Below are 63,919 nucleotides of genomic sequence, written 5' to 3'. Positions count from 1 at the left end.
CAGTTCAACTAAGGACTTATTCAGGTGCTTAAGTTTAAGCCTCTGAGCAGGCTGCCCAACTACAGAGACCAGAGTCAGTCCTGTGACATGTTCCTGGCAGGGCAGGGACAGCAGCACACAGTCCTTGCAGGAGCAAATCCTGTCTAAGAATAAAGGGTTACAAATGCTGAGGAAGCAAACTGACAGATTTGCTTTGCAAGGGTGGTTGCCACTTTTTTTGTCACTTTGTCCAGCTGAGCAAACAATTTTATGGATTCTCCTGAAAATCGTAATGAAAAGACCCCTCTGGGTAGCTCTATTTTCTAACAAAAAGGCACTTGTCCTCCTGGCACAGCTGTCAAGTCCATCCTTCTGTTGACAAAAAATGTCTTGGTAAAAATCTGGATATTCACAACATGACTGCATAAAAGTCAGTGAGATTGTTTTTAATAGAGAAAATGAAAATCTATTGATCTCTTCACTCTTGCGAACAGGGACAGGAGCATGTCTGAGTTCAAGGAGTCTTTGGACAACACTCACATGGTGGCATTCTTGGGATGTCCTGTGCCAGGCCAGGAGTTGGACTCAGTGCTCCTGGTGGAGCGGGGCTCCCTCCCAACTCAGCATATTCTATGATTCACTCTAATTTCTGCCTTTCCCCACTGGTTACAATCACACAACCTCACTCCTCTTTAACCAAAAGCAATACTGAACATCCTGCCTAAGCCAGACATGTAATGCCCCTTCCCCTGGGAGCCAGGACTGCCCTACCCCAGGTGCATCCCTGCAGCTCCAGCCCCGCCGGCAAATCCGTGCTCACGGCCAGGGAGGGTCTCTGTCAGCAGAACCTGCATCACTGGGCTTGGTAGTAATTTCAGCTGCATGCAACAAGTGCCTCTGCTAGTTTGGGTTCCTTTTTGATCATTGTGTCATACTACCAGCAACTGCACTCAGAGGATACAAGTCAAACTTGTTGCAAGTGTATTTATCGAACATAATAAACAGCTTCGACATGGAAAACCTCCTTGCTGTTTCTGTTGTGGTTTTCCTACAGTTGCCAGGACATCTTTAAAAATACTCACAACATGATTTACACGAAGGGCATACATTCCTGACAGCCCTCCTCGGAGAGGGAGAGCAGAGAACAACTCCCTGTGTAGTTGCACCACCACAGATTTTTGGAGCTCAGGGCAGAGCTGAGGGAGCCCCGGGTGTTCCTGTGGCTCTGCAAAAGGTCAGCCTTTCCAAAGGGGCTATTTCAGGTTACTCCCTTGGCCAGGAAGAGCACTCAGCTGAGCTTCAGCTCAGTGGGGGACTGCAGCATCTGTATTTCAGCAATTCATTATCAGTAACAAATTGCATACCAAAAGGAACAGGGCCACTGAGACCGGAATCCCTCCTGCTGGCGACTGAAAACGAGGAGCATGGAGCATCTGTGGGGGTCTCTTTGAAGAAGCTCCAGAGTATGGGATATGCAGGGTAAAAAAGCACCTAGGGAACTCCTCCTCTTCAAAAAAGATACAGAGATGAATTGCTAATTCTTTCATCTTGAGAGAGGGCTCTGTTGCCTGAAAGCTGGGTGCTTTATAGATCTGCTTGTCCCTGCAGCAAGTCCTCTGGCAGAAGGATCTTTGTGCCTGGAACCCAGTTTGCCACAAAGACTAAACCCCACTGATAAATCATTGCTTCTCTCCTAGTCAGAAGCAGAGGCTGGAGTCTTTACACTCTTTTTAGTACAACTACTCTCTGGCTAAGGTAAGGGCAGACCTGAACTGAGGCTGCAGCAGCTGAATTTGAGCAGACACCCTGGAAATGTTTCTTTCTGAAAGAACCAGGGGCTGGTGGCAAGCCAGAGACCCACATGAGTGATGCTGCTGCAGCCTGTTCTGGCCAAAGGTGTCCCCAGCTTGCTGGGTCATTACAGTCTCAGCAGGCAGCTTCAGCCCAGATTGCCTCAGCTCAGAAGCCAACACAGGACTCGGGTGGGGAAATGAAGTCTGTGCTCAGACTTCAGCCATCTCCTTTACATTTTTAATTCTTTTAAAATCCATTTTCATTAGAAGTGGTCATTACCTTGCTAACCAGGAGGAAAACTCTGCTCACACACACACGTCTTTAAAGCAATAAACAATTTGAAAATTTTGGTTGCATTTACTCTCAGGTCATCATATATAATTCAAATCATAACAGTGTTAAGAATCATTGAATGACAGAATTCTTAGTTACAAAGCTCCATGTTTCATACTGGAACCTTGCCAGGCAGCCCACACAGGGAAATCAGAAATCAAAAATGTATTAAAATTGCATTAAGTGTGCTGAAGCTGTAAGAAGTGCAAAGTTTTTCAGAACTTATTTTATATTTGAGATTGATTGGATTTCTCCAGCAGCTGCCATCTTGCCTCTGCAGATCAAAGTCCCTGGTAGGGGTGAGCAGGCAGCAGAGCTGGGCACACTTCAGCCCTGCAGCAGATCCCAGAGCCCCCCAGACAAGGTCCCAGGACAGCTCCAGGACATCCCGTGCTCTGCAGGGCACTGGAGGTTCCAGCTGCAATGCTGAGCCCTGAGCACACCTGCCCTGGATGCAGCGTACAGGGAGGAGCAAGACATAAAACCCTCCCTGAGCTTGCAGCTCCCAGCCAGTCCCTCAATATTCATGGACCAAGGGGTTGATCCTCCAGGCTGACCCCAGGGATGCCCAGCTGCCACCAGGGACTTCTGCTCCTGCAGCGTTTCCCTTGGACATTCATTAACTGTGTTAACACTGGCACTGTCATGTGCTTATGGAGCAAACAACATCAAGCAAACAGAGTAAAATCAGAAAGCACAGGTCTGTAGTTAAAACTCAGTGGAAAACCAAGCACCTCTGCATCACAGAAAGAGCTGAGGTGAAGAAGTTCTTGGGAATGAGGGAAGATAAGAAGGAGGGACAGCTCACAGCAGATTTGTATGGACAGCATGGTGCCAGTACCTCAGCATGTCCCTCACGTACTTCCAAAGCCTTCAATCAATTTTAAAATCCCAGAAATGATCTCCTTCTTTCTCACTAAGCAGAACTGTGTGGGCATTCTGAACAGAAGCAGCAATCAAGCTGAGAAATGGTCTCCTGCCTCACTGCTTAACACCAAAAGCCACGTGAACATCACCTACCAGCTCTGTCCCTCTTCACAAAGTCCCTACCTTGACCCTGAACACTACTGAGAGAGTGTTTCACTTTCAGTTATTACTGCTTGGGTAATGAAAAAAATTATGAGTATTGCTGACCCAAAAGCTTACATCAAAACTAATTTTTTTTCCCAAGATATCGTATCCATTTCTAATTAGAATCTCTGCACAAAACTCCTTCAGGTGAAGAGTGCCTGCATTTCACAGCAAAAAGCCATTGGTTCTGTTAAATTCTGAAATACATTTTAAGGGTTTATTCCATGGTTTGGGGTTTTTTTGACACTTAATTACACCAACAGCATCATTATAAATTGCACCCAGCTCTTTCATTATGCACCAACTAGACGACGCTTTGATCTGTTGGAAAATGGATCTCAAAGCACTAAACAGTGGCTGCCTTTAGTTTTGCTACCAGTAAAATAACAAAAATCAAGTGGAATAGTGTCAGGCAGGATGATTTATTTCCTCTATGCCCACCCTGTGATAAAGCAGCACAGCCCAGAAGCAGCTCCTGTGCCCCTCCAAGAGCTCCCAGCCAATGCCCCAGCACTGCTCACCCCTGGGATCACTGTGCTCCAGCAGGGATTGCTGCTGGCAGCTGCTGGCCTCTGCTGAGTGGGAAGCACCAGGCAGGAGAAGGATGCTCCAGGCCAGCACAGGAGCTGTGGTTTCCCCTTAGATACACATTTCCATTTCCTCTGGTCATGGGTGCAGCATCTGTCTCCCCACACAACGTTGCATGACCCTGAATGAGGTTTCTCAGGTGGCTGGCACAGCAGAGGGGTTTTATTTTACTTCCAGGCTTCTAAAGATCCAAGAAAGATTTTCTTGTTCTACACATGGATTACAACCCCACAAACCTGGTGCTGTGACAGGGCAGTGAAAAAGGAGCTCTGAATTTGTTGGTGAGGTTTTGTCCACTTTTGTTCAAAGCCAGATTATAAGCAAGCTAAGAAAAACTAAATAGAAATGAACTAAAAATAAATGAAAATTTGTAACCTCCAGAAGCAGAGACAGCTATGCTCAACCCTAACTGAAACAAAATCTTCCGGAAGTGCATGGGGAAGCTCTTTGTAGAAGCAATCAACCCGAGTGAAACTGGCACTTCAAAAATAAACTTTCTCCAAGCACCCAGTCAACCTGTTGAACTGAGAACACCCAAGCTGAAGCACACTTTTGTTCCAAGAGCCTGGTCTTTTCACCTGTGTTCAGCTTCCCCCAAAACCAGAAGAAAGCTCCGGGGCCTTCATTTTAAAGGACAAGGGTACAAACTGGTCCTAACTGCCCCAGGGAAGGTGGGACAAGTAGGAGGTGCCCATAACACCTATGTGTTTCCCAAAATTAGGATCAGAGGCTGCTTTCCCCCCAGGCAGTGGGTGCTGCTGGTCCCAGGCCAAAGCTATTTTGTGGGCAGCCCTGCACATTGCAGCACAGCTGTGCCCTTCACTCTCCCCTTGACACAGGGCAGCCTGGCAGGGGTGACAATCAGCAGTGCTGGTGGCTCCAGGCTCACTGAATTGGGTGAGGGCAGCGTGGGCATGGACCTCCCGTCTCCACAGTGCCCACCCAAAAAGAGCCCACTGCCTTCTTCAAGGGGGGAAAAAAGTGGCCTTGGGCACACAGAAAAGTTTGTCTCCTTTTTTATCATCTCCTGGCATTTTGGCCCTCATCCATGTAGCAGGCAGCAGATGACTCTGAGCTCTGTCCTGAGAGAGGTTTTGGACTTTGTCCAGCTCACCTCTGAAACCTGCTGTGCCTGAGGTCCTTTCCAGAAATTACCCACCTTCTGGGAATCTGGAACTTCTCCAGATGTCCCCAGGCCAGAGAAGCTCAGCTCAGTCACCTTGGGGCCACAGGGGGCCCTTCCCTCCTCCCACCATCCCCAGTGTGGGGCAGGGGTGTCTGGCCTGGGGGTGTACAGAGCAGCCCTGCAGAGCCACCCTGCTCCCTCGGGGCTGGGACTGGGGGTGGCAGGTTGGCTCTGGGACACGAGCCAGCTTGGAAGGATCTGTGCCTGGGTGCCTCCATCCTGGCTGGGTTTGGGTTCTCAGCACCACTGATCCTCTGCCTGAGCAGACAGCAAGCCCAATTCCCACTTGCTGGCAGGAATTGCAGCATGCACTTGGCTCTCTGGGAAAGGGATTAATTTGATGTGTGCAGGACTGGCCTTCACCTTGCTCCAAGTTCAGGAAGAGCACTATGGATTTGCAGTTCTCCTAAGTATTCCTGCACCCAGAAATCCTTGACACCACAGCCCTTCTTGGCTGTGCAGGGTCTTGCATCAAGGTCACAGCTGATGACTGATGACATATTGCCCCAATATCAGCTCTCTCTCTCTCTCTCCTCAGATGTTGCATTTCCAGAATATCAGATATGCCAAGGTCCACTGTGGATGTTGCTTCTGCTGAGAAATTTCTCTCCTGGATAAATGCCTTGTGTGTCCTCCTGCTGCTGCCAGGAGCAAAGCCAAGCCATGCTCAGAGGAACAGAATGGGTTATTTCTAAATCCAAGAGCGAAGGTGTCAACTCACAATTGTCCTTTGAGGTCAAAAGACAGCACAAAGCATCTATAAATTGATGATCTAGTCAGAGTACATTAAATAAATATCTGCCTATTAGTTCAGCTCCAAGAGCCTGAAGGCAAAATAGCTTTTCCTTGATAAACAGCAATGAGCCAATGTTTTCCTGGCCAGGTCATCCTTGATTTGGGGATGAACCTCCAAGTATCATTCTTTAAAGAACTAGAATTGTTGTGCACTAGAAGAGAGCCCATTACAGTTCACATGCCCCATTAGCAGTGATTTATATGCAGTGCCACATTTTTTCTTTCATTTTCATTTCAAATCCATTTTCCTCTTCTGCATGGCCATAAGGTTCACATTCCTGCTCAGCCTCAGGTGCTCCCCAGGATGGCATCAGATGCCCTCATGGCCCACATCAGCAAAACTACCAAAGGTAGAGCTATGGAGCAGCAATGGGACAGCCTGGAGAAGCTGCAGCATGGGCTCATCCTGCTGTCACCACATGGAGCCAGCAGCCTCATCAGGTTCTTCACTTTGAGGACCAAGCAAATATTTAACAAGTTCCCCTTGCACTACACCACAGTTCATTATCCGGTCTCCCGAGCTCCTTCAGTCAGTAATATCCTCTAATTGATGTGATTTGGCACTTGGCCATGGAGTTAAATTGATTTGTAGGCCAGCAGGAGACAGCAGATGCCCTTTACACTTGAGGGAAGTGGCATGTGGCTTTGTTTACTGGCTGCTGCAAGGAGATGCTGTGGCACGAGGTGCCTTTTAGGGGTGCAGGAAGGGGGTTGGCCAGCTTGGTGTCCTCTGTCCACAGCCCTGTTGGGTGGCAGGGTGTGACTGCCACCAGTGAGTGCCTGGGGATCACCCCACGGATGAAATTCCCCCTCCCTCCTTGACCCCAGGGGTGCTGGTGCCCAGGGTGAGAGAGAAACAGGGAATTCCCTTCTCTAAACCAGGAGGCACAAGGGTGGTTTTTTGACCCTGACCTTTTGAGGGGTGCCCCAACCCAGTCTCCCATCTTTGGGCTGGAATCAAACCCTTTCTGGGGCAGGGGAGTTGCCTCTGGTTGTGTAAGTGCAGGAGGAGCAGAGACATGCTGCCTGTTCCCTGCAGTTGTGTTGATTATCATGTTTCCAAATTGCTTTCTTGCAGATTATTTTAGGGCACAGTCATGAAAGTCTTGCTCAGGAAGGTCTACAAGTTTTAACATCCATATGCAACTCGCCTTCAGGATTTCACCTCCAGCATATTAACACTGTGAAAAAAAGAAGTCAGCATGGAATCTCAGCTCTTATCATCAGCCTAGTACTCTGAATATTTAAGCTTACTTGAAAGCCTCTTCTTATAATTATGAGAAAAAAAGTATGAATATAGTAGAAGAGTTAAGAATCTCACTTTCCATTTCAATCATCTTATTCATATTCTGAGAATTTTAAGCTAGCATTGAAATCCTTTTCTTATCACACCAGAGAGCCATATCCACCTTTAAGATATTTATTGATAATTAAAAACAGTCAGATTACAATCACTCATATAAAAATAATAAATCTGAACAAAGCAGAATGGCTGGCAGAGGTGGGAGGAGGGCTCCTCCTTGGATGTCACATTGCTCCAGTCCTCATGGATAGGACAGGGCTGGAAGGATTTTTCCTGAGCACTGGCCAAATCCCACACGGAAGCCGTTGCCCTGGCAGTAACCTAGGGACAGGACACAACACACAGCCTGTTGGATTTTGCCAGGAATAAAAGTGAATAAAAGCATGAAGAATTTTGGACAGCAGGATTTTGGCAGGAATAAAGCAAAAAAAAGGCATAAAGAGACTGAAACCAAGTGAAAACATTTCAGCTATGCAATGAGCGGGGAAAAAACAACCACAAACCACCTGGAAGAGTTCAAGTAGCCCAGGAATATGAGAAAAAAAAGAAGCACAAACTGTTAAACACAGCAATATGCAAGTTCAGTGAATTGATCAAAGAACAAACAAGATGTGCCAGCAATATTTCTGTTTTCAAACCCAACCTGCAGCACCATCAATCTACCTGGCAAACTGATTCACTGCCTGGCCCAGCCCTGCAATTAATCAAATAAATCTGGATTCTCTTTCTGCAGCATCAGGGCTGCTCTTGGGATATCAGGATGCTGACAGCCAGAAAGGCAGTCATTAAACCCCCTCAAACAGCAGGACCTACCCTTACAGAGGCTGTTCTACTTGCTAAAGTCAAATGGTTTTGTTCCATGAGAAATTCAGCTTCTGGCTCCAAGTTCTCATTAATCCTCTGTTACATAAGAGGGTGTGGAGCTCTGCTGGCTGCTGCTGCAGAACTCACGGGGCTGTGACAGCATCTCTGACTATGGGATGACTCCAGTATCCCCCTGCTCCTGTGAGATGGAGGAGGTGACACTGGGACAGGGGTGCTGCAGCTCCTCTTGCTGCCACGGGCCAGACAAGCTGCTCCACAAAGAGCAGCCACCAGCAAAGCTGCAGGCAAAGCAGGGGAGGGGACACAGCCAGGACCTCCTGGCCCACCTGAGAAGTCTATTCTGGCAAGAACAGCTGAGGAGACCTACTGTAACTTCCTTCTGCTACAGCAGCTGATCAAAGGAAGGACCCGTGGCATAAGCTGCATTTTAAGGGCTGATTTCATAGTTAGAGATGGATTTCCTGATGGAATACATCACCTGCATGTGATAAAAAACAGCTGCCTTCAAGAAGCCAAGAAGGAGCTCGACAGAATAGACCCTAATTCCCACCCTCAGCACAGATCAGTGGAAAACTCCCCTGAGGAAGAGAAAAGGTGGGCTCAGGCTGCAGGACAGCCAGAGTTACTGCAGCACAGATAGAGACCCTGCCAGCTCGAGCCCACAGTGCAGCTCTCCCAGCCAGGCTGAAGTTAAGTTTTCCAAGGACATTGGTGTCTCTAAGTGCTTGGGTAAAGCCACAGACACCATCCTGGAATCTGCCAGGTGATCCCCATCCTTCAGCAGCAGTGGAGTAAGGCACTGTAAGGCTCAGCTCAGCTTCCATTTGACTCATTAGGCTGCATTGCCAGCTTTCCTTTGAGCAGCAGCTGATTATTTCAGTCCAGTTTGGTTATCCCTGCTGGCAGGCACAATTTAGAGCAGCACCAAGGAGCAGCACACTGAACAAAGTGAGCCCTGTGCTGCCAGCAGCCCTGGCCTGAGCTCAGTGTGTGCCAAGGGTTTTTGCAGGCAGCAGCCAACACTACCAGGAGCCCTTCCCCTGCCATGCTCCCTCCCTGAGACACTTCTTGGGAGAAATAGATTTCTCTCATTTTATGCGTTAGGGGCTCTGAAATAGGTCCCACATGGGAAATAAGAATACAACGTCGAAACAGGAAACCAGAAATGATGTGTTGAGCACTTGGCAAGAGCTAATGGTAGCGCCTTGGGAGAGGATGGAATGCACCAGCCCTGCCCCGAGGGTGCCTTAAGGCCCTGGACCTGCCATACATCACTAAATAAACAGGAGCAGCTCCCAAACTGTCCCAGCAGACAGCCCCAGCAGCCCCTGGCTCTTTGCAATGCCCCGCTGTCCACAGCCACAAACTGTGCTAGAGTGAAATAGCCCAGCAGAGGGATTAACATGGGAGTGTCCCAGTGCTGTCCCCCAGCGCAGCAGCAATGCCATCATGCCATCTTTGAAGATTAAAGACATTCAGGACTCAGAGTATTTAATGAATTAACAAAGCTTGTCCTGGGCATGAAGAGCTCATGGGCTGGTCCCCTTTGTCCCCAAGCTGGCTGCCCCTGCCAGCAGCTCCCAAACTGCCAGGTGCTCCTTGCCAAAAGGGAAATGAGTGTGTAACCCCACAGGGATGTTCATCATCCCTCACTGTACCCTAATTTAGGTCTCCTGGCATAGCTACTGGAGGGAGACTGGGGACTCTGGAGGGCACTGTGGCACTTTGGATTGCTGGAGAAGTGTCCCTGGATGTATGGGGAGCCTGCAGAGAGCAGTGCCAGATGCCTCCATGTTGGAGCATGAGCAGCCACTGGGCTGTTGGGAGGCTGAAGGATGTCAGAGGCACTGGGGACTCCTCAATTCATCACCTGTGGCTCTCTAGTACATCTCAATCTCCAGTTGTCTCAGCATTTTCTTCTGTGAAACTGGCAGCAGCTCACAGAAACAGGATTTCCAAGGCTATTGGGTGGGCTGCCAGGCAGGAGGCACTGGGGCTCTGGCTGCAGCACCACCAAGACCACTATGGAATCATTGCCAGGGGACTGGAATACATACATTACTTTTTTCTTTTTTATCACAGAAAATTCTTGGCTTCTCTTAATTTTTTTTTTTTCAGAAAAAAAAAAATAGGTTACAATTTTAAACTGTTTTGTCAATTATCCTAGGAGTCCTGGTTGGATTGAGCAGGCCCAGGTATGTGGCACATATCAGCATCACACCATGAGGCAGCTGCCCAGGTGTTTGTCACTGACATTTTCTCTGCCCTCAGTCACATCTGTGGAGTCTTTTCCCATTGCTTGAGCCCTTTGGTCCTGTGCAGATATCTCTGATCACATCAGCAGGATGGAGCTGCTCAGGGTCAGGTGTGGCACTGGTGACACACAGCATCCCACAGGACATTCCCTAAAATCCCAGTAGGTCACATAGCAAAGACATGGGAGGCTTGAAACAAAAGTTTCTCTTGGCTGTTCTTGCCAAATACTTGCCACCCCAAAGCCACAAAGATGTGAGGAAAGGAAAAAATAGATTTGTTTTGCACTAGGCTTTGGGTTAAAAAGAAGTAGGAGTGGGATTTAGATCACAAAACACCATGGTAGATTTTAATTCATCAAATCCTTAGATTATCAAGATGAAAATTAAACCATGTCTCAGCATGAAAAAGTCTCAGGCAGAGCCCTTTTCAGAGGGGAGCTGGTCAGCTGCTCTGGAAGGCTCCATGCTGTTTCCCACATACTTGATTTGCAATGCACTTCATTGAATATGCCCAGGTTACAAATGAAATATTACTTAAAAAATAACTTTTTTTAGCATTTGCCAAGCTCTGCTCCACATGCAGACTTGGACTGGGGTGGAAACAATTCATCAACTGCTCCTAGTCCTGGCGTATTTTTACCCATAAAGGCAAACCTACCTCCATCATCTCCTTGGTGCTCATACAGTGGCATAGAAAGAGCAGTGAGGATTTAGCAAAGCAAATAAGCTAATCTAGAAAGCATTTATGGCAGGGAGATTTCCATCCAGCTGCTTTAGCCTCCTCACAGGTAGGATGGAAGCAACTGTGCTTGCATGGCAGGCATGTATAGAATACCCCAGCTCCAGACCTGGTGCTTGTCCTGCTGGGATCAGCCTATGGAAATGTGTCCTTGCTGCAGTGTAAGAGCACTTATCCAGCCATTACCTGTCAAAATTACTTCATCTCCATCCTGCAGGAATTTACGAGACTGTCCACTGCCAAGAGGGATTTCTTTTGTTCCATTCCAGGACAGCTCCAGCATGGAGCCAAAGCTCTCAGGCTCCTGCAGGAAGAGTTCATTAAAAATTAAACAAATTTTTAGTACCTTTCCTGCTGTTTCCAGCTTCTTGCTGCTGGGAGCAGACACACAAGTACATTACCTTTACAGAACAGAGTTTTGCTGTTGATTTAATTCATTGATACATTGGGTCCATTTCCTGACTTTGCATTATAATTTCTTGCTGGCTGTTAAGCAGTGATGCTTACAGCTGTTGTCTGGTGTATTTAACATAGTGTTCAACCTGCTAAAGCAGTTTGGGTCTGCCACAGCAAGAATGAAAACAAGTGGAGGAGACTTCTACAAATCCAGTGCTTTTATGTAGTCATGTTTCAGATTTTTAATTACATTTTGTTCTTTAGAAGAGCTAAGCAGGTGTTTTTGAGTCTTTAATGTAATTCTGCAGTACAATAATCTGAAGATTCAAAAAGCACCTCAGAAATGCTCAAAAGTGAAGTACTGGCACCTCAGCTTGCAAACAACTTACCTGAGGCTGTCTTTGTGCCAGCATGGACAGGATTTGTATTTGGTGACTCAGAAACTGAGAGTTGCCCAAGTACTGCAGCCACTGTCCAAATGGCAGCTCAAGAGTAACAGCTTGTGAAGCTGGCACCAACTTCATTGGAGGAACTAAAAGTTATACCCAGGCACCTCTTACATTCTTTTCAGAAATAAAAAGCTGCATTCACAGAGGGTAAATGGGTTGCGAAGATGCTTCCACACAGATGTTAATTTGCATCTGTTGTAAAATAGTTCTTAGCAAAGAAGTACAGGAGAGATCAAAACCCCAAAACTCAACAACATAAAAAAACCAGCCAAACAAAAACTCTACCCAAACCACTTCTCACAATGAATTTGGGGCTACCAAAACAGCACCCCAGAGCACCTGGGAGAGAACTGCAGATGGTTTCGTGATGCTTAGACCAGGAGGGGTTTAGCCCCAAGCCCTGCTTTGTTTGGTGTGAGTTGCTGACCAGTGGCTGTCATTCTTTCAACACTTACAGGTCCACTGATGGTGCCAGAGGCCAGGAGGTCTCCAGGTCTGAGGTTGCAGCCATTGATGGAATGATGAGCCAGCTGCTGTTTCATGGTCCAGTACATGTGCTGGGGGAAGGAGGAAGAGGGGCTAAAGCAAGAAAGCAACCAAGGACAAACTCCCTGGTGGGCCATTAGCAATGCAGAATGGAGTCATGTGCCCTGGCCTATGGCATTCATAAAATCCACACTCTAACATGAAATTTAGTCCCTTAGTATTTTGTTTCCTTTTATTTCAGCTGTATGTAATTTTTTCTCTTCTTCCTCTCTAAGACCAGTACTGCTGACCCAGGCTCTATGATCACACCCAGTATTTTAACAGCCTTGTAGAAAAATCTACTTATTACTGATTTGCTGACTACTGATTTACTGATTAAGGTAATTGCTATGCAAAGAGCCAAATGTGAATATGAAATTGATTGAGAATTGCTGCAGCTGGCACATAAATCTCCTGGCTTCAATCAGTGGGTGGAGGCAGAGCCATCATGCTGCCCACAGAGGGGATGGGGCAGACCCAGGCTGGCAGCTGTGAGTGGCATCTAAATCAGAGCTGTGACTGCAGAGCTGTGTTGCAAGAGGCAATTCCCTCTTCCTGTGGTCCTCTGTTGTCATGGCTCCCTGCCAAATGGGCACAGAGCTAAGGATGCTCTGAGCACCCCAAACTGAGCAGCAGAAAGAGCTGTCCTCTTCATCAAGCATTCAGGTGTTTCCACCTCACAGGAGGGAACTATCACCATCTTCCAGTGGTGGAAACATCTGAATGTTTTTCATTTTTTTGAAAATTTCCCTCTGTCTCCTATGCAGACACTCAGATCTGATCTTCAGCTGCACTGGAATGGACTGCTAAGGGAAGTGGTGGATTCACCATCCCTGGAAGTGTTCAAAAGGTGTGTGGATGTGAAGGACATGGTTTAATCATGGGCTGGGTTAACATTTGGGCTCCATGATCCTGGAGGTCTTTTCCAACCTTAGTGATTCTATGATTCTATTCTATGAGTCTAATGGAAAAAGCAGTGTTTGAAATTGCCTGGGCTGGAGCTGATGGCATCAGCAAGATTGCAAATAAACAAAAGATACTGGAGTCTTACCTTGAAATTGGATCTGCATATAGTAGTTGGCACACTCATTCCTTCTCCTGCAGAAAATAAAGGGTAAGAAAGAGAGAAGCAATTTGTTTGTGTTGGATGAATGATGTTGGAGTCTTTTCATTTTACAGATGGATGGAGACTTCTTTTATCACTGTAATCCCTAGGGAGAAACCAGTAATAACATTTTCTATTGCTACAGACACTGGGATTTCACAGAAAACAAATGTGTGGATTGCACTGGAGCAGCATCAAGCTGCCCATGTCCTACTCTCTGCTCTCCTAGGGGAGAAACACTTGGACCCGGTGGTCAGCAGGGCCATAAGGTGGGGGCTGAGCTGGGTTAGCACCTGGATCCCACACAAATCTGCTCATTCCATGCCCCCATTACCCCTACCTGTGCAAGGAGACCCTCAGGGACCCTCCTCAAGGGAAGCTGACCACCTGAGGGGCATTCACTGCTTGGCACATTGCTGCGCAGCCAGGGGGAGCAGGTGCGGTTCTGCCTCTTTCTCTGAAAGAGACAATCTGGGCAAAGCAGGAAAAGAAGGAGCACAGAGCCCAGAGCAAAATTCCTGAAAGTTGTGGTGGTGCCAGAATATTTAATTGGCAAATTCAGCTTTTCAACCCTCTCAGCTTTGCCATACCTTTAATAGCAACAAAGAGCTTGATGTCAAAAGTGTACGGCTCTTTATCCTGAAGGTAGGGCAGTGGTTTAGGATCCTAAAGGCACATAAAACATAGTCTAAACAAAAAGAAATTAAAAAAATTCACAAGACATTTCAGTGAGTATTGGTGTACCCAGCCTGTGCTGCACAACCCATTTTCTTCACCATTCTCACTGCTCAGATTATTGCTTTGCTTGGTCTCATGCACATGCTTTTAGAGATCTTTCTGAACAGACATGATATCCATATAATTCCTTTTTCTGCACAAGGTTTGCAAAAGCCATGCCCATCATTTCAGCGTGGATGTTAATCCAGCACAAAGAGAGTGCCAGCACACCTTTGCTCTGCAAAGAGGAGGTGGTGAGGTCTCTGCAAGACTCTGTTCTCATTTTAACCACCTACATAATGTAGACACCAGGAAATGCTTGAAACAAAGTGTTCTGGCTTGACTCCACCCTCTCTCCACCACTTACTGGATACTAAGTGCTACCAAAGACCCAGAAGAAGCTCTGATTAGTTTATTTTCCAAGTGTTTTAAAGATGACTTTTCTGCCCTGCTCAAGCAGGATGACAGCACAACATGTGCCAGGGCCAGTGACATCAATGAGCTCTTGAACTCAGAGGGCCCTGGTTGCCCTCATCTGCTCAGAAGCAGAATCACAACTGTGAATTCCATGGAGACAACCCTTGGGATGGATGCAGCTCAGTGACTTCCACTTATGGGACCTTCCAGCTCTGCTGCCATTTTTGTAGCACTGCTTTTCCTTTATTTCAGCCTTTTCTCTTGCTGACCTGGACAGGGTTTGGCAACACAAATGGCATGAGAGCATCCATGGTGACAACCCAGGGAGAGATGGTTGTGCCAAGGCTTTTGCTCAGGAAAGGACCCAGAGGAACATATTCCCACTTCTGGATGTCACGGGCTGGGAAGAGAACATTCAAAGCAATGCAGTTAAACATATCCTAGAAATTGCACATCCATCAGACCTGTGAAAGAGTAACATGAATTGAAATTGCTTTCCCCATCCTTTTCTACCTGTTGTGCCCAAATCTTAATTTAAATCCATTCATTTTCAAACCAGTTTTCATAGATCAGCTAGACCACGATGATAAATCAGCAATAAGTAAAACAAACCAGATCATCCCCATATAACCAGTATTTCTACCCCCACTTTAATTATTCATTTTGTATGCAGCTAATGGTCTTTGCCAGTCATAGGGAGAATTTCAACAAGCTAAATCTTTGCAGAGACTGAGGGATTTGTGATTGCCAAATTCTTTTCCTTTTCCTGACACTGAAATGAATCACCATCCTTGATATCACCATTCTTAGGATTCCTCCTAAGAAACTAGACTGATATTAACTCTTTCATAAGTAAATAAATCTTCATTAGGCAGCAATTTCTGGTTCTACTAATTGATCAAAGATGGATTGATACAGACACTGAAAAACACAGGCAACACTTCATTTTCACCCAGTGGTTTCAGTGATCAGCATTCTAGCATTAAAACATGCAAGTGATGCCTGTCTGGGGTTTCCCCTGGTGCTGTAACCCCCTCTCCAGGCAGATCCCACAGCTCCAGTTACCACTCCAGTCGTTCATCAGGACCATCCCAAAGATGTGCTCCTGGGCCCTGCTGATGGGAATGGGCTCCCCATACTTGTTTCCAGGACCTACAAAGAACGCCTGAAATCGAAAAGCAGCCATCTGGTTATGCTTTTGAAAATCTAAAAAATCTTTGCTGCACACAGAGTTACAAACAGCAGCAACAGAGGCTGGACAGGATGAGTTTTGCACCATTTCCCACACATATTTTGGACAAAACCCATGGCCTACTCCCCTTTTCTTCCCCTCCATGAAGCTGGCAGGCTTGAATTACTTAAGAGCTCTGTGTTGCTACGAGACAGGCACTAAACAAGGGCACAGTGTTGTCAAAATGCAGCAGGAAAAACGGTCCCTCCTAATTACAGTCCGGATGCAGAACAGGTTTGCCCACTGAAGGGACTGTTTGCTGCAGACAGTGAACAGGAAGGAGTTTGAAGTCATCCAAGGGGATACTGAACGTGACTGGAGCCTGATGACACAGTGGGGAAGAACAGGCAGGTGGAGAAATGTGCCCACTAAGTAAAGTAGGCCATGAACTGGGTGCCAGGACTCATTCCCTTAGGAATCCACAACCTGCACGTGAGAGGGTTTTACAGGGAATCTTAGTTGTCTCTTTCTGTCTACAGTATGGATGTTTTTCCTTCTTTTCTTGCAGCAGGCAGCAGTAGAACTCAGGCTGGAAAGCAGAGCTACGGCAGCACCACGGGGAACCCCACTTTATGGGAACCCCACTTTATGGTTCTGCATCTCCCCTTATAGCAGTGATCAGTGAAGCACATGGTAATAAAAACTTTCACTACATTTTTATAACCATTTCCATCAATATTACACTTCTTCCACAACTTTTTTTTTTTTTTTTCTTCTTCTTTTTTTTTTTTTTTTTTTTTAAGGGAAAAGACTGGGAATAAAACACACAAAAATTATATAAGCCATTAAAATGATATAAATCTTAATACAATCCCATGAAGCACTCCCTTCTGGACAACACTAAGCCACAGCATGATGTGCCTTCCCACCATGTTTTTTTTACAACACCCACAGCACAGGTTTTAACTTTCCAGACAGGAGAATCAGGAGTTTGAATCCCACTGCCAAGAACTCAGGGCTTCCTCTGCTCTAGCACAAGGTGCAGACAGCCTGGACTTCCCAAAGCCCAGTGTCCATTGATAGATCCTGGCTGTAGTGCAGAGATAACTGCTGATCAGGAAACAGGCTGATGAAAAGAGTTCTGCTGCCTGACTGCACCCCCGCTTTGGCCAGGGGAGTTTTTTCCAGCCTGAGAGCTGTATGAGCAAACCTCCCAATGAGCTGAGGCAGGCTGCTCCTCATCCAAAGCAAAGGTTTGTTCCACAGAAATCTTTACTGCCTGCAGCACAGACAGCTCAGAGAGGAGCACAGGAATGGACCTTATGGGACACTCAGTTTAGAAGAAGCTAAACCCACCCTTTCTGCCCTGTTTGTATTTTAATATTTTTTAAGTCATAAGGAGAAAAATCTCTCACCATTTCTAACTCAATATCCAGACGTTTACAAGCACCAAACACTGGAGGTTTATCTGTGGGTAGAAGAAAGAATATTTTTCATCAGGAAGGCAGCTAGGAAAATAGAAGTAATGGCCAGAAGAAACAGCAGCCAGTGCTGCTTGGTGCAGAACTGTCCACTGAAGGTGGACTTAAACCACGGCCTTCTCTTGCCCTGACTCCAGGATGGGCTTTAGGCAAGGCATCCACTCCACTGCTCTACAGTGTGGAGCAAAATTAAAGAATAAAAGAAACAAGAATCCACGTTAAAATGCTCCCAGAGACTCACCATTGTCAGGTTTGGTTTGTCCCACTGGTCTCCGGATGGGTGTCCCAGACACCACGACAGAGGATGCCCGGCCGTGGTAACCCACAGGTAAGTGCAGCCTGGGGAAAGAGCACCACAGTGCCTGGGTTAGCTTCTGTGTGTGTGCCACAGCAGCTTTTTGGGGTGGAAGCACCACGGGAGCGTGAGGTACGAGGAGAAGAAGCTCTGCTTACATGGGCACAGACCTCAGCACCTTACTCTGATATAAGGATGGAAGTGAAGTGTAATCCAAAGCCCTGTTGCAGTCTTAATGCACTTCTGTGCCACTGCTCCAGTTAATTCTTAAACCCTGCTTTCTTGGCACTCAGCAAAACCCAATTTATTAGGTACATTTGTCTTGGAGCTGGGGGGCTGCACAGTAACTGGTGTGGCCACTGCAATGGAGGGCAGTGCAGATTGAGCTGAGGCTGGGGACGTGTGGAGGTTGGTTCTGGTATTGAACTCTGGACAGCACTGATTCTCTGCTGCTGTGAACTGAAACCAGTGTGATCCTGAAAAACTACTCAGACCTTTAAAGCATCATGTATATGTACAGACAAGCCTGCAAAGCAATGCTGCACTAGAGAATAATCCAAGCCACCCACCAGTTTGGCATCAGAGCGTTCTCCTTCCCCCTGAACATGATCCCAACGTTTGTGGCATGTTGGCGTGAGGAATAGAAGTCAGTGTAATCTCCTGCATGAGGAAAAAAACCCATAAAATAGGGATCAGTGGCAGCAAAGTCCCTCATCTGCGGGGGCTGAAGCACATCACAGGCTGCTGGCAATGAAAGGAGCGAAAAAGGAGACAGGGAGAGTGCTCGGGGATGTCATTAATAGCATAAAGGGGTGATTAACAGTTCACCTATAAATTATGCAGACAAAAATGGCTTCTTCTTTTTTTTTTTTTCCCCCTTTTTTTCCTATAAGTCTCCAGTAGAGAAGAGGAGGGAAAACGCAGGCCATAAAGCAGCAGCCCTTTCCAGCAGCACAGCGATTCCCGTTGCCTTTCCTCCAGCCAGCGGTACCCGGCGCAGGCACCCGGCGATACTCAGGACATCTGCTGCCCTCTGCTGCCATCCCTGCTAACAGCTCCATCCCTCCGGATCCACGGGAAAACACAAACTGCCGGGGCGTTTTTGCGTGATGTTGGTTAGTGAGCTCGCTGAGTTATCCAACAGCTCCAGGAGGTTCCAGCAGTAGGGGATCCCCTGCAGTTCCAGCCTCCCAGAGGACCCAGCCACTGGCAGCAGGGCAGTGCTCCCTTCCCAGCACTCAGGGGAGCCAGGAGCCAGCAGTTTTCTGACAGGACATGCCCAACCTGGAACCATCCTCAGGAAAGTATCACACCTATGGGAACACCTCATGGTTCCTGTGGGACAGGCTAGACTTTGTCCCAAACCAGGGCTGTGCCTCGTGGAAGGCAAAAGCCAACTCTGAACAGAGCCTGGATGTTAAATGGGCAAGTTCACATCCCTGCCCCTATGAAGGTCATGCCCTCAAGTGACTTTGATCAAGCTGAATTGGGTCCAAATACAAACTCCTGCTAAAAACAGGAAATGCTTCTATAGCTATATGAATATAGTGATCCCAAAGGAGTCCATGGCCTCATGGGAGTGGGGGAAAGATCTGAGATGCAGAATAATGGTCTGGGAGGGGAAACTCCTGCTTGTTTATGAGGCTGTGCTGAAGTATCTGCCTCAGAAATCTGAATTATTTTCTGATGGCAAAAGCAGAAATCGTTGGAAACTGAACAAGTGTTTCTTTCCTGGCTCTAGTCTCAAAGGCCTTTGGTGATGCCAATCTGATGACAGAAGTTATGTACCACCAGACACCCCTGATTTAGTGGAAATTGCATCCAGGAGTGCTCTGACTGCTATTGAGCTTCCCCAGGCTTTTATTCTTGTGCCACAGACAGCTCCTACCTTTCATTATGTACAATAATCTACTTCTGGCTGCTGCAAACCCCATTCCCTGTCACAGCTATGATCTGTCTGTCTGGGCAAGCTGGAAATAAAGCAGCTGCTGGGTGTGGGAGCACAGGGCAGCACCGAGGAGCCCTTGGCTGTGGGCACTCACCAATGTCAGCAGGCAGGTGCATTGTCGCACAGGCTTGAGGTACAAATGCTCTGAAATGAAAAATGATACCTTCAGATCTGGGAAAACTTGCAGCTCCCGCCCATAAAGAAGTGTGGAAGAGGCTGACTTGCTCTCCCAGCTCCTTCCTTAATTTAGTTTGCAAAGCCTTGCAGAAAAAAACCCCAAAAACCTGGGAGAAAAGGTGGTGACTGCACAGGCTGCTGTTAGTGGGATGGCTGCACCAAAAGGAGCAGTGTGTGAGTGGGGAGGGAGCATCCCTGGGGCTGGCTGGGTTCCCAGGGGGCACAGAGAGACCCCCAGTGCCCATGCCCGGGACACCACTGCCTCTGCTATGTGCGAAGGAGGACTTCACGGCATGTGGCTCCTGGGCTGATTGGAGCTGCTGGCCCTGTTCAGGGAAGCAGCAGTTTAACCCCTCTCCTGCTCAAGACAGCCTAAATCCTCCCAATCCCCCTGGCAGGACAGGAGGAACAACTCCTGCTCGCTGTCAGGACAGGCACTCGTGGTGCTTACAGCATCACTGGGGACAAAGGAGAGGTGTGGGATTAATGGGCACACACGTTTTCCGTCAGCACAGCACAGAACAGGGCACACTCCTCCCCTCTGCCCCCACAGCACTGCAGGGACCCCCAATCTGAAGGCCATTTGTGACCACAGTTTCAGCAAAGTCGAGTGGCTGCCGAGGACACGCTGGGGCCTGCTGCAGGTGTGACAGGCACAGAGGGGCAGAGCCTTGGAGCCGTGTGTCCATGGAAGGACACGGCGGAGGGGCCGTGGTCAGAGGGCAGCCCCACACCTCCCCGCACAGCCCCACAGAGAGGAGGCGGGTCTGGACACACCCCAGGGCAGAGCTCGTTTCCACGTGGAAGGTGACACCCTGGATCTGCGGGCAGTCACAGGATTAATCAGAGATTAATCTTTATGTAATTAAGAGAAGGAAGCGCTCGATGTGCACAAAGCCCAGCTAATTCCCACGTAGGAGGCAGGTGGCCACGTCACACTGTTGGTTTTGGCGCTCAGGTGACACAGGGTGACACCTCCCTGTGCCTGCAGCCGCCCTCTGTTCCCTCACCTTCTCCTCAGCTCCGGGTTGTCCCTCAGGGTGGGTTCTCCAGCCGACAGCAGCTTTTGGAGGAAAACCCTGGCCTCGGTCCACGCCGGCCGGCCCAGCCCCATGAAGGCATTCAGGGTGGGCTGACAGCGGCACAGAGGTGGGGGAAAGAAAAAAACACATTTTGCTTATCCTTCACATGCAGGAAGATGTCCCACAACTCTCATCCCAGTGTTGGATACATGTGGCTGGGGTTATGGGGCTGTGGCTGCCCAGATCACCCACCCCCCTGCCCACAGCCCCATCGACACCCCACAAATCCTCTGCAGCAGGACCTGCTGCATGTTTGCATCGCCCCATCCTAACACACCACTGCAGGCCCTGGTGGCTTTGGATATCTCAACCAACTGTAGCCAAAGGTGGTTTGTATTCACCTTTATCTTTAATAGAACCTCCCCATCATTAATATCCCATCCATGGAGTGTTGAAGGCACCAGCAGGCGTCAATCAACGTTCAGGCTTCGTGTCAGACGCCTGCATTGGCAAAGGCTGATGACGCTTTAAAATGACCTTTGGACCCCTGATGTCCCTGCTCTCCTTGCTATCACACCTGTGATGGTTTTTGCTCTACCAGAACCCGCCTGACAACCTACTTCCAGTTCATGTTCATTATCTCACCACAAGTTGCTAAAGCACCTTATGGAATATTTTTAATATGTGTGTGGACATTAGAACAGACTCTGACAAATACCTGGTCAAAGACGTGCTGGTGTTTGGCAAGAGCTGGTCCATTGAAAAGATGTTTGATGACGCTGAGATCCAAAATCTGATCTCCAATTGCTACCCCAAGCCTGTGCCGAGGCTGCAAAGGAGCAAGAGGAGGGGGGAAAAGAAGAAGAGTTTATGCTTGTACCCAAAAATGCCCCAAAGAGGGCATAGGGAAAGACAGTGACCACAGAGAGCTGAACCCATCCAGGACAAAGGTCTGGTAGCACAGCAATGGACCATCAAGAGCCAGTCTGAGTCTGCTGAAAAATGTTAAGCCCTGTGGGCAGAGCATCACTGCAGACTCCCTGCAGATCCTGAGGGGTGAAAAGAGCCTCATCACCATCTTCTGGGGAAAGGATAGGACAACAAGCAGGTTTCTCTCCCTGCCCTCTTTCCCCCAGGAATAGGCTGACTTGCTCATTAACACCCCTCATTAATGACAAGCATTGCAGAATAAGCCCATACATCTGCAATATGCTGAGAAGTAGGAAAACACTACTGCTCCTTCTACAAGTGGGGGACAGAAGCATAGAGGGGCTATTGGCAGGATAAATTCCATCCCTGTGGGCATGCCACTGGAGAACCAGGCATTTCTGCCCTTCTCCCCAGAGGGCTGAGGGTGCTCTGGACTCCCCTGGTGATACCAGGGAGCACACCACGCTCAGGGGCATGATTTCTGTGTGGCTGAGAGGCTGCCCTACATCACCATCCCCATCCTCACAGTACACGAGGAGCCCAGGACCCGCAGGCTGAGCTCAGCCTGGATCCCTGCTGGATCCTCGCTGCAGGAACAGCATCCCACACATGGGGAAATGTGACAGATGCAGCCCAGGAGACAAAGCTCCTGTTCATGCCCTGGAGCTGGCGGCAACAGCGGGGCAGCAGCACCGACAGACCCACGGCAGCTGCACGGGGCAAAACCACACCACAGCCTCCATTATGTGTGTCTTCAGGCAAATAGAGACAAACTATGACAGCCACTCCGAAAAGTAGCTCACCAAAACAACCATCTTCAAGGATCCATGCTATTAAACCTATTTTTCAACCTTTAATTTCCAAACCAAGATTCCAAATGTGGTAGTAAGTATTTATCCAGCAAACATTCCTGCAGAAAAAAAACACCCTAAAGGTCATGTCAGGTTAATTTGTAACTGGGATAGTCAGGAATGACACCAATTGTTTTAGCCTGAAATCATTAAATCATTCAGGTACTACCAGAAGATTGTTCTCCTAAATAATTCCTGTAAGTTTTGCCTGTCATTTCACAGGGTTTGAGTGAAGATTTTTTTTTCAGAGAACAGTTACTGAGGAAGGCAGAAGAATAATCCAAACTTGCTAGATAACAGCATGCATGTTTAGGAAAAAGTTAAATGCACCATTTTATCTTCGGAAAATACCACATCAAAACCACCATCTTCTGTGTTTTGCTTTTTTTTATTTTAGTCTACATGGATAACTAGCAGAAATCAGGTGATAATCATGAAGTTTCCATAAGCAATGACAAGTAAATTCTCCACTTTTTCCTTCTGAGGAGCAGCTCTTGGCTTGTTTCCCTTTCTCCAGGAGGACACATTTCTGGAGCTCCATCCCATCAGGCATTCAGAGGTGTTAGGTTCAGCCTAGCTGGGCTCAGTTCTCATGAAAATTTGGATCTGGGAGCAACCTCCTTAGCAGAAAGGCTGAGCCACATTTTCTTATGTGATCATAAAATACAAGGCCTGGAGCTGGCTCAACCTGCAGGCTTTGGGTCCAGCTTTAAATGACACATTTAATGCGGCATTGCATAAACATACACCAAATAGAACACATCAGGTCAGCTGCGCAAACAGGTAAAACAAAACACACATTTGGTGGCCCGGTTTAATGCTTTGACAGCCACCAACACAACGCCCAAAGAGCAGTAGTTAATGGAGTTTCTTAAGGGTGATGGTGTGATTGCAGTGACAAAGAAAATGAAAGACTGAGTTAAAAACAAACTTGAGTGTGAAATGTTCTGTGCCTCTACATAGGGAATGGAAGGGTCATAGATTTAATGACGTCACAAAAATGATCAAAACCACACAAGAACTGCTGTACATATTAGCCAAAGTACATCTCATCAGTATTAACACTTCTGATTTCTTTTGTGCAGTTTCAAAGAAGCTGTAATCAAAATAAACCACACTAAGGAAAAAGACAGTGTGGCAGCTACAGCTTTGCCATCAGGTCAGGAAGTCCATGAGTGTCTCAGGCTGGGAAGTCTTCCTTTAGCCCACACTGCTGGGAAATTCTGCTCTCATAGCCCTGGAACAATTACAACAGCCCAAGAACAAAGTTTACGGCTACTCACCTCCTCCTTCGTGGAGAAAACGCCATAGGGGAGGTTTTGTAGAGGAAAATCTGAGTCCTTGTCTACCTGAATGAAAGACATGCTGGGCCCTGAGCAGTCCCTGCTTACACACAGCTTCCACCTCCCAGGTGCTACGTGCCTTCCGTGGAGGAAAATCCTCTCCAGGTGGTGGAACCCGGAGCAGAGGAGCATCAAATCCCACCCTCTGTCCCCAGACACAAACCAATCGCTGCTCCCTCACCAGCCCACCCCTCTGCCTGGTCCCTGGCAGCGGTTAATCAGTGCCAGAGGTTTGCCTGAGTCAGCAGTTGTTAATTGTTGCCAGCCAGGCAGTGACCCTGGAATATATCCTGGAGATATTTAGGAGATGTGTAGATGTGGCACTTAATTTAGGGGTGGACTTGGCAGTGCTGGGTTAGCAGTTGGGCTTGATGTTCTTGGAGGTGTTTCCAACCTTAACACTTCCATGATTTTACAAACCCTCACACAAAACTGAGGTGCTCCAGTAACAGGTAACTCTGGGGGCAAAGGATCCAACAGCTCTAAGACCAGAGGTAACTGCCCTGGTTTAACTTTGGAGGGGTCACTTATGTGCCAGGGCCCTGGTGAAATGATGATGTCCACACTGATTTTCCCACCACAAGCTCAGCAGCCCTTGGGAAGTAGCACAATTGACACCTGAAACTGCACTTCTGTGGTTTTTAGTTTTGCAATGCTACTGCACCTCATGAAGTTTTTCCATTTTCTCCACATAGTTCCAACATCTTAAAATCAGAGACATATGTGCAACCATAAAGAACTTGTCAGAAGTAGAACCCAGTGAGGGAACATCCTTGGAATTAGAAATAAACCACAAAGGTCACATCTTTGCAATAAAACCAGGAAGACACTTGTGATTGCCAAGACAAAGAACTGGTTTGCTGCTCAACTCCTTTTTTTTTTTTTGGCGGGGGGGGGGGGGGGGGGGGGGGGGGGGGGTGGGGCAAAGGAGTCATTAGAACAAATGCAGCAAATGGTACAGCCAGAGACTCAGTACTGGCAAGATACAACAGCATCATCTGTGACAGCTGCTCACTTGTTGAGACACAAGCTCACAAGGTGCTGTTTGAAAAGAGGTCTAATTTAAACTTCACAGTATCTAGCTTTTGGAAGATTTCCTGTAAAATTTCCCCTGACTGTTGGAAATGTTGGACTGTTTTAGACACAGTGAGATGTTTTGTGGACAGATTATAGGATCTAGGCTATAGAACCTGCTTATTCCAAAACTGAAACAAAATTATGTTGAAAACCTGTTCCAGTAGTGTCCAATCTGAGGAGACACATTCACTCAAGCATCTGTAGCACTGTGAATGTGCTGGCATTAATTAAAATGTTTATCTGCTAGCCTCAAGCTGACACAAAATACAGATTGAAGTGCAGATCAACCACCAGGATAATGCAGGGCCACTGCCAAAGCAAACAAATGACACACAATTCTCAGGTGTTATGGAAAGGTGGACACCCAATCTAAATGTAAGCTTATACAACCGGACCATAACTCCTTCAGTATTAACTCTGAGTACCCTGCAGAAGCCAGGCCAAAGGAGGTTTATTAGATGGTTTGGAGGAGGACCATGTGGAAGCAGAACTCTCCACTGTGGTTCTGCCTCACCCATGGGCACTGCCAGGTGAGGATCCTACTGTGTAATCAAGAGCCAGAGGAGCAGTTGCTTCTTGACTGGTGGTGGTCAAGGAAGTATGTGAATACTTTTCTTGGACCTTATTTTTCTTTCAAGCACCAGAAAACACAAAAGTAACAGGTTCTCCCCTGCCCTGTGAAATCTAGGGCATCTTCTCTCTGTGGCCCAGCAGCATCGCTGTCAGGTGAAAGGCACCTGGGTGAAGAGGGCACACAGGAGAGAGAAAAGGACATGTTTAGGAAAAAGAAGAGAGACTAGAAACAGGGAAGAGGGAGAAATCCAAGTGAAAAGGATTAGAGAACAGGGAAGTAGCAGCAAAAAGGAAAGCAAACAGAAACACCCACCAAAGGTGACAGTGCTGCTCTTCCATGCTCTGTGCTGCCTAAGAGGAAGTTTAGCAAATGCTTTGAGGAAATACAGGATCTCTGACCCGTGACAAGGCAGACCATTACTAAAACTTGCCAGTAAGTTATTTATTCCTTCCTTCCTTTACTATAAACTCCATGTGCTTCGTAGATTGTGGTTAGGCCATTTCTGCAAGCACAAGCTACTTCATTTATTATTCGGTCTTGCAGATTACTTTCTGTAACTACCAGAGAAAGCTCCTTCTGCTGCAGTTTATATCCTAAATGTAGTACTTTATCTACTAATTGCCAGCCATAGCTTTTAAAGAGCATTCCGAATTTTAAAGGATGGAGCCAGCTTTGATTAAAAATTTAATGTTTTAAATAAAGCTGTGCAATCACATTTGTTTCACAAATACTCCAAGGCAGTAGCAAGTCACTCAGTGAGATTTCAACTGCAGATCGGGACCATCTGGAGAGGAGCTGGTGATACTTTATTAGTAGTTAATACTGTTAAGTTTGGTGACAAGCAACACTGGCTTAAGTTTCCATGGCACTACATAAACCACCTTTAAGTTATGGAGGTGACCTGGGCTGAGGCACAGACTTTGATCTCAGGACAGGCAGCCTGGAAGAAAGAAACTTATTGAGCACCCTCACAAGTCAAGAAAAGAGCAATTCCTCCAACAGTGTCATCTGTCAGATAGTGGTTCCCAAATCCCAGAGAACCATTTCCTAGAATCACACACATGACTCCACAGTCTACTCATGGCCACATCAGTTTCACCTTTAGGACTGGCCCAACTGAAATACACTGTCACAATATCACAAATGCCCCAAATTCCTGCACATGAGAGATGTGCTGCACAGGAAGCATGGAGAGCTCCCTGGGCAGAATCAACAGACAAGGTCTGGAAACTGCAGTGTCTCTGGTAGTTACAGGTGAAAAGATAAAAAATCCCATCAGAATTTAGCTGGCATTGGGATACATGATAGCCATGAATAAATACACTTCAAGTAAAGGAGTCACCAATGGAAGGTCCCCATTAAAATAAAGCAAGAGAAATCCAACGTACATATGCCAGTGACAGCCACAGGGGCTTGGATTTTTTTAAATTTTATTTAATCAAAGTTAAGACGTGGATAAACATAAATACAGCACAGGTACTTCAGATCATTCTTCATATTTGTGTACAGACAAACTGATGGATGTAATCCCGATGAAAACTGCAGTCAATGAAGTGCATACAGCCTTCCCCCCACACACACAAAAAAAAACCCCAATTAAAAAAAAAAAGAAAAAAACAACAAAAAACCCCACACAATCTCAGCACACACTCTCATTACAAATGATTCATACATAAATAGGTAGAGGGTGCAAACAAGCTAATATGCGAACATGTATAACCTCTCGTTAATGGGAAAAAAAACCAGAAGCAGCCATAATGATTAAAATACATTCAGTTACTGATAACTAGTTGTGCCATACAAGGCATTATCAATAAAAAAAATAAAAAGGAAATTGTGCTGCAGAGAAAAGCTATATACAACAAGAAAATAAACTGCAAAGTTAACGCATGCATGTTTTATCCTGGAAAAGCACAGCCCTCCAATATTTTCTCCATGTTTGTTATAAAAGCCCTCTGCACTCAACTAAAATTAAAATGATCTTAAAGGATAATACTTGTAAAGTTTACTTAAGTCTTCAGCCACAGAAAACTGCAATGAAAATAATGTTCAGAGTCATTTTCAAAACAAAAAAAACAAAAACAAAAAATCTATTCATCTGATGACATGCATGATTAAAAGGTCTAGGCAAGATACACTGCTCTACGTTCCTGATGACTAAGGAAAAAAGCTCAAGTCAATTTAATCTGCAGATGGTCAGAAGATTTTTATATTCCAGCAGAAGCAGCAGTTCAGATCTTCTGGATCTTTTCCCCAACAACTACAGGATTCTCTTTTCTGATTTTCTCAGCAGCATCAGCTTTGTAATTGTAAGAGCAACTGTGTACATCTGAGTAACGGTGCATTCCACAGTAAACGTTCCCACACCGACATTCGAACCCTGTGGATGGAAACAGCAGCTTAGACATTTCAACATTCTTAATTACACTGGTTTGCTTTAAATCCTGAATGTGTTCACTCACTAGCAATAAATCTCAGTCATCAGTGTCAACCAGCCAAAGAGCCTCTGCTGCAGAAAGCATAAGAATCACAAGTAATACATTTTTAAGCAATTATAGCAAGATTTGACTTGACCATTCCTTCTTTTTTCATGACACTCTAGCACAGAACATTCCTAGAGAACTCCTGCTCTTTTGCTAGGTTTATGAATCTTCACCCTCCAAAATTCAGGGCCTTTCACTGGACCACTGCAAAGTGAATGGCAGCAAGCTATCATCCAATTCCTTAGCTAAGTAGACTTCCAAAAGGAAGTATTTGGAATTATGAACTTCACTTTAAGACAGGAGGCTGAAAAACAAAATGATACACGAATGACTAATCTAGTAAGAGTCAGCTGAAAGCACCTTTGACTGTCATTTCAAATCAGAGTCAAATGACCATGCCCCATTTTCCCTTTAAGATAACATTTCCAAGGGCCAAAGCCTAAACAAGCCTAAGGAAACTGAAATCAGTATTTCTTACCAGTCAGTCCAACCTTCTTCCTGCACATGAAACAACGATTCTTTTTCTGTTTTGGTTTGTCAAGTGACTTGTCCTGTTCTTCAGGTGTAGGCTCTGCATTCTCTGACACTGAAGCTGACATTAAAAAAGTTAGTAAGAACAGAGGAGAAGGAAAGTTTGTCTCCTTCCCTTTTAAGTCCTACAATAATCTAAACCCCTTGTTGCACATTTGGCCATTTTGCTGCAACTTCCATATCTGAAGTACATTGGTCTCTCTGCAGCAACTGGAACTCTCTTAAGAAAAGAACTCACCAAATGTTTGAAAATACCACAAAAACAACCAAAAGAATAAACATTAGGTCTAACAGCCAGATTCAGCACTGTCAGATCTGGGAAGAAGGTCCGACAGCCGAGTGTTTCCCCACAGTGTTACTCGTCCAGTTCCCAAAATCTGCTTGCAAGAACCACTCTGTGTAATAGGATCAGCTGAGCCACATACCCTTTTTCAAAACCTGAATCAACATTATTTTTGCTGAAGACTGCAACATGGAAGCCACACAAAACACAGTGTTTTAGAACAATCTCTACCACTGTGATGCTGCTGTTCTTGCACACCTGGAAAAAGCCTACACAGGACACAGTCACTACCTGGGGTGAGAAACACCAGTTCAAGTGACCAGACTTACAGGGTGGAACTACACTGTCCTGGAGCCCAGAGCCTAATTTTAAAGACACTTCTCCTAAGGCATCTTTCAACCTAGTGTTCTCTCACATCTAAAAGAAACAGGTTACAGGTTGTGTGGGAGAGTATGAACAAGTAATAGTAGTATTTGCCTCAGTCAAGTAAAAATAGAAGTTGGCTGGTTTTCCTCAAGTATTTGCACATTCCTTACATTACAAAACAGAAATAGAAACAAAAAAAAAAACCCAACTTCATTTCAAGAAGGGCTAAGAGCCAACCTCTGCCTACCAGACATAGCTAGACCACAGCAGGACAAGCCTTCAGTGAGTAAGATACACAGAGGTTGGGAGTATTTGCAGCAAAAAACAAAAGCAAGCTCCAGCTGGGAGGAGTGTGGATGGAAGCAGAGCTAGAACCAGTGCTGTAAGGAAGGGAATACAACAGCAAGCTCAGACATTTGTCAGGGAAAAAGCTGCAGGCATCTCTGTGCAGCTGGACTTTTGTTTGTCAGAGACTGTCAGATGCAGTTCTGTGCTAGCTCTTCACCAGTTGACAGCTCTTCTGCATGACAAATCCAGTGGGGTTTTTCATGTGCTGCTATTCTGATTTTTTTTTTTTTTTTTTTTAAAGGAAAGGGCACTCATCACTTTTGCTATGTATCAAAACATTGTACTAAGCAACATCAATAGCTAGCAAGATACCTGATCACCAGCAAAGACTTTGCCTGAGGGGACAGTATATTCCACAGGTTAATCTTGCAAAGATACTATAACACATGGTCTATTAAACCCTTCTAAGTCACCATCTATGATACAAGTGAGGCTTCCCTTTGTCCTGAAATTTATAACAATTATAGTTTGCAAGAAAAGACAAAAAGCTTCAAAGGCTTTAAATGGCTGTTAAAGGGCACATTTCTGAGTGGGCATAATATCAAAAGGATGGCTAGGTAAGAACTAAACTCAGCAAGGACTAAAAGAGAAGTACCAGAAGGGTAAGACTTACTCAAATGAACTTTTGTAGTTTTACACAAAACAGATATTGCAGTGTTTGTTAATTCATTAAGACATTTATGCCATGAGGTAACATTCTCAGGCTTGCATTTCCTGTTGTAGCAAAATCCAGTTACCTCAATATAAGTTTCACTAAGAGCCTCTGTAACTATTAGCTAAATTTAGGAAAAACTGGCACTCTTCCCTGCATAACAAGGCTCTCATACATTCTTACTTACATTTTCTTTGTGCGTATGGCTCTCACATTAAAAAGGTTTAAAAATATTTAAGAGCTGCTGCTCAGTGTAGAACCGAGTGGGAAGACTCTTCTACTGCACCACAAGTTCCTTTGTATCTACTGTAGTAACCATAAATTTTAGGTCTCAATTTGCTTTTGAATAGAAGTCAGAGATTTGAACCAAAATCCTCTATGATATCAAACAAATATCCCAACCATTTGAGATGGCCAAGTGCCAGTCTATAAGGTACCTGTGATGACCACAGCAGAACAAAGCCAGGTAAGATGCAATACTGCCCAGCTTGGAGCTTGCAGGAAATATGTTGCAGCCACTCCCAACTGCTGGACTTCACTTGGATTCCAGGATGCTGCTGCCTACTTTCCTTGAACCAAGTCCTCCCTTCCCCCAGGCCCAGCACTGCCTGCAGCCAAAGAACAGAAGCCCTTGGCAGCACCAGTACAAGCTGCTAACTAACCAAAAAGGAGAAAAGTATAAACAGGCATCTATTTCTGGAATAGACAAGTTGGGCTGGCCACTAGAAGTTCCCCTGATTTACAGAACCTGCTCCTAGCTGACCAAAACAAGCAGAGTCTGAATTTCCTCCTAAAGGCACAAGCTTTTCCTATTCCTTTGCTTGTGCCAACGCCTGCCTGAGCTTCAGTGTGCCCTGACTGACCACAAAAACAGCATCCACACGATAAAATGCACTCCAGCCTCTGTACCCCTAGAGGCACAACATAGCTCTGTGTGTGCAGCAGGGCACCCAACACCTCACCTGTTCTTTCTCTCTCTGGATGTTTTACATTCATCACCCCTGTACTACTAGGCAGAGATTTTAAAAGAAATAGATTCCTACAGAATCCTACATTCCTACAGAAGAGCATGAACAGCTTCATTCACTTCTTAAGGGCATCTCACTAGGCTTAGGAAGAACCCCCACACCTCCAGAGAAGTGAAATGTGAAGTTAACCCAAAAGAGAATATCACTACTTATGAACATTTTGAACTGACATAATCAGCCTAAAATACACTGTTTCAATGTTAGGAAGTGGCAAATTAAGTAAGAGCACACTCACCCACAGAATGTAGTTTTAAATCTTTCTGTTGAACATTTCCTCTCTCCCTGGAGCATTAACCCAGTAATATCAGGGTATCCTGTATTATTTTATACACTTGTATCATAATCATACTCTACCTCTCAGTCCCTGGTACTATCACAAAAGTGAGAAGCATTCATCAATTCCTTTCCAGTAGTCTACTGAGCTAACCCTGATAAAACTTAGTTTGAACTTAACTGTTTTGAACTTAACCTCACTAAAATCCAGATATGCACAAAATCAGGTGACTTCATTCAGAACCGTATGAATCTTTTAGACAGTTAATCCAATTTAACTTTGTACTTTGGTTTTTCAAATAATAACCACACCACAGGGCACAAGTGATGGCATTTTGCAATGCTAATAGTACATGCTCCTCTCCAATTCACAAGAAGCTTGAAAATCACAGAGGCTGTTTTCATTCTCAGAAGCTTTCAGAGGTCTGAGAATCCATCCATTAGTTGGATTTATACTTTTAGTCCCACGTTCTCCAGCTGTAGGAGCTCCATATTGTCTGTGGTAGAGTCCTCCTGCCTTCCATGACAAGCTTCATCTGCCTTTAAAATCCTCCCTGAACCAGAAGTGTGAATCCTAACATGGATGGTTTTAACTTGTTTACCCCAGGGAAGTGAAGCACCTCTTTACCTGCTTGCAGGCTTGCCTGGAGGCAGCCCTGTTAATCCTCTGGCTAACAAATCAGGAATCCTGACAGGTTAATCCTAACAGAGCCATCATGTTGAGCAAAAGGCACAATAGCCCAGGCGGTAATTAAAATTACTTGGAGAGATGCTTAGAATAGAAGAAAGCTGCTAGAAAAGCTGGACTGTACTTAATGAGTTTCATTTTAGGTCATCTTTAAGGGTATGTTCATGGTATTTAAGAACATTAAAGTTTAAAAAAAAAAAAATCTATTAGCCCCTATCTTAGAGCATCTTTTTCCACTGTTCCACATGCATCATCATACAAACACTAACTTTAAAGCCTACACTTAATAACATATTCTAGAGTTTTCCTCTATTTCTTCTGCAATGCATAAATCCAACAAAGACAAATGTGAACTGTTCTTTGGGAATTTTATCCCTTGTAGTTTTAGCTTGACTGCAAACAGCAAGGACTGTGTTGCACACAGCCCAAGTCTCATTTATCTGTCTGCTTTAGAAAAGTAATAATAGTAATCTAAGAAAGCTTAATTATTCACCCAGTCTTTCATTCAATGTTGTTGTAGCCTGGTAATTTTTGTTAAATGGCAAGTTAAGGGGACCTCAGCTGAACACAATACATTAACTTACAACAGCAGCAGAGAACAATTCACCCCAGAACACACATTCCCACAAGGCAAGATTTTATCAAAATAAATACTGACATTATTTCTCCTGTTCTCTGCATCAACAGAAGTACTAATAGATGCACTTCACTCTGGGACCAACTAGCACATTGCTGTGACCTTCTCTCTTTCTACATGTTAGAAACTTAGGTAATATTAAAGAAACCACTTGGATTCACATGTTAGTACTACACGCTTGTTAGCAACCTAAAATTCAAATTCCAAAAAAGGAAACTTCAGGATGCACAACTGTGACAGCAATTCAATGAAATCCCTCTCAGCGTCCATTCTAAGCTGCTTTCCTTCCAAACTTATATTTTCAAATCAAACTGCTTTAAAACTGGAAATACTACATTCCCTATGATTTGCAGTTAAGGGACAAGACAGAAGGAACTCTTAAGGAAATAAGGCTGACCTTGCCAGGGAGTTATAAATAGGGATGGTAATTTAGAACTGCAACTACATGCTGGTGATGGTCTTAGTTTAGAAACGAGTGTACAAAGAAAAGGACAGAGGACACAGCTGAGTAATCTAAACACCTGATATACACTGATCCTTGAAAAACATGCTGCAAAGCACAGATGCATCCCTAAATTCAAAACTTTTGCTTGAGAAACCTCTAATCTTCTCATAAGGAGAATGAGCTTATAGAGATGGAAATTATAAGCAGCACAAATTTATCCAGATGAGTAAGAAGAGAGACATGCCTCTGAAAACTTGCTGGGAAAAGTCTTTTCACAGGCCCAAGTCACCTCACAGTGCCAGGGTCAACAAAGTAAAGTACTCCCTCTGCCTCCCAGTGAAAAGCCAGTGGATGTACTGTCAAAACAGACAAGAGCTCTCAGCTCCAGAACACAAACTTCCTAACAGGCATTAGAGCGTATCTCTGGAATGTATGTTTTCAAGACTAAACATGTTTCTAACTGACACCTCAAAGGTTAGTAAAAGTGGTAAAAAAATGGAATTGAAAGCTTTTCTCCCAAGTTTATTAACCAAGGAGATGACCTTACTGAGCACAGTAGCTGATTTACGACTCTCATATCCCATCCTACAGAAAGAAACAGGTCAGGTTTAGAAAAGCATCCCAGAAGCAAAACTTTGATACCAGAGATACAGTCGAACAACTAATATTTAGAATGCTTTAAGTGGAATTACAAGTTGTATCTGTAAAGATCCCTCATTTCTATGTTTAGACTAGTCCACAGAAAAATAATCTCCCCCAGTAAAACCTAAACTGTCTAAGCAGAAGGCAGAATACTTACTGACTTACCTTTAAATACATTCTATAATGCTTATAGGTTACCAGTCTGAGTACATCCTGTATATTATCTGACATTTTTTCATTTCCTAAGAAATACTATCAATTTTTTTTAAGTCTTAAGCTCTGAAAGTCTGCACACAGAAAACAAGAAAAAACTGAAAAGAAACTTTACATTGCACCAGCAAGAAGGATTTTAGGACAATACAGTTAAACCACTCAGCCATTGTCCTCCAAGCAAACAGAGCCTGTGGTTTGGTAATTTTATACTTGATAAAGTAAATTCAGTAGTTTAAAATCTTACCCCACTACTGTTCATAGGTGAAAGGTTCTTTTATAGGTGTTTCCTGTTTATAAAAGACGCTGACCCTGCTCTTGCAATGGCTATGCCAAACACCCTCTACCACAGATGTGCTCATAAACTTCTAATATGCGCTCTAAATGGTTACTCTGAGAAGTAACAGATACTCAAAACTCTACTTAGATGTAATAGCCACGGCATAGAGACAGAACAGCATGTTGATTTATGATGTGCATTTCCAACACCAATTAACACTTGTTTATGGCAGACACTGACATCACCAATTAAACATAGGGTTTCAGCTTGACTTGCCGTTTAAGAAAAGAAACTTTATCCTTATTTTGCCTTCTGATTTCACAGAATATTTGGTTTGAGGATCAGGCATGTCTTGAACTGGAGTGCATTAAGAACAGTCAAAGTCTAAAAACCAGTATTCATAAGTTCTGTCACTGAAAACTAGGCACCAACCTTGCAACCCTTCTGTCTCAGGTACTGTTTTGTCCACAGCCGTACTATCCGGTTGGGATGATGCTACGGATTCTGTTAAAAGTGACTGACTTGACACAGGGCTGAGGGGCAAAAGAAGAAAGTTATGATTTTTATGATGCATTTTCACATTCTTTTCCTGTAAGAGATAAGTTAGGTCACCTCTTGATGTAAAGGTATGCCAGAACTTTTCACTCTGAAGTTGTTTCTGTAACCACTTAAAACTGCCACAATCTGAACTGACACAAAAGGTAAACATTTTTAATTCATACTAAATGCAACAAAACAGTTCCACTATAAAAAAACAGGAAAAAATATTTTGGGTGATTTGGCATACCATCATTCCACACAGAAGCAACTATGCAACATTCAATATGCAAGGATCTTTATAACATAAGTCAGCAAGATAATTGTAGAGGAGATAGTTTCAGTGTTCTGGTGATATGAACAAGAAAATTGCAGCATGTCAATGTTTCCAGTAATAAAGCTGCAGCAGCTGCACACAGAACCCCTTGGATTTTCACAGTGTAAAGTGGTGCAGGCCAAACTTCCCAACCCTTTAGCCATACTGCTAAACCACAGCACGGCTGAACACTCACCAGCGAACACCCTGAGCAGCTGAGAGACAGCAATTCAACACTAGCCATCACTCCCAGCCAAGCTGCTCATCCAGCAGCTCTCCTATGGAACAAGACAGAGCTCAAGACCCAAGCAAGAGGTAGCACTATCTCATTTGCATTTTTTCTTCTTCCATTCCACTGAGGGATTCACTCTGAAGATAAAACCCAGCAGCCCATGAACCAGCACTCCATAGCACAACCAGAGCACTGGAGTTGCAATTTTAATTGCCAAGAACTGGATGTAGGTCTTGAACTGCCCATCTGGCCACCTACAAAAGGGCATTGTCAATTAATTTTATCTGTCCTCAGAGTATAGTAAGTCTGAGGTATTTCCAGAGACTGAAGTTGAATTCCAGCTTTTTTATTTTGGAAAAAAAGAAAAAAAAACCAAGCAAGTGACACTGATTTTTTTTGAAGTACGAGTCCAAGAGCAACCATCCACTCATTTCTCCTGCAGCCAGTAATCAGTGAGGTATTTCCACTCTTTCATGGTTTTATTGAAGTTGTGAGAGAACAAAGGCAAGGCACTGTAATTGGTTCACATCTGTGCACTGACCAGGATGAACTTTTTTTTTTTTTTTACACACACCAGAAGAGTTTTTTCAGGGTAAGATGTATTTTCTACCCCAACTAGAAACCTCAGAATGGAAAGACTAAATATAGCATCAAGCATGGCACCTAGCTCTCAGTTCATATGCAGGATCCAAGCATGAGATAACACCTCCTATAAAAAGCTAGGGAGCAGAAAACAGTCTGAGCAGAATCAGTCAGCAGTAACTGATGAAATCACCCTCAGCCTGTGATCTACTACATTCATTTTTTTAAAGAAAAGTTGAAATGAGTATTACTGCAAGTTTAGCTTCCACAGGATATAACACACTAACACTTTTCACTCAAAAAATTTCCAAAGCACTTAAGTTGCTGTTGGTTGTGTCACTCTAAACTGAAATGGAGCCACTAAATATAAACAAATATTTAACTTTTACAAATGGAGAACACTTAGTAAGTCTGAGTGATTTACAAGAGGACATTATGTATCCTTGAATAATCCAGATGGAAATTACTTGTTTAATAAGATCAGTTCAGTGGCACAACTTGTACCAAGACTCGTGTTTTTACCCTGTTCTAGCACTCTCCAATCCTTCCAAAGCAAGGCTTGTTAACACATTATCATACATTTATTTATGAGAGCTCTAGTAAACAGCTCCCTGCCATTTTACAAAATCCTCAGATTTCTAGGATGAAAAGAGTTCTCCTTTTGTAAATGTACAACTTCAAGTTGTGGAAGCAGAACAGCCAGACAAATCTCTACAGAACAGAAGCTGACACCTTCTATTTGAGGCTAAATTCTAAAGGCAAATTTCCATTTGAATGCCAGATGAAGCACAGAGATCTGCTAGCATTCACCCTGAGATCCCATGCTTTAAAGTTAGCATTGAAATCTTACACCTTTCCCTAATCCTCATTCCAGCATTTAATTATGCAGGATCAGGACATTTCATTCAATCATTTTGACACAGATTTTTCTGTAAAGACACAGAGCACACAGAAGCACCTTACCTTGGCTGCATAGATGGAGTCGATGTAGAATCTAAAGTGGACTGAGTTTCCTGGGCACTGCCCTCTGTGCACTGGACCGGTAAGGACTCGGTGATACTACTGACAGAGGCTGCTGCAAGACACACCCAGAGAAAATGTGTTATGCTGCTTCCCGGGATTACAAAAGTTACACAGCACATTTACTCTTCCACCCCTAAAACAGCAGTCAGGAAAGTAATTGAATCTCTGCCTACACCACAATGATATGTAATTAAAAAAAAAAAAAATTATGTTTGGCCATATTTTGATCTCATTCCAGCCCCAGGCCCCCAGAACTTACACTGCAGAAAATTTTGAAACTGGAGTTCTAAAACAGTCACTATTTTTTGCTAATTAAAGCATCTGCAAGCAGCTTTCACAGCATGAACTGCTGTACTCTGACATGAGAAGCTGGTGTTTTGTTTAAAAAACCAAGATGGATCTGTGAGAACACCAGAAGAGCATCCTAATGCCAACTCCAGATGCATTTTGAAGGTGTAAAACTCAGATCCCCAGATTCAACAGAAACTATTGCTTTAATTTAAAAGGAAAGGCAACAGTACACAGGGCACTCGGCCAAAAAGAACAGAAAGTATGTGAAAATAAGCAGAAACTATTGTTGCCTTTTCCTAACCTGGAAATGAAACTCAAGATAACTTTAGTAAGGAGGTAATAAAACAGCAGATCTTTATTTGAAGGCCTTCAGGGGCAGTTTTGGAAAGATGTACACCAAAGCCCCTGAAGCCTTTAAAAGGAAAAGGCACCACTATCAAGTGTTTACAGGTTAATCCTTCAGCATGAGGCCGCAGAGATGAAATACCTGTACTTAAAATGCTTTTCACAAACATTCCCCAAGCTCAATCCTATCTCTGTCAGTAATTTCAGCAAAAATACACTGCTGCAGTGTTTTTCCCGCATTTTTATAATTTCAAATCAGGAACACTCAAATGAATACAAAAGGTATTAGTGAGAGTCTACTTCTGAGCAGATCAGTGGCAACACAATTACATTATGAGCATTCCATCCAAGCTCATTCCATAAGGCAAGATGCTGGAATGAAATGGTTTGCACTAATGCTCCAACTATCAGTATCTGGACACAGCCAGGAAGCTGCTGCCCCTTTGTGTCAAGTTGAGCTGTTCACAAACAGTGTGTGGGGGTTACTTACCAGGAGGGCTGATTCTACCATTACTGTTCTGCCTTTGCAGGTGTTCTTTGTAGCACACTGAACACATGCCATTCGTGCGAGGATTCCCGTAAAACCCGCAGCCAGTGGAACACAGCATAGGCACTTGGCTACGGTTGGTTTCTTGAGCCATTCTCCCTTCTTCTATAAACCTGAAATTGATACACACAACCCAGCATTTAGAGGCCTGAGAAAACCCTTTTTTTACAGCTGACATTTGAAAATCTGGAATTTCCTGCAGCTCAGCAAAACGACCTTCCAGAAAAAATGCCTTGTGGGTAACTTGGTGCCCTTTCCCAAAAAGTCTATAAAGTCTGCCCAACAACACAAATACAGTAATGTGTAGGCTTTGCAGAACCCACCCTCCCAGCCCCACCAATTTATTTTCAATATATATCCCACAAGGAAAAGTAATTTTAGCAAATATTGGAAGTATTATTGCTTCTGGCAGTCAGGTAAGGGGAGTAGGGGAAGGGGACACACACTGAAACCTGAACACCTGACACTGTGCATGAGAATTGTAAAATAAGAGACAATGGTAACAAGGCTTACTCGCTGCCTCGTACTTATAATTAACAACAGTCACATGAATTCACATGTCACTGTTTAGTCACTGCATCATTAGTGAAAGACCACAACTGCTCACCACAAACCCCACAGTATGATTTTTTCACACACTACGAGAAATCACCCTTACAGTCAAAAGTATTAGACATGTACACAACCTCCTATTTATAAATTCTGTGTGGAAATATAATAAAAATTAGAAAAGATATATGAATTAGAAGATATATGATATATAAGTTGCTGCATTATTTAACACCCTTAAATTTGGTTTGCATAAAAACTGTATCTTCTTTTCTCTGGCTTGTATTAATCAAGTTAACAGATACTTGCAAGGTATTACAACAAATGACAATTTCCATCAGTGGTCTGAGGCTCCTAACTATTACCAAGTGGTCCAATTTGCAAATCATTTTTGACATGTAATTTCATGAGATAAAATTAATTTTCCATTTTTCCTCCCTCCATAAATATATAACTGCACCTTTTTTTTTTTCCCCAATTCTGAGAGAAAAAATAGCTTCTCATTAAGAAACTAGGTATATCAAAGTATCAACTATTTATATTTAATTCATGATCAACTTAGGTCTACCATTTCCTGGTTAAGAAGCAAGCTGAAGTGTAGGTAATTTTAATTCTTGCAAGTCAAGCCAAAGATAAGCAATGTTACTGAACAAATAAAATCATTCTTGCAAGTAACATCAGTATACATTTCAAACAAAAAGAAAAAAATCCAGAGGGAAAGGGATTTCAAGATACTTGAATGCTTCACCAATTGCCATGTTATAAAACTAGATTAAACCACAGTGAGAAGTACCACAGTAAAAAATAATTCCTTTTACATAAGACGTACTTGAAGCCAAACACAAACAACTTTCCATTATTTTGTTCCCAAAGAAATCTCATCTCCTCTCACACCCACATCCACTCCATTTTGTTTTTATTTCCCCAAAATATGAAATTGATACCAAGAGCAAACCTCTGGGTTGCAAAGCCAACAGCAACACAGAAACAAGTCAAGTCTTCTGCTCACAGCAGTAAGGTACTCTACAGATGAGGAAGTATTCAAGATGTAAGACAAGGAAGATGTACAGGCAGGAAGACAAAATCTGATAGTATCTTTTTCAGCTTCAACCTGCAATTAAGCTTATTTCAGCTGTTGACCACACTCCCCCACCCCAACAGAAAAGCACTTGCTTTTGACATACAAAGCCCCCATTGACCTCACACGACAGCTAAATTTGATTTTTGCTGAAGTACTGTACTTGTAGCTGAAAGAGCACTTTCATTCCCGCTTTTCTCCAGACAGTCTTTCAGAATGAAACTGTAAGTAGTGCATGTGGAATTTAATTCTTATGCTGGGCCCAACATTTCAGAGAAGCCATTTCAGGGGAGCACAAATGAATATGAGTTTGCTGTGCTTTGGCAACCAGAACCAATTTAAAGCTGAAACCTTACGCAAGTCACTTTTGGCATAGAATATTTAAGATTGAAAGACTAATTAAAAACACTTTCGACTGAGTATTTCAAGAGCTAATACAGATTCAATGTCACAATACAAGTATTAATCCTTTTAACTTTAGGCAGCAGTATATGAAAGAACCCTACACTAATTTCCAGATTGTACCATGATTTTCTTTCTGTTCAATATTAGCTTCAAGCAGCACACAGGAACTCAATAACTGCACCAGCCACTGCTAATACTCCCCAACACAAGGCTGCTGAAGGGACAAGTGCTAACACAAACACAGAATAACACCCTCTAACATGAATGTAAAAAAAAAAAGTTCTGCTCCAATTCAATAAACAAACTGAAAGGTGCCCAAAGATGCCCAGACGAAAAACAAGAAAAGCTGGCCTGAGTTCCAGCTAAGCCAGTTCCCAAGTTCATTAACAAGTGGATCCTGTCACCAGTCAAAGCACAAGCCACTGGCATGAGGCTCCAGAATACTTCAATCTCCAAGGGGAAGTGCCAGAGATTCTTCTGAAGAGTTTTAATAAGGGCCACAGGAAGCGGAAGATCTTTCATTGGTTGCTAATATTTGACAAATACAATGAATAAGAGATAGGATCAACCTGATGCAATGTTATGAAGTCAAAGGAAAACTTGCACCAAGACAACAGCCAACATGTTGGATATGAAGGAGACAACTGGGTACAATCTCCCTCACTCACACAACTACTGCTGTGAGCTACCAAAAAAAAACCCACAGGAAAAGAAAGGACCATCACCAACTCAAAGTTTTCTGACAGTTCAGCGAGCTCAGTCAGTTCACATGCAAAAACACAAGTATGAAGTCCAACACAGGAGAGCCTCTGGAATTCATGTGAAGGAGGACATGTGACCAGGAGAGACAACACATGTTTTAGCAGCCTGTAAGCTCCTGGGATGGCTGAACTCATCTATTTGAACCTAAAGCCACAGAATGCCAAACCAGTATAATAAGCTCTCCCATGCTCAGTCCTCCTTTTCAGTGCTCACAGACACCAAAATGAAACAAGGAAATGATCAAACTTGAAAAAAAAAAAAAAATCAACCACTCCACCTTCTGCCAATTAGTTTCAACACAGATTGGTTTCTGAGCTCATTTGTCACGCCTGTGCTGTCTGAGCAGGAGAGAGGGTCTAGCTGCAGACACGTGTGGAAATGCCTGTTTCAGCAGCAGGGAAGACTTAAAGAATAAAGATAATCACTAGCCACAACCAGGCATTGGAAACAGAAGGAAAGAGACTGAAGTCTCTTGTAACCAGTTCCCAGTTCCTGCCCCTGCGCTGCCGAGGGACGGCTCCTCCTGCTGCCCCAGGCAAACAGCCACCAGCACAGCGCAAACACGAGCAGCGAGAGACCACTGAACAGATGTTTTTGGGGGAGGGAAGGACCTCCCATCAGCCCAGTTCTTGGCTCAGCTTCAGATGATTTTTGTTTCAAAACTGTCCGTAAATCCTCACACGCAGAAGACCCGCAGTATCACCGAGCCCAAAGATCCCATAAAGCAGTAGAGGTGGGCAGTCACTGCTGAAATGGCTTTGGCAGAGGGGCGAGCCTGCTCCCACAGCTCTGGCCACTGCTGTCCCCCTGACCCTGCCTGCAGCCACATCAGCTCAGTCATCTCACGGAAACAACACAAATATTTGTTCTGGTGCACTGGAGAGCTTGCTGATAGAAGATCAGCTCCAGAGAAATTACATACACTGCACAGGAAGTGACATGGCTAAAAATAGGACACTTTTTAGGGGCAGCAAGCCCTTGCTGAGCATCAAGCCTACTGTAAAATAAATCCCAAGTGCATACACTATCCATAATTTCAAAAATGGTCTCCCCTAGCTTGACTTCGGTATGACACCTGAAGCACCTTCATAGCTGAAATGACAACAAGCTCTTGGGATCAACATGACTACATACATGTCCCCCTCAGTTTGAGGTGTCACAAAACAAACGTGGAGCTTGTCAAGCTCCTGGAAATGCCTCTGGGCTCTGCCTGTTCCTCCAGAGCTGTGCCTGCATAGCATTCACTGGGTAATGCTATGAATTTTGAAGGTTATTCTGAATGCAGAATTGATTTAAAGGAAAAAACCCAAAACAACAGAGCTCTTTACAATATTTTAAGCACATTCCCTGCTTTGCTTTACGATATAGTTGTATAACCAGTTGTACAAGCACTAATGAGAAGGAGCAGACTAGAGGGAAGTGCAAAAGCTTCAATAACTCCTCTCAGTGCAACCCCAGAACATCTACTTCATTGAAGAGTATGGAATAAACACTCTTTCTGCATTAGCTAAAATTTGCTAAACTTTAGTTGAAATTTTCTCTGTTTTCTTAAAGACATTTATTGCCACTGGAAGCATGGCAGCACACAGCTCTGCAGGCTTAGTCCTCCTTTTCCCACAAACAGAGGTGCTCACAGTCTACCTGTTCCTGTCACTCCTGAAATACAGAACTTCATTCACTTAATAATGCCCTCTTACTGCTGCTGCTGCTACAGGTCCTACCTACCTTTCCTCCCTCACCATAGCATATCCTCAGAATAAATTCCTCTCAGTACTAAGCAAAAAATATGCAAAGAACATGCCTATAAAATGTACAGAGTTGAAGCTGTAGAAACACTAAAGCAGAGCAAATCTTCTGGACATCAAGTTCTCTGGAGAAAGAGACATCTTCCAATACTCTGTAAAGCAAGTAACAAAATACTTGTGGACATCTCTTCCCCACAGAGCAGGCACTGTGATACTGGTCTTCCTCTCCACCCCCCTTTCCTCTTTTCCTTTTAATTAAAATGTTTATATGCCACTAGTTTCAAATAACTGATACCCTAGCTTTATAGGCTTCAAATGTTAATCAGTAAGATCAGAGAGAGCAGCATTTAGCAGGATTAAACACACAAGGTTTAAGAATAATCTCTTTCACCACCCTCCTCCCTGCTCCATTCTAGACAAGGGAAAAAAAAAAATCTGGCACAGAAGCCAGCTTTCTCTTCATATGTCTTCCCCAAAGAAAAAGGTCTCTTGAATACCAGTTACCCGCACTTCTAGTTGTGGTAAGGAGAACAAGCAGATCCTCACATCCTGCAGTACAGTCTTGTGTTCTGCAAACACTCCTAGAATCTGTGACTAGTAGGGGAAGGATCCCTCTCAAAAGCTAATGCTGAGACCACCCAAACAGCATTGTGCCTCAGCAGCACAGCAGACACAGTTTGAACCGTTCTGATGCCAGCTTCAAAACTGCTGCTCAAAGAGAAAGCACACTACTGAGTGTGAGCTACTCTTCACTGTCAAAATCAGCACACTGACAGTTTCACTGACACTCACCTCAAACGATAAATCCAATTTCAATAAGTGAATAAAATATTCCACCCTCTATCACAATCACCTTTATAATGAAGCAGTTCAGCACTGACTGAAGTAGCATCAACACTAATGGTCACTTTCCCTTTGTGCTAATGAAGCAAGAAAGAAACTAAAGTGGTAGTGTGTGCTGCTTAAATATACAAAGCTTCATTCCAGGCACAAACAAGACACAAAGTTGGGCACACAAAAATACACTTTACTTTGTAGCACGTACTGGCACAGACACCCAATACCACCTGTACCACCATATGAAAAAAGCATGCTGCTACGAAAAGCAATAAATAGGAAATGCATTTCTCTACAGGCTTATCAAAACAAAGGGCAAATAAAAGCACAAGAGCAAAGTTCTGTTGAATCTTGCTGCAGAAGCTCCCAAAGCACTGGCTGTGATGGAGGATACCAGTTCATATTTGTATTTGTTGCTCAGGTGTCCTGCTGGAAGCAGGACACTACTCATATGAAGCACCAGACTCACAAATTAACAGCAAGTTACAGAACAGCCCTGTTTTTTTGGGTTTTTTTTACTCCATTGCTGTCTCCCAAAAGGCTCCAATTTACATTCATTGAGCAGTCATTTGTAGCTGCTTTAAGGCATTATCATGTCCCAGCAACTTGCTATGGAGCCAAGAAGAACTGGCAGATTTGAATAGGGGCCTCAGTCATTACAGCTCAGCCCAGCTTGCTGGTTGCAGTCAGACATGTCATTTCATCTTACAGCTCACCCCTGCTAAAGCACTGCAGCTGGTTCACATTTGCCAGCACAGCTACATGTGTAGTTACACTCTGACCCAGTTTCATCAGAATGCTTTGAGTTAAAAAAGTGAATATGGTTAAGGACCAGCTATGCAAGCAGATCTGTAAGGGCAGCGACCTCTTTGTTCCTGTAGCAGCAGAACACACAGCTGCTGCATTTTTCAAAACACGGGAGTTCCAACCTCCTCAGCACCAAGAGAATCCATACATTTTAAAGCTTTCCACTCATTCCACTGAGCCTTCAGTTTTCCTCCTGCTCAAACAAAGCAAAGTTTTAAATTGCAATTTGAAGTAGAATTTATATGACTTCAGAACAAAAACAAAATACTCACGCTAGTGACCAAAGACTTACTTAAGATGTTCTTTTAACTCATTTGACAAGTCATTTAATATCTACTATGTTCCTGTCTATTCCTGTTGAACAGCTTTTTATTTTTGTTTCATGCACATACTTAATTTAGGCTAAAATCAAGTCCTTCTACTAGACACTCCTTGCAGAAACTTTACAAAAAGACAGAAGGAGTTACAGAAGTATTTTCTTCACTCCAATTTAAACAGTTAGCAAGTTTAAATCCTCCCATACAAAAATTAAAATATAAATAAAATTTAGACTCTTAAGAAAGCTGTATCTCAGATCTAAGATGCCAGAAAGACTGAAAGAACCATACTAGTGGAAAAGAGACACACACAAGAGAAAGTACAAACTCAGAAGAGGCAGATGGACAGAAAAGGGACAGTTCAGGTTTTAGGAAAGGACAGACCATTAGCAACTTTTATAACTAATCTGAGCCAGAATATCATAAACCCAGGAACACCTGGTATAGACAAAGGCTCCAGTGTTAAAGCATTGTATGCTGCTAAGTACAGCTGACTGCTCTTGTGCTCAAGGTTACACGAGGAACAAGAGAACGTTTCACTACAACCTCTCCACTCTTGCTAAGCAAGAACAAAGATGCACAGATTGTATACTGGTATCAAGGAGATCAGTGATAATAAGGACTCAGTTTTCCATGCTCGTCTCTACATACACTATTAATAGATGTTACTTTGAAACTGTAATTACTACTTGTGACCACGCTTAACCTTTGCAAAGCACGGATTATCAGACCCAAAGATTAACTTCTGTAAAAGTGGTACCTCAGACTCTCATTCACCTCGTTCAAAAGCATCTAATTGCTTGCAGTGACCATTCAGAAGCCTACAAACAAAACCAAGTATGAGCAAACTTTTCATATTTAATTTCCAAACTTTCTAGTAAAGTCAACACATCAAATAAAGGGCCAATTCCATGAACTTCATTACTCTACCAAAGACTAATTCTAAAAAAGCCCAATAATTAACAAGCAGTGCAAGAGGTATGTTTTATTACCTAGTAGGAAGAATCATTTTTTTTTTTATTTTGGACTTCAAAGAGCACAGACAAAAGGATTTGTGTTGGAATTGCAGAAAGCTGCCACACAGAGCTACTGGTGTGATGGTGGGTTTTTTGCAGGAATGACCACTACTTCATGGAGCATCTGCTAACTGCTAAGACACCTAAAAGATTAAGTGCAGCACTCTGTATAAAGCCTTCAACACTCCTGTTTATCATGCATTTCAATCTGAGTCTAAAGCAGCAAAATACAAGTCAAGATGCCAAGGACTGTCACTGTACATTTAAGCCTGTACATTGGGACTTCCTAGTTGTTTTAGACTAACACTGCAGCACCACTAGAATTAGATCCTTGTGTTATGACAGCATCTAAACTTCCTGAGATTCAAAGAAACAATTTTTTCCTCTGACTTGGAAAAACTTAAAAACCTCTTATTCCCCAATAGCACAATACATTTGTAGGCAAGCCCAGTTCATCCAGCAAACTCCAGTCCAGAGAAACACAGAAATGCTTTCGAAAGAGGCACAAGTTTCTGCCTCTCCAGTGACGACTATGAGAAAATCTAAGCTGACAGAGCTGCCTTTTTGGAGAGGTCAACCTGAACGCAAGTGAAAACAACAAAACAAACCCCACACACACACAAAAAAATTACTTCTTGGGTTCAAGAGAAAAAACAGCAAGTAACCCTTGGAGCTAGACATGCTTGTTTACATTGAGCCGTGACAGCGAGCTCCAATGAAGACAACTAGTTAAACATTAAAAGCACTGAGAGCAACACAGTAGCTATTGTTGTTCAGTACATAGTAAAGACAATTTCTAAATGAGCTACAAAGAAAAGTGAACACAAGAAAACAGTGTATCATTTGTTTCAGGAAGCTGTTTTTGATCTGGCATCCCTGGGGGAGGCACGACTGGAGAAGCTCAAGGGCGAATCTGAGGAACACAGAGAGGACACCGGCCAGCCACCCCACTGGTCATGTTGTCCTGCCCAAGCACTCCATGTCCATACACAAGCTAGAGAAGAGTGTCCTCCCCTTCAAACAGGCTAAACTCAGTTTAGCCTCCCCAGCTCAACCAAGATTTGAGGCAGACTGGCTGAGCAGGCCCATTTTTGGAAAATGGCTGTATCTGAGACAAGGCTGACGCAGAAATCTCAGATGAAGTCACACTTGTAACAGAACTTGTGCAGCTACTTTTAAAAGAGCACCCTTTTAGAGCACCTGCTCTGGCATCTCTGCTCAAGAGGAATAAAAATTCAGAAGTTACACCCATTAGAAAAATCAAATCATGTCAGTAATTGCTCATCAGCAGTTGGCTACATCAGCTCACACAGTTTTCATCATGTGTGGCTGAACTGGTGTCAAGCCACAAAAATCACAGACACTGCTTGAGGTGTCCTTTTCTTTCCTCTAGAGTTTGTGCTGTCTTATACCTGTATTCTGGCATTCAGATGCTGAAGAAATCCCTGAGTTGCCTTTCATATTTCTACACAGCCCCATAAATCTAAGGTTTACTTGAAATCTGTCAGATTACAGAAATGCCTTCTTTTAAAATGCTCTACAAAAGGTAAGAAAGCTACTGTGAAGCAGACCAGACAGGGTTGCATTCTGCTTTCTCTGATATCAGATGTTGAAGCTGGCCATTTCAGAATCAGAGGTTGTATAAAATTAGAATCAGGAGATTCTAGAACTCTCTAAATTCCTTTAAAATACCAGGCCAAAAGGGATGCAGGAGAGCAACTCCATAAACTATCTTCGGTGCTGTATCTTAAAACAGGTTTGCCTTTACACACTGATGAGAAATAATCTGTAAGAAGGATTCAAACACTTACAAGATTACCCTCATAATTACTGAAAGAATAGATATAGATTCAGTAATCGCTTCTTTTGAGCTTCAGTGAATAAGTAATCTTCTCTCAATACAGCATAAGTTTCACTTATTTTAAGCATATCAAACCCAGAAGAGATAAAAGCCGCTTTAACACAAGTTCCCAAAATAGACAGCTTCTTGTTAACAAAGCACCTGTTGCCGAGAACTGACAGTAAGCACAAAACACATTATAATTTGTTTTCATAAACAGCGCTATGTAGAATTTTAATTAGCTCATAATGCCACAGTTCTACGTGGGCCTCATGCTAAAGGAAGTCCTGCTCTAATAGAAGGGTTCTTATGCATTAATAAAAAAAACTATCATTTCTGGCTGATAGTTTCAGGGCATCTTGAATTCAGCTTAACTCCCAAGAACACTGTGATTATCACGTGCGATGTGTAGTTCTATTTAGAATTATGCACTATGTCTAATTTAAGTGTGCAAATTATACAATACCCTTACTGTGGTTTGAGGGGGAACTCAACCTAAAGGTAAAGCCTGACCAAAGAAAAAGGGTATGTAAGGACAAGTTTTCAGCAGAAGAGGTGTAAGTACAATGTTCCCTGAGGCAAAGCTGCATTCCTCATCTCTTGCAATAGACTTAAATTTAGTCAAGGGACTCAAAGGTATTACTTTGTTTTAACCTCAGTGCTATTGTGGGGGGGTTGCTGCTTTTTTTATCCCTTAATTATTATTTCAATCACTGGGGAAGCCACCTTACATGATCCCAAACAAATTATATGTATTATGTAGATGTCTACATACTAAAACTTATCACCCTGCACAAAGCATAGGAAAATACTACACAGGTGATCAGCAGCTGCCCTGTTGGACAACTGGTATTTATCCATCACTTGAATGTACTGTTGTTTCACTGAAGGTATGAACAGACCAACTGGTCACACTCTGAATTTTACATCTTTCTTTAGTTTCCTCTCAGCTGTCACTTTACCCTCCCTGAAACAATGGAACATGTAAACATGCAACTGCAATCTATACACATGCATTCAATATCCATTCACATGCAACCAATGCAATGGTTTATGATACAGGTGATGTGGGGCTTTAGACACCTCTGTGACAGCATTGCTGGGATGGGAACTGATCTACCCTGAAGAATTCATTCTTCAAAAGCTTGGATTGGCTCTTGCATCTGGTTTATGGTGCAGCTCTGTGCCAGAAGAGTCAAAGTTAACAGTGCACTGCAGGAGGAAGGTGAACCTACCAAGTCAGTAGCAGAACTAAAATTTAAGGTATAGCCTCACTTACAGCTTAAGGCAAGGAACAAGGCACCCATCACCAGGAGGTCAGAGCGTGAATTAGTAAGAGTTGCCTTGTGTCAGCTTTAACTATCGAAGTGTCAAGTTAACAGACCAGAGGATAGGGAATAACCAGAAATTTGCAATGAGACACTCCTTTCTGAAGGTTTCCAAAAGTACACCACTTGCTCAGATGGAGAGGTCACTGCTTAAGAAAAGCTTAAAAAATACTGGAAGCAACTTGATTGAGGACAACTGGCATTTCTTCCCCCACTGCCATCATGGAATAGAAAATAGTTTTTTACACTTCTTCCCTAAGCCCTTACAGAACAGACTGCACATATTTCAGTTTCTCAACTGAGGAGAAAGCCAGAGCTGACAGCTCTCGAGTAAGAGTCTGCATTGCAAACACTGTGCTTTAATCACCAGGGCATCCTTTTAACCTACAAATACTCCAGTTACAACTCTGTGAACTGCCCTCCTGATAACCAAGTCTGCTATTCATTCTGTTTCCAGACAAGATTCCGCTATGTGAGCACACATTTCTAGTACAATGTCTCCCCCACTCACTGTCCAGAACACTTAGATCAGCAAGTTAAGAACACAATCACCTAAAAATAGCATGGCTGGATGCCGCTGTCTCCCCACTTATTACTATGCTACCTTTGTACAGAGTTTTTTTCCTACAATTCTACACAGAAAAATAAAGCCATAAATGGCTTTACAGGAGGGACTTGTAACCAAAAAGGCCAAGCTATAAAGTAGTGCCATAGGATTTCCCCTTTTTCCTCAAGCCACATAAACAGAAATTTACATTTTTAGAAGCATTTTGAACAGTAACTCCTTAAGCAGATCCAATTTCTCTTTTTATCCTCTTGCCACAGTGATTGTATTCTGCCAGAGAACAGATTGACACATGACAAAGTAACAGCACTTTCTAGAGAAATAAAGGTTCATGATATAAAGGAAAAATAGACAAACGTAGAAAAATGCAGTCCAGATCACCAACTATTTCACTTGGCATGTTAAAGCCAGTATCACACTTCAGAATGGGTAAAAAGGGGGAAAAGAAATATGCTCACAGGATACTGAGCTTCAACTGTCAACAATGTGTAGCTTTCTATCATGATGCTCATTCCCTTCCATTCACAAACTATGGCCAACAGGGCTTCTATCAGGAAAGAAGGGGGAAAAGAACAAAGTATTTTCCTTTTTAATATTGTACCGAGTCAGAAACAGGAGAGTTATCATCAAGAACAAAGCCCTTTAGCTCAGCCTAAGGATGCAGTCCCAGGCACAGCAGCTTCAGCTACGCTGATTCCACAAGAACAGCATCCTCTTGGAAAAAAGCCCAGTGCCCTTACACTGTCTCCCAGAAATCCCTTCTGTCTCACACCTCTTTTGTGAAGGCAAAAACCCCCACAACTGTTGGAGAATATTTGTATCCCTTACATTAAACAAAGAATTAATTTTAATCCATAGTCCTAGATTTCAAAAAGCAACTGTCCCATTGTAAAACTTGATGCTGCTCAAGGAAACCCAGCAATGCTGCAAAGCACGCTTTACACTGCATATGCCACCCTGTCTAAGTTCATCAGGCTGACCTTTCAGGCCATCCAAAAAAGTTTCAATAAATTCTTCATTTCAGGCCTTGACAGTCTGAGAAATTAAGGTGTCAGAGCTGCAGCAAGGACACAGGTATTATTCAGAGAAGACTGATGTAACAAGCATTCTGACTGTGTAGTGTGGGATCTGAGGTTGAAGACAGAAGGATAAGTAGGTAGCAACTAATCAGGGATTTATTTATATACAGAATGACTAGGTATAAACTTAAGACCATGGGTCACAGTCACATTATGACTTTGCAGAATAACAAGATTCCTGCAGAAAGAGAGACCAGAGGCAACAGCCAAAAGTTTCACACACATCAAGTAAGAGAAAAGCAAATGCAGGAATACAACAAAATCAACCAAGTGACCAAAGTGTGAAATTAGATTTTTTTGTTATACTGGAAGAAAAAAAAATTAAAGCCAATTACTCCACTGCCATACACAGAAGTATACAATCATTTTTAAATGCACTCAAAGCACCAAGTTTGACAGGACTTATTAAGAAGGCAATAAAGTCATGCCCAGCTACCAGACCATTCTACAAATCAAACACTCCTTTATCTCAGCACTAGTCTTAGCCCTTGCATGGTTTGTCACACACAGCTGACAATTTGTTTGTTATGTAACTAACAATACACTTACCTTGACCTATTGTTACTAATGCTCTCTTCCTCCTCTCCAAGGATACTTTAAACAAACCCCATGAAAATATGCTGATACTCAAAACAATTCCACTGAGCCATTCTGAAGTCTTTTCCCTAAAAAGCATTTCAGCAAAGCCCTTCCATGTAGCCACAACTTCTTTTCTCTTTCTTTATATGTTTGTAATCAAATATTTTGGTACCATACAACACTAAAATACTTTTCTTGTCACCTTTCATCTGGAGAACAACATTTATTTGATAACTAATTCTAATTAATACCCACAAAATCACTTAAGAACTTGACACCAATATCCAACAGCACGTCATACTAGCATGATATCTGGATAACATAATCCCAACACGAGAAAACACAAGAAGTCTGGTGAAATTCACTTAGAAAACTCTCCTGTCTTGGCAACTAAGACTACCTAATAAGCATCTTACCTGATTCTGAAGGAGCTGAGCCAGGAGAGTGACCTCCAAACCTTTCAGTTTAACACTCATAACCACTTCTTTTGCCCCTACCTTGATAATGATGCAGATCCCAATGCAAGGGCACTCTATTGCACAGGAAACATTCTGGTACATGACAACATTGTACTGCATTAAAGACTTGACTGCATCTGATTTTACAGAAACATGTAAAGTCATACAAAATTCATACAGGGAGTAGTAGAGAAACAATTTTATCCTCCTTTGCAGTCTCATATCTCCTCTGCCACCCCATCCTTGAAACCAGCACAACCATTGAATGTTTTCTTCTGGCAATCTAAATTAGAGATAGCCTTCTGTATAAAATGCACTAATATGTCCAATTTAGGTACAAAATGCTACACTTTTGCCAGAAAAATCAGTGGTTCTCACGCCCCAATTTAAAAACCTTAAGTGGAAAATACCTGCCTTCCTCATGCAAAATTATGCTTTCATCAGCACAGTTATATTCCACAGCACACACATGAAAACCATCCAGCCTCCTGCCTTATTTAAAGTGATGGTAAAACTTCACGCCTTGCTTAAACCCATGCCATACAAAATGTTTCAATGAGCCCAAAAGACCTCACTTCCATCTCAGAAATACCTCTCTTAAGCTCCTGTTCCAATTTGATTATTAAGTTTATATTTGCCTCCCTAATCCTTCACATTAGATAAAGATGCATTAGCATCATGAATTACAGGACACACTGGTGCAGTGCTGCTTTAAACCCTGGGCTAGTTAACTGCTGGGGTGGCTGCCAGGGCCTGCCAGGCCAGCCACACTGTTTATAGTTTAGTTCTCCAGATACAGGATTATTACATTTCAGACTGACAAATACCATATCCTGAAGGGTAGAGTCCTGTGACACAAATACATCCTGGCAGGGCAGAACAGCTGAGCAGGGGTGGTCTTCAGCACAGAGACAGTCTGAGCTCCTGCAAGACTGCTGAGGCATTAAGTTAAAGGAAAAACTGTGGGTTGAATAAAACGGCTTCTTAAAAAGGAGCTATTTTTAGGAAATACTCAAATGAGTTTGTTCATTTATCTAATACTCAAAATACTGTCTTAAGTTGATCTAAATGGAGCAGAAGATGGATCAGGTTAGGATTTAACTCAGTTTATCTCTTAATGCATAATTTAATAGCCAAAAAAGTTACTTCTAAAACGAAAAAAACCCCATTTTCTTTCAACAACTGGAGAATGAGCAAAAAAACTCCAATATGATTGAGGAGAAATAGTTTTTGCACTGTCAAGGCTTTGTTTTAGCTCAGCTCTGTTTAGCTCAAAAGCCCTATAAACACACTTGGAAGAAGGGATCTGTTAAAAATATATCACCCCACCCCTTCAATTAAGGGCTGAGAAGCTTATGACACATCTGAGAGATCCAACAAGAACAGGGAAGAAAGACTTAATGTTCTTGATACTTCTAAAGGTAAAAAAAAAAATAATATATTAAGCAGGTTTAAAAATCCCAGGCATGTTTCATGCCTCTGTTAAATGGATTTTAAACCAAGAACAGATCTCAACTATTTTTATTCCTTTGTAGGTCACGTGTAATTAACTGCTTATTTTCACAAAACCTTATTACAGTGTAAACATCACCGGGCAGATGATCCGCCCCACCCAGAGGCAGCTCCACACCACAGGAGGACACTCAACTATCTCCTGAGGAGCCCTTGTATCAGCAGGAGAGGGCTGGCCCTCAGCACCAATCTGCCCTGCAACAGCGCCCCTGTGCTGATCACACCTCCTCAGCTCACCCCTTTCCTAGAAACTGCAAGAAAACCAGTTATAGGCCAAACCTCACAGCTAAAATCAAGGGCAGGTGGCCCTTCTTGAGTATGGCTGACACGATCCAGGATGACATTGTTCTTCTCCCTGTGGCAGAGGGGACCCAAAAATGGGATCCAAAGCCCACGCTCCTGGTTGCAGGGTGGACATCAGCCCTCCCTATGGCTCAGGAATATTTTACAGAGAATAACCTGAACAGAACCAGATGCAGGGTCACCATTCCACCTCACACTGGGCACTGCCACCAGCAGTCAGTGGACTGCAGGGCACGGATGTGCTTTGTCTCAAAGAGGGGAGATAAAATTTGGTCCTGCATTTTGTACACACGGTTACAGTGGATTTTAAGAATCTCTCATTCACATCAGAGATGTATATTCCATCCTGGCACAAGAAGCAGACACATAAATCCCACAGCACACAACACATTCACAGTGTTTAAGATGTGCAGATGGAGCATGTGCAGGAGAAGGTTTTATGAACAAGAAATGCTGGAACAACCAATCGTTGTGCGGGGACAACACGGGTCCTGCCAGCAACGGCTTTGAATGCAGGCAAGAAACATTTGCTGTAGCCTGAATACAGAAGTTGTACAGCTGTGCCAGCAAAGTGGTGTGTTTATCCTTTAGGGCAGATTTGCTTTCTACAAACAGCCTGCATTAGAACTGTATACATGTGGCGAGAGAGCTGAGCATTTCACTCCTGTGTTGAATAAATCAGCAAAACTGGTCCCAGGTAATACATCTTTCCTAACTAAGTTGGGGGCCAGAGGGTACCCAAGAAACATGGCTGCTCAGTGATCCAGCAACAGGAACCAAGTTGCCTTATGTGTTCAGCTTTTATCTTGTTCTACAACAAGCCAGCTTCTGGCTAAATGTAATATTTAATAGCACACAAATACGTTAGTTGGCTTCCTTTAGTTTCAGCAATTCTAATACACATACTCATAAGTTAAAAGAAATTCCAGTTAACTCGAGTATTCTTCTTGTCTTCACCTCATATACCTGATCTGGCCACTCAAGTCTTAGGCCTAGCATCACATGGAAGTTAAGAAATTAATATCCAGGCATTTAAACACTTAGGTGTCCTGGTCTTAAATCCAGCACAGGAAACCTATCCAAATTCTCAGCTAAAAGACCATATACAGTCACGGCCCATTCTAAAATAGTATTTTCAGGGTTTAAATACAATGCAGGACATTTAAAAATGGCATAAACTGACAAAGACAGCAAGTGAGAATTAGTAACTCAGACCTATAAGCCACTGGCCCATAGCAAGACACCAGTGTGTCAAGACACTGATATATATATACATAAAACCAATCTATACCATTTATTGTGGGAGAAAACAGAATGGCTCCATGTAAAACTGAAAGAATGATGTATACTTTCAAAATAACACTTGTTTACATTCAGTAAAGGTCTAAACAATTGCTTTCCACGGTCATTTGAAAAATGTTGCTCAAATTTTTACATCCATTCTTCCAGCATCATGACTAATCACACAAAACCCATCAAACTTCTTAGACTCAACAAGTATTGGGACATGAGTATTTCTTTCCAGTTCCCAGGAGCAGCTGTGTATCAACCCAAGTGATTTTATAAAAACAGGAAATATTTAGGGAAGTAAGAACATAGATTTCCCAATCTGAAAGCCTGGTTCTGTATGTGGCCTCAGCTAATACAGAAAGGGTGACAATTAAAAGAAAGTCTTCATTCTCATTAGAACCCCCCCATTTCCTGCCTCACCACTTCCTGCTCTCCTCCCTCTCACCCTATCCCATGCCACCCGTGGTAATTCATACTTTTCCTGTTCCTGAAGCCCTTTCAGATACACAAACTGTCACTAAAAATACTATATATGATATAAGTGGTACAGAAACTGAAAATAATCTCCCCTCACATAAAACACCTGCTACCATTAGGCAATATAGGTTTCCAAAGAGATTCAGACCAATTCCAAAGGAAAAACAAATCCTCTCCCCTCCCGTCATTTTCTCCCTTGGCTGGAAGGGTAATAGCTGCAACACAGAGCAGTAACACTTAATTTTTTCTGCCTGTGTTTATTATCAGAGCTCTCACAGACCCAGACACCCGACAAAACTGATTAAAACTGAGGAAAAAAAATTGCCATGTTTTACATAGTTTTTACATATCTTTGTTCTAAATGCTAAAGACCTGCGAGACATTCTTCTCATCCAGAACAAACACACAGACAACAGCACAGCAGCCTTCAGTGATACAACAAAGGACGATTTAAGACAAATGACTTGGAGCAAATGCTATCACTGAATAATCCCACAGCAGCTGTCATAATTAGTTACCTCCAATCTCATCAGAATCAGGGAAGTTAGAGTTAAAACTGAGCTCTCTTCCTGTAACATTGTGTAACTCCAAAACAGCAGCATTATCCTCGCTATTTTAGAATTAACATTTCTCCGTAAGATAATGTGGAACCGCTCGATTCCTTCACGGCAGAACACCCGGTGCAAGCCGAGAGATGACAAAAGAAACTCGGTCAAGTTTGAGCCTCTCAGCACCTTATTTCCTGTCTAAAGAGCCCTTTTGTTCTGCTTCCCTGCATAAATGTTAATATCCTGCCATCATTAGAGAGCGAAACGACGAAGGAAAGCCCCACGCACATGAACTCCACTGCCCCGGAGGGCGGAACGACGCCACACGACGCGATTAGAACGGCAAAATTCCTACCAACACGATCTCCACAATTTTCTGTTCGCTTCACCCCAGATTAACTTCACTTGGAGCTGCACTTCGGCGCAACCTACCCTGGGCACGGGGCCCGCCCTCCCGCTCCTATTGGCCGAGACGGCGAAGGCCCGCCCCGCCGGCCGGGACACGGCCGCTGATTGGCAGAGCGGGCCGTCCGTCACGTAAAGAACTTTTCCTCGCTAGCAGGTTAGGCTGGGCGGGCTCGAGCACCCCCGGCCGCGCGCTCTTAAAGGGACCGTGCCCCGCTCCCGCCGTGACAAACCCGAGCCGCGGGCGGGCGCACCCCGCGACTGATGCCCGGGATGGATCCCGGTCCCCGCGGGGCGCTCACCCCTCCCGGCACCTCGCTCTCGGACGGGGGGTCGGGGGTGGAAGAGAGGATAACACCCGAGCAGGCTGGGAACGCTTCTCCCGCGGCAATTACACAACTGCCGCTTGTTCCACTTATGGGATAAAATTAGCTGTGGGTTTGGAGCCCATCCGCGCTTTAAGGGTGACTGGAGTTACCCTGGGAAGCCGAGCACGCTATATAAATTAGTAACCCCGGCTAAAAATACATCGGGTCGCCGGTTCCAAAGACTTCCACCCATTTAAAGCATGAGTCAGCAGGAGCTCCGCAGGAAGTGACTGTCTCCATCCCACAAGGTACCACGGCTTCTGCCAGAAACTTTTTGTGCTTATTCAGGCTTCACTTGGCTGAACGAATTTGCAAGATCCTGGTCACGTTATGACAACAGGGTTTCCACGGCACAGCTTCCTCTCAGCACCACACAACAACCTGTCTTTTAGATTAAAGGTGGCTCTTTTTCCTTTGTGCAAACACAGTTGTGGTTCCATACGCATCTATCCAGCGAAAAGATGAGTAAAAACAAAACAAGGCTTAACAAATATTTCACAAGTGCAGATACGACACCTGGTTCAAATGAACCTTGCCCCATTCCTAACAAGCAACACAGGGAAGAACCAGAACACACTCAGTGTTCCCTCCTGCACCCACAAGTATCATAGTTACACAAGACTTATCTGGGTAGCAAGGTTGCCTTACATAAAATATTTTCACGTGTTTACTGTAAAATAACTAAAAATATTAAGCTAGAGGAAGATAAAGCACTTGTCAGCACAAGCACATTTGGGTTGTTTTGTCACATGTGAAGGCAGAGAGGAAAAAGCTTGTTTCTGGTTCTTGCCACCTTTCCTGTCCCAGTGCTGGATCTGCCTGCCTTCCCTTACTTCACCCACTACCAATAACCACAAAACAGGGAAGTTTTAAGTTTCCTAATACAGATTAATAAAGTCCAAGGCAGTCCAGCACACTCCTTTACTGCAAATACTACACAACATCAGGAAAATATCTACAGCTAAGGGCTCCCTTGAGCTGTGATAAACCAAAATGAGCATAAAAAACACCTTCAGGAAGGACATTTGCTTCTTCTAAAATGATGAAATAGCACATTTTGTGTTACCCACTTTAAAGCAACCTATCATGTCACAAATCCAAGTATGACTGGAAAGAAGCAATTGGTTGTCAGTTGATATGTACGAAACACTACAAGAACAGAATTGACAATATTCACAAAACTTCCCCCATAATACCTAAAATATAAACTGAAAGAACCAGACCTTAATCTTTGCATCTGAATTCAGTGTCCTGTGAGAGCCAGCACTACTGGAAGCTGATCTGGGGTCCCCTGAGGATAACTCATACTTGCATGACACTTTTTTGACCAACCCTTATCTAAGCAATCAAAACCAAGAACACAGTTCACGCAAACAAAACAGACTAGTAAAGTGTCCCTCAAGTATCTCAGTAACCAATGGAAAGCTTCAATTTAGAGCACATTAACTTTAGGCCCATAAAAACAGCAGCACAAGTCACAAATCCTATCAACCAAACCTGTCCAGTGCTAGAAGACAGGACAACCCTATAGTAAACACTGTTGCTGGCATACTTTAAAAAGAAAAGGGTGAAAAAATCCCAAACCAAATATACTACTCCAAAAGTCTCCAGCTCAATTTGCTACCACAGCAGTCTCACCACCTTGTAATGGCAATGAAAAATAATTTTTATCATCAAACATCCCACACTTCAGCCCGTGCTTCTGTCACACGGGCAACTAACAGCTCTTATCATTACAAGGGAGATGTTCCATCCCTTTTCCTCCCCACCTCTTCCCCCCACAAGCCCTGCAGTCTGGCCAGCTCCTGAAACCAGCTCTGGTGCTAATCAGCCCCTTCCACCTGCCTTGAGTCTCTAAGCTGGCAGAAGTTTGGCCAGCCTCTGATGAGCAAGAGTATGGCTTACCCAGAGCAGGAGGAGGAAGGCAAAGCAAACTCTCCTCTACTCAGCACTGGCCTCCCAGATTTGTTTACCCCATCTCACTTAAAACCAAAACACACACACCTCATAACTGTCCCAATAAGAAAGCCCCAAGGGTAATTTGCTATCCTCATAAAAGTGAGGATCCCCACATTATCTGTGATTCACGGCTGACCCTAGGTCACTGGATTAGAAATCACAGGTAAACACATGTGTACCTAAATGTTGGGAATCCATACATTTAAAAAAATTGCTATTCAAGTCATTATCCCATGCTGAAGGAAACGTAGTGAAACTAGATTTAAAAGTCTATTTTTTAGCCTCAGTTTATGTGAAAAGCCATCCATTTTCCTCTGTAAACACAGATGGATTCTGGAAAAATGGCACAGGCACATTTTAAGGTTCAGGCTCCAGTTAAGCCTTTGCTACTCTTACAATATCTGTAGCAATGCAGAAACAAACAAACAAAAAAGCAGATTGCAGCTGCAAGAACACTAAGCAGGGAAGCTTTCACAGCAGTGTTAAAAAAACCAGTTTGCTGCCACCCAACTTTGCACTTGGACAGTAAAAGAGCACCTGACTGTCATTTGACTATGATAATCGTGGAACAGCTAAAAGGCCACTTGTTCTGTAATGTTACACGTGCATAAGACAGCAAGTTTGGGAGACTTGACAGCTCAAGAGATGAGGAACAGAGACTCCCATCTCTAAGTCAGCAGTTCAAACAGAGACAAGAATAGTAGTGATCAAAAGCTACATGTGATGGCTATTCAGGGATTAGATGAAGAGATGGTTACTCAATGTCCAGGTCCCAGCAGATCAGTGTGAACCACAAGAGCTTTCTTCACTATTTTGCACCTGGTTTTCAGTCCTGAATCCATTACACCCCCTGGATTCTGTACATGTTAATAAGTAGCAAAGAAATGGATTTGCTGCACACACACACTGAACTGGCATTGGAGAACAGGACTTTACCCTCTAGTTGTCAATGATGTCTGCAGTACAGCATGTGCTAATTTTTTTATTTATTATTATTATAGTTCAGACTTTTAGCTTTTCTTATTACTAGAGACATCTTTCAAAGTAAATTTAGCTTCCCATGCCTTTCACACCCTCAGATGCTGTAACCCTGCTCATAAACAATACTTCTCAAACTTGCTGTCTATTTCTGAAAATATACCAATTCTAAAAGTACATTAACCTAGGAATTTCAGAACTTTAGCACTTAAGAAATTACCCTGAGACAACAGTATTGATTTTTTTATCATACCTAAGACCCACATTATTTCATGAGGGCCACAGCTACTTAAAGATAGTGGGGAAAAAATCCCTATGTGAAGAAATTAACATTTCCTTTTCATATTATGCATTCTTCAAAACATCAGTGTGTAGTCTCTGCAAAGTCTGCTAGCAGTAGCTCCTTTCCAGCTTGATTTTAGTTTTGAAAGTCTGCAAAAGTACCTGGAATTTCCAGGCTGGATAAGCAAGATGAAAACAAGTTCAGAGTGTATGTTGACTGAAGGTCCCCAGAGCTTGGGTTCATTGTCCTGCTTCAAACACCACTACCATAAACAATCCTCTACAGAAGCCCAACAATACACAGTTCATAGTTCTTAGCAGCACATTATTTCCCGAGAATGAAATTGCTGATGAAAAGCCAAGATCCTAGAAACTTAGCAGGAAACTTATCCTTAGCTGTAACTAAGGAGGCCCTCACATACAAAGAATTCAACTTGCTATTCCAGGAGTTTCAAGAGAACAACATACCAGACTGATGAGATTTCAGTAATCTTGAACTTCTGAGATTCCTCTTGCTGCTTTCAATCCCAGATGTGCTACAGCACTGCAATAATCAGATCTGGAAACAACAGAGAGGTGCATGTGGTAAATCCAGAGAGGTCTGCTGAGCTGTCTGGACAGCAGCAGAGACACACCACACAAACACATTGCCCTGCATGTTTCAGCAGCTATCTCAAACCTAGCTGACCTGAGATATTAATAAAGTTCCAGCATGTGAAATCCCAACTTTTTCTATACAGGGAATAAACCCTAACAGAATAATTTGTCCCTCCCCTGTAAAGCTGGACATTCCTAACAGGTCTCAATTTCCCAGCAGCTGCCACGTTGGTTTGCTTTGGGGTGGTTGTTGAGGTTTTTCCGGGGGTGTTATTTGGTTGAGTGTTTTTTTCTTTTCTTTCTTTTTCTTTTTAAATCAGAGCACAGAATTGTATCTTGTACAGCTGCACTGTCAAGGCTTCTGGTGACAGAGGGTTACATCACTTGCTTCAGCCAAAGTCCTTGAAAACGGATCTAGACATTTTAAAAGACACTTCCTTGATATCAGGTATCTCTTGGGTGGAGCAAAAATAAGTATACTACAGTTTCCAGTGAACTCAGCATAGTCCAAGAGCATTTACATGTAATATATAATAATCTTTGTAGGTCAAATGATGTATCTTGAATACAAGTCACAGCCCATTCAGTATTAAAAAAAAAAAAAAAAAAAAAAAAAAAAAAAGAAAAAAGCTGCACAGCAATTAACTGCCAAGAAAATGGAGCCAGAAGTTTGTATACTTCTAATTTTCTCAGAAATCAGATTCATTAATATAGCTGTTACAAAACGACACACTTTCACAGAAACAGGGATTACCTTTATCTGTAACCATAGCAACTTTTCAGTAGTTTGTGTTAATGCTACTGTCTTTGATAACTTGCCACTATGTCTTTCAAGCCATTTGAGAGGTTTTGAATGTGCCATCTGAGACCATGAAGCAACAAGAAGTTGAAATGTAAACTTACATTCTTCACACTCCTGTTAGTATACTATGTCATATACAATGTTGTTAATTTTTGACATAAATTCATGATTAGTCAAGAAGTTAAATAGTAACAGATTAAAATAAATTTAACATGATTCACATTTTAAGAGGTATTCTATGAAATATATACAGGAGACTGTTTTTCCAGTAATGAAAAATATCTTCTTCTCTATCTGCAAAGTAATAAACGCAAGGAATTATGCCACTGACATGTCAGAGACTTTGTTATTCAGTATCATAAGGAACAAAAACCCTCCCATTACACATGTATTTTGGCCTGAACAAATACAAGACAGATCCAAAAAAAGCCAGTCCCCTAGTTCTAAGTTAGGTGATAGTCAAGAACAGGTGTCGGTACCTTGGTACAAAAACAAATCAGACAAAATTCAAAGAGTAAAGCTGTAAAAGTTCGAGGACAGACAAGAAAGAGACAAAGGAAGGAACTGACATATTTACTTCCTCAATTGTTGACTTACCATCATGCACAGTTCAGAAGAGGATTAGCACTCTGTGCAAAAAATTATTTAAGACAACACAAGACAAAAAAAAACATTTACTTCTAAGTAGGAGGAAGAAGAGAATAATTTCTTCGTTATGTTTTTTTTTTTTCACTGAAGTTCCCAGGGCAGCTTACCAAGCTGTACCCTTCTCTTTTCACTCTAGAGTTTGGCACAGTTGAGATGTGAACACAGAACCTTAGAAGAGTGAAAAGAAACTCGGCACGCTCTTTGCTCCCTGTAGCTCTTATGCAATGACACCTATTCTAGGACAAGCCTGGACAAACCCTCGGGAATGGACTTCAGAACACAACGGTGCACTTGAAGTCAACCCATGCAGGGGGTGAAGTAACTACCATGGTTTTGCTGAATGCCTCCACATTACACCAGCACGTTATGGTGGAAAGGTCTGTATTTCGTTGTTGCTACTGTTGTTGTCAGCAGTAAGGTAACTGCCCTTTTTATTTTCTAAGGTTACCCAATCCCAACATCCTGTGGAAACACGAGTGGATGTTCACACCCCTTATCTATCACTCCAGGCTTTTGGCAAAGCCTAGGAGGCAAGTCGGGTTAAATCTCACAGGGTTCCCGGGCGAACACCAAAACAACAACAACAACTTTTCACGAAGAAAAACGCCAAAGTACGACAGACTTGGCAAGCGTTAACCCTTGGTTTAACTAGGAGAGCGGTACAACACAAAGCGCGTGTTGACTCCCGAGCACCCCTGTCCCCGGCCCAGCCAGACCCGGCGCACTGGGCTCACCGAGGGCCCGCGGGGCCCGGCGCGGGGTGCGGGCTGCCCCAGGCCGGCAGGGCAGGGCAGGGCAGGGCAGGGCAGGACCGGGCCGGGCCGCCGGGGCAGCGCGGTGCCCAAACGCCGCGGTCCGTGCGGAGGGCGCGGGGCCCGGGCGGCGCGGCGCTGGCGGCTGGCCGCCTCTGCCTCTCCCTTCCACCCAAGGACACGAGTACAAACACCTCTGCCCCGGGATGGCTCCTGCGCACGCAGCCGCCCGCCGGGGGTGGGGAGAGGAGGACGGAACCACCAAAAAAGGCAGAGAAAGAGCCGCGGGCCCCGCGCCCGCCGTCGCCCCACAGCCCCTTTCGCCCGCTGCGTGCGGGGGTCGGGGGTACGAACAGGAGACCCTCCCCACAGCCCCTCCGCCGCTCGCCGGGGTCGGTGGGCGGGCGGCTGCCGTCCCCCCGCCCCGTGGCGGTGCGTGGTCCCGGCCGCGGCCCCGGCCCGGCCGCCCCGGCCCCGCCGCGCTCCCTCACCTGCGCCGGGCCCGCCGCGCCCGCCGGCCCCGCTCGCTCCTCACCAAACTTTTTTTTCCCCTTTCTCCGTGTTTCGTTGCCCTCAGAGTGACGCGGGCGGGCGCTGATTGGCGGAGCCCAGCAAGGGAGGCCGCGGGGAGCGGGAGGCGGCGCCACGGCCCGCGGGTAATTATTACACGGCGACGGCGGCGACGTGAACCACCGAATGCTATTTAAAGGGACAGCGGCCCGCCCCGTGTTCCCCCCGCCCGCAGGGGTGACCTGAGGCGACCGCGGCGGCGGGAGGGCGAGCGGGCGGCGGCAGTCGGAGTGGCCGTGCCGTCCGCTCTCTTACCCCACAAATAAATTCATTTTGCTGTAAAACACCCGTGGATGCGCCCCCTCTGCCCTTCAGGTCCGCGAAGGGGGAGGTCTGTCCTTGCGGGGTTTCCTGCGGGGCTCAGTCCCTCACAGCTCCCGCCCCTTTCTGTGCCCTGTGGGAAGGCGGCGGTGGGCTTGGAGTCTCGTTATTTATGATGTCACCTGCTTATTTGTGTTTTCTTCTCTCCTTGTGGGGCTCTGAGACAACCCACTATAGCTCCTTTCCACCACACACCCGATATATATGGATATATGTATTTGTTTGTTCGCTCGTTTTTGTTACACCCTGCCCGCTTGTCACAGCCTGCTGTAGCCCATAGCATGCAGGGAGGTTTAAAAGGTGAGATAGAAGGATGATGAGTGACTCGATGGCTTGAAGCAGATAGGGAGTACAGGATTCCAGGGACATGAAACAAGCCAAATAAAAGGAGAATTTTATCTGTGGCTAGGGGAGAGGAGCGGGCCAAGGCTAGAGTAGCTGCCAGGAGGTGAGTGGAGTTTGCAGAGGGTTTTGGAGGAGGGAAGGAAACGTGTGTAGTTATACATGTTCCCTTTTCATACAATCACAGAATATACTGAGCTGGAATGGACCCACCAGCAGGATCATTGATTTCCTAGAGGTACTGTGAAGAGATTTAAATTTGAAATCTTTTTTTTTTTTTTTTTTTTTTTTTTTTTTTTTTTTTAGCAGAGGAAA

The 63,919-nt window shown here is 43.9% G+C and overlaps 2 protein-coding genes across 8 annotated transcripts; both read right to left on the bottom strand.

Moving 5' to 3' along the window:
* Window positions 1–7,152: 7,152 nt before the first annotated feature.
* FAH (fumarylacetoacetate hydrolase) lies at window positions 7,153–23,828 on the bottom strand. Its single transcript, XM_066328334.1, has 14 exons — window positions 23,636–23,828; window positions 21,290–21,400; window positions 20,560–20,681; window positions 19,467–19,516; window positions 17,994–18,084; window positions 17,371–17,468; window positions 17,064–17,116; window positions 15,543–15,642; window positions 14,747–14,877; window positions 13,934–14,009; window positions 13,290–13,336; window positions 12,169–12,270; window positions 11,055–11,172; window positions 7,153–7,370 (listed from the first exon to the last, which is right to left on the bottom strand). Exons 1-14 carry the CDS (start codon window positions 23,825–23,827, stop codon window positions 7,291–7,293), a joined length of 1,371 nt encoding a protein of 456 aa, XP_066184431.1. The 5' UTR covers window position 23,828; the 3' UTR covers window positions 7,153–7,290.
* Window positions 23,829–26,759: 2,931 nt separating this feature from the next.
* On the bottom strand, window positions 26,760–63,015 carry ZFAND6 (zinc finger AN1-type containing 6). 7 transcript variants are annotated; one of them, XM_066328327.1, is made up of 7 exons: window positions 62,863–63,015; window positions 60,041–60,131; window positions 38,029–38,198; window positions 36,843–36,954; window positions 34,645–34,745; window positions 28,308–28,421; window positions 26,760–27,726 (listed from the first exon to the last, which is right to left on the bottom strand). In XM_066328327.1, the coding sequence occupies exons 3-7, from the start codon at window positions 38,177–38,179 to the stop codon at window positions 27,578–27,580; spliced, it is 627 nt and encodes a 208-aa protein (XP_066184424.1). In that variant the 5' UTR covers window positions 38,180–38,198; window positions 60,041–60,131; window positions 62,863–63,015; the 3' UTR covers window positions 26,760–27,577. The 7 variants fall into 7 exon arrangements, with proteins under 7 accessions (XP_066184424.1, XP_066184425.1, XP_066184427.1 ...); XM_066328328.1 differs by lacking the exon at window positions 62,863–63,015 and adding an exon at window positions 60,924–61,037; XM_066328330.1 differs by lacking the exon at window positions 60,041–60,131 and having other exon boundaries at window positions 62,863–63,007.
* Window positions 63,016–63,919: the final 904 nt, after the last annotated feature.

The sequence above is a fragment of the Sylvia atricapilla genome, chromosome 13, assembly GCF_009819655.1.
Source record: "Sylvia atricapilla isolate bSylAtr1 chromosome 13, bSylAtr1.pri, whole genome shotgun sequence".
NCBI lineage: Eukaryota > Metazoa > Chordata > Aves > Passeriformes > Sylviidae > Sylvia > Sylvia atricapilla.
Note: the sequence above shows the minus strand (reverse complement) of the source record. Positions and strands in the feature narration are given on the sequence as shown.

What these genes read in the sequence shown, in the direction of transcription:
- FAH (XM_066328334.1), bottom strand. Translation starts at nt 23,827, where the DNA reads ATGCTCCTCTGCTCCGGGTTCCACCACCTGGAGAGGATTTTCCTCCAC. An exon ending in TTTTCTCCACGAAGGAGGAG is followed by an intron (nt 21,401 to 23,635) that starts GTGAGTAGCCGT and finishes GCTCCTTTGCAG; the next exon opens with CCTCGGCACAGGCTTGGGGT. An exon ending in TGGATATTGAGTTAGAAATG is followed by an intron (nt 15,643 to 17,063) that starts GTGAGAGATTTT and finishes TTTCGATTTCAG; the next exon opens with GCGTTCTTTGTAGGTCCTGG.
- ZFAND6 (XM_066328324.1), bottom strand. An exon ending in TGGTAGAATCAGCCCTCCTG is followed by an intron (nt 36,955 to 38,028) that starts GTAAGTAACCCC and finishes TGTGTCTTGCAG; the next exon opens with CAGCCTCTGTCAGTAGTATC. An exon ending in TGAGACAGAAGGGTTGCAAG is followed by an intron (nt 28,422 to 34,644) that starts GTTGGTGCCTAG and finishes TTTTAATGTCAG; the next exon opens with CTTCAGTGTCAGAGAATGCA.